Source organism: Liolophura sinensis, chromosome 4 (genome assembly GCF_032854445.1).
Source record: "Liolophura sinensis isolate JHLJ2023 chromosome 4, CUHK_Ljap_v2, whole genome shotgun sequence".
Lineage (NCBI taxonomy): Eukaryota > Metazoa > Mollusca > Polyplacophora > Chitonida > Chitonidae > Liolophura > Liolophura sinensis.
The window spans coordinates 10,621,106-10,693,194 of NC_088298.1; the positions used below are offsets into that span (position 1 = coordinate 10,621,106).

The 72,089-nt window shown below is 39.9% G+C and overlaps 1 protein-coding gene and 1 long non-coding RNA gene across 2 annotated transcripts; one reads left to right on the forward strand and one right to left on the reverse strand.

Annotated features, from left to right (window-relative positions):
- Positions 1-957: 957 nt before the first annotated feature.
- LOC135464634 (probable nuclear hormone receptor HR38) lies at positions 958-37,463 on the reverse strand. The gene is made up of 9 exons (XM_064742092.1): positions 37,184-37,463; positions 9,678-9,880; positions 6,842-7,665; positions 6,255-6,438; positions 5,906-6,035; positions 4,877-5,037; positions 4,053-4,255; positions 2,276-2,454; positions 958-1,599 (listed from the first exon to the last, which is right to left on the reverse strand). The coding sequence occupies exons 2-9, from the start codon at positions 9,696-9,698 to the stop codon at positions 1,340-1,342; spliced, it is 1,962 nt and encodes a 653-aa protein (XP_064598162.1). The 5' UTR covers positions 9,699-9,880; positions 37,184-37,463; the 3' UTR covers positions 958-1,339.
- Positions 37,464-64,785: 27,322 nt separating this feature from the next.
- On the forward strand, positions 64,786-69,133 carry LOC135464635 (uncharacterized). The gene is made up of 2 exons (XR_010443671.1): positions 64,786-65,327; positions 68,511-69,133. It is a non-coding gene; the product is annotated as an uncharacterized LOC135464635 (long non-coding RNA).
- Positions 69,134-72,089: the final 2,956 nt, after the last annotated feature.

A 72,089-nucleotide genomic window follows, 5' to 3' on the forward strand; every position in this document is an offset into this window, starting at 1 on the left:
GAATATTATGACGACAAAGGGCAAGATTAAAATAAAAAGGGAATAAATTGAATACCCTGCTTTGTGGTTGTGGGGGGTGAAAGTGTAGGTTCGGATTCAATCTGAGAGAATTCTGCTGAGTCATCTGTTCCATCGACATCAACAACAAACAAAAGTTTCAGATATGATTTCTTGCGGGAAAAATCAAGTCATTTGGCTACCCCGGGATGAGATGAAGAAAAATACTGGGCCGAGGAGTTTTGGAAATGTTAGGATGCTGTGAGATCTTAACAGTTCGGAATGTGATGAAGAATCAGAAGATGGTGTAATGGTTTGCCGGAACCAGAGGCTCGCGCGTGAACGCCATTTTGAATGCGGCATTATGGGAGTGGAAGAGAAATGCAATATACTTCTTGCAATATAGTTTAACGGTATTGATCTGCAAAAAATAAAAATAACTCATTACTCAAATGGTTTTCTACGATTTCCAGCGAAAAGAAAAACGCCATGCACTGTATTAGTAATCTAAATGGCGCGACTAGATTTGAAAAACTTGTGTCGCCAGTTCAATGCTAAGTTGATAAATTAAAGGGGCAATATTTTGCATGTAGAAAAAACAGACTAATAGCAACTAATGCGAAGCGACATTGCATAAAAAAGCCCCAAACATGGCCAATAAAACTTCTGGGCCCGCTAAAAAAATTCCGAGCCCAAATATACGATGCCAATAATTCCAAATTTACATACATGTATAATGAGAAGGTGGAAGCTGACGATGGATTTTCAAATTACCCATTAGAGATGACATCACAAAACAAGAACACCTAAACACTCTGACAAACAAAACATTATGCCTTATTTCACGAATAATGCTGTTACATACGCACACGCACACACACATATATATGTATATTTATATATATATAGAGAGAACTAAAGTAACAAAATCATAAACATCAAGCAATTGCTGTATGGGGAAACACAGAAATAAATTAAAAATGCGATAAAAAGGATTGAACAAGTAAAAACAAAACACAATAATCTCAATAAATGGTGTTTTCAATGCAGTACATGTTTATACTTACGCTTTAAAAACCAACATTTCGGTAAAAAGATGTAAAAGTGTCAGTGGGTGGTGGACGTGTGGGTGGTGGAAAGGGCGGGGGAAGTCCGGCGATGTGTTAGCTCAGTGATGACGGAAAACAATGTAGGCTAAATACAAAACTCCGACATAATAACGTAAATGAATGCTGCCAAATACAAAAACGATCGTCTTTGGCGTAGATTATGCAAAAAACAGTGCGAAATTCCACACGTGGTCCTAAACTACCTATTTAACGCAAGAGGGGGGTAACTCGGCTTAAAATGGGAGCTTACTGGTTAAAAACAGACTTTCTATTATTGGTGGCGCTTGAACCATGTCTTCCAGTTTGAGATAAAAGAGTCTCTGGAGCCCTTCACGACTCAGTGACCTGAGTTCTGCAATTTTTCCCAGAATGGTGGAGAAGAAATGAGGTTTTCTCTGGGCTTCACTGTTGTATGTGCAATGATCGCGCAAAGTGTCTAAGATCTTTAGCTGTAAGTCCTCCATCTTTTTCGGTTCCTTCAGACCATGGCGTACTGAAATGGAAAAGACCTTTATAGTATAAGGTATGCATGTATAATATGAAATAGTATTTAAATGGAGAAAGTCAGGCTCGATCACCAGTTCTCTGTAAGGTTAGGCAAATTTTGAAAATGACATAAGTGTGGTACTCTCAATATAAAAGACAGCAGCATTAAGACTGAGTTTCTACGAAGTTTGACAAAGGACTGATGTTGTTCATAATATAGCTATGCCACTATGCCATATATAGTAAGGAAATTATTCCTATTAAAAATGACATAAAAGACATGTAAAAAAATAAATATATACTGTATCGCTGTTATTCTCCCGTCATTTACAAGATTTGCCTCCCTTTACTTATACTCTCTACAGATGGTGAGCACTGAATCTGGTAATGACCTGGCTTTTGCACAGCAAACATTTTGGTTTACATATATTTGATTTAGTGGAGCCAACAAAAAAAAAATCAAAGCATATACCGCGACACCGTATTTGCCATTAGGCCTACATCGTAAAACAACCAGCTGTGCTCACTATTAAAAACAGCACTGACATTACATTACTGAAGTCAACCAGAAGAAATTTTTAAAACTTTTTCTCCTTATGAACAGCAGAAGGTTAGATACATATTTTGAATCAATTTTATTTCCAAATTATAAGCATATTAAGCATGTTGCTATGGATACTTACATGTTACCATGGCCAGAGCTGCCATACATGCCAAAGAGGAAATGTCCAATCCCATCCTCTGTAAGGATTTGCCAAACTCTAGTACAGACGCTATCCAATCGCCAAACATTTGTAGACACTGCAGCCTATGCATGACCATTCCATTACAAAACACTACCTTCTCATCATCTGACTGCATTCTGAAACAGATGAACAACAACAACGAAACGAAAAGTTAATATTTTGCGCGAGACACAAATAACAAAAGCTTTATTTTAGCAAAACAAGAAGCTTATCACTGTTTATGGCACTTTTTACGTGCTTGGAGATCACAGTTTGCAACTCATACGTTGCAGAGGGGCCTATAGGTCCTAAATTCTGCATAGATATTTCTCCTAAAATTTCAAAATGTAACCCTACCAAATGAGATGCATTATCTTGCTTTAGATGTTCAAGAAACATTTTAGCACAAACTCTACAGAAGGTAAGATTTATCTGCCAAACATGGCTACGCTGTCTTCCCGTTTTGTAGGTCCGTGTTTTGTTGGGTTTTCTTTCTTTCTTACTTTCTGCTGGGTAACTGAATCCCTTTCCCATAATTATTAACATATGACTTCAATATAATCCTATCGGCTAGAAAGGAAATATCATTTTCGTGCCAGTTAACCTTGGGGCCTGGTGAATTCTGTATTTATTGATACGACTGTAGTTTGAGGCTTGTATTTCAAGCAGCCTTCCCGGTTCTCAACCCCCTTTAGGGATCACTCGTCATTAAGCATCTGGCAACCAGCCGCCGCTTCGGATTTTTTAGAAGCACGCGAGAAAACACAAAAGCTGTAGCAAGAGAGGTGAAGGCACGGTTTCGGATTTTGGTTGATCTCAGTTGATGCTTACGCTGGAAGGTGGGAAGTTTTGGCCCAAGGGATGTAATTTTTTTTAACCGGATATCACACTAGCTGTGAGATCCTCAAGAATCATTGTCTGGGTCTTAGCAGTGAACACGAGTCAAGATTGAACATTGCGCCATCGTAAACCCTGGTAAAGTCAATGTAAAAAGCCCAAAACTGTCAAGTCTGTAACTTAATGCGTATGTACCTTTTTCCATGCATACATCTTTTGCAAACAGGTATGTTTAGTCATTGTATCACCATATATATCATTTAACTGGTCCGATACGTTGTAATATCGAAAATTGTAAATTGTACAATCATTTAAGAACAATGTTTCGCTCTTTTCGTACTAAGCAACTTCGAATTAAACGGTTACCGTTATGCTGATGGCATATAATCTTATAGTCGACTCACGAAATACGCCTACACATCAACGCCATACCACCATTAGCCGCAGGGTTTATAACATGTGCTATTTACAACTATGTCTACTGCCAAGTTTTGTATTGTTTCTGCACACTGTCAGATGATGTCATAATGGCATACTCCCAAATCGTTACCACGTCCGTTTGTATTTTATGTGTGGGGACATTGAGCCACTTTCCATCACCTTACAGCGTCAGTTAAGGTTTTTGTGAAGTTTGATTAATTTCCTTTCCAGAAAAGGAAATAAAAAAACATCAAAAGTATGCTTTAAGACTTTTACGTCCTTCAAAAAGTGCACTTTTACATACCAAACTTCAGATGAAATAGATTAGCCAATATACCGCACATCTATTTTGTATTTAACCTATCCATTTAAGTTTTACAAATTCTTTTTTCTTGGGCCCGCTAATTCACAAGTAATTTTAAAATTCAGATTCAGGCTTATTATAGTTTTTTTCCATCCCATTGTGGCTCTAACCCACCTGTATGCAGTCCTTAGTGCGAAGAGTTCTAATGAGGCCGACTGGAATAAAAGATCTTGATCTTCTTTACACAGATCTTGGAAACCCGGGATCTTTTCTGCCCACGTTTTGATGACGTCAATGGAGCTGACGAGAATGTCGTAAAATAACTTGATGTAGTCTTCGTCAGTTGTTGGGCTATCCTCACCGGTGGGAAGTTTGAACTGCAAATAACAATATGCCAAAGTCTGAATTAATAGTTCAATTTATTTATTTATTTATTTATTTCATTGGTATTTTACGCGGTACTCAAGAATATTTCACTTATACGACCGCAGCCAACATTATGGTGGGAGGAAGCTGGGCAGAGACCCGGGGAATCAACGACCATTTGCAGTTTGATAGTTCAATTAATAAGACAACCTCTAGCTAAACAAGATGATGTATCAAAATATTCACAGTGATCATCGCTGAAACTCAGTTCGCATGCACCAGCCCGTGCTTGGACTTGCTAACATAACTATATAACTGAACTAACTGGGCGAGATCTCACAGCATTTCTCGCCTAGAAAAGTCGGTTCCAGACAGTGTAAAAACATAGCATTCTCTGCTGTTATACGCTGCAGTACTTGTGAACTAACTCTTAGCTTTACGAGAACAGTGACGTATTACACAAAAAGAACAATTTGATTTACAGTTTCTCTTCTTTACTAGTAAAAATGGGTTTTCTTGAACTTTTTGTTCATTTTTGCTTATATCCTAAAAACATCCTTTTTTGCCGTAACCAAGTGTTGTTGTTGTTTTGTCATTATTGTTGTTGTTGTGAGAGCGCCTTCAATCCTCACCTTTTGGTAATCTAGGTTGGGAATGTCCGGTGAAGTGTCAACGTGTGCCCTGACCAGGGCGGTAATGAGGCTGACGGGTGGGGAAGGTGGAGACTCCTGGGGACTCTTGGGCTTTGAGGGTAACCGTCCCCGTCGTCCTTTTAGGCTGTCAGTCCGCACCACTGTGGGAAGAAAAATCAAAAAGGACTGTTTGAATGACTGATCAGGTGATTCACATCGGCTCCATCACACTGGATAAGTATGGACAGGAGACAGTTGGTCCTCTGTCATGGCACTGAAAATCGCTGCTTGGTGAAACGATTAGAGTAGATTTACCGGAAAACAATTTTACTGTCGTATTACATCTTTGAAGAATGTGGTGGACTCGTATATATTAAAGGCTTTAGATGATAAGTTTTGTTTCTTAAAGAAATGTTTCTGACAATCTCTGTAAATATGCTTCTTTATATATACAACATGGCTCCCGTCCATGCAAATACATCCTCGGTATTCCTGAGGTTCCCTTGACCCAAAACTCCTTTAGTTAGCCGTTTCTCCCACCCAACTTCAATAAACCCTTCTTTTTCAGTGACTCAAGATTCGAGTTTTAGGGACGGCCGGATACTATTTTTATTGCCAGTGGCGAGATCAGCGAGTTAGCTATCTAAATATCTCAGATGTCTACACAAATCCAAGTCTTCTTTCCAGCTGATACTAAAACATATTAGCACCCAGTAACAGCTGGATCAACACTGCCAGCGGCGGAAGAATCGGATCAACCGAGATTCCATGCTGTGTGACAGTCACTTCGTCAGGAGAAGCCACACTGAGGGTTCCATTCCCTGCATGGACTGCTTACTTCATTCTTTTCTTCGATATTTTAGTTTTTTACGAAATTTTTAAACCTAGAAATAGAATTCAGTGTGTATTCTTCTTCAATTCCCTTCATATCAGCAGTGCAGATAAACTATCCCCTTAGAAAGAAAATGTAAAGTTTAACGAAACAAAACAGAAAGGAAAATAATTGGGGTGGCAATAATATTTCCGTACCTTCTTTCACCATTCCGACTGCCAAGCATTTTTGAAAACGACAGAACTGACACCTATTTCTCCGTCTTTTATCCACGGGACAATTCTTGTCCGCGAGACAGACGTATTTGGCGCCCTTCTGAACAGTTCTCTGTAACGAGAAAGAAAATAGTTTACATCTCATGATTAAACAACTAATATATGTTTTCTTTGACAAAAGTTCCCATGTTATAAGCTGTGCTAAACTTTTCTTTTCTCCTCTGCTCTCAGTCACTTTTTTCTTATTCTTATTGTTTCATGCATTTTAATCAGTTTTCTTTCGCTTTCGTTTTCATTGTATCCAATTTCGCTTTTAATATTGGTCAGTTACCTTGAAAAAGCCTTTGCAGCCCTCGCAGGTTCTGACGCCGTAATGCTGACAGGCAGCGTTGTCACCGCACACGGCGCACATCTGGCACTCTTTCTGCGGCGTTTCCTGGCACGGCGATGAACGACTCGACGAAGGCGTGGAGGGAGTAGTCGGAGACTGCATCTGGAATTTTTGAACCTCCATCCTGTAGATGTAATAAAATCCATATGAAAAATCGACAGTCTTTTAGGGTTTTTCTTTTTTTGCCTCATGAAACATTTCCAAAATTTCGTTTTTCTTAGACACGTGGCTGTGTAATAAATGTGTAATAGTTTTGGAGACTCAAGTTTTCTCCTATTCTTTAACGGAGCAATCTAAACATGTATATTATTCACATGAGTACGAAATTCTGTATTCTACTCCCATTTTTCTAAGTTTTTTCGGATCCTTTGATTCAGTTGCTGTATCTAGGGATATGTATGAAATCCAATGTGCAAAATTGGATTTCTTATTCTGTGTTCGGTTGGTTAATATATCATTATTTAATATTTATTATATATGCAAGTTTCATTTCGGGTCATTAACATGGTTTTTATATTCCTACTCACCCGTCGGGAGTTCTCGGAGTGGAAATGGTCAGCGAAGGCCGCCGCTGAAAAGCTTGCCTGGACAGATGAATGTTCATTTCACCCCGATAAAGAGCGCCAGTGGCGGGAAAATTGAAATTAGCATCTGGGCTGGGAAGCCGCTGACTCTCATAGTAACCCGACTGGTGGTAACCAGGGTAACCACTTTCGTCTCTTGTCTGATAGAGTCCCGTGTTGTCATGGTAACCATGTGAAAACACGGCTTGTTTTTGATCCAGATCCGTGAAGCCCTGCACCTCTGAATGACTGAACAATGGCTGCGTTTGGTGATAACCGTGAGATTTGGAGAAATATTTTTGGTTGTCATGGAAACCTGTTTGATGGGGATGGTGATGATAGTACGATGAAGGATCCGTATCAGCCGGAAAGTTTTGAAAATGTCCCTGATAGTGGGTGGTTTCACCGAATTTCTCGGCTTGTTCTTGAGTCACTGTAGCGCAGTGATCGGTGAAGAGTCCAGAAAAGCCCTGTTTACTGGCGGAATCTTTTTCAAAGAGAATACCAGCTTCGTATCCGAAGGTAGCATCCGGATAAGTCTGGGGCGTAGTCTGTGATACAGGCTGCTGGTACCCATGAGCGGTGACCTGACTGTTGTCATATCCGGCGTAGGCGTCGACGGGGACGTCTGCTGCGGCTAAGCTGCTCTCCAGTGTGTACGAAGGAAGGGTGACCGCAGAGTAAGGGTAGACACTGATGTCCGCGGGAACGGGGTTAGCGGTGTTCATGCTGTAGGCTGCTGACGAAAACTGGTCCACCACCGGTGACGTCCCGGTGGAAAATGTCGTCTGTAAAACAAATCCGGACAGTACGTTAGCAAAATTGTTTCAGTTCTCTCCGTTTGACTTATCACACATCATGCTATATCGTTGCCTGGAACGCTGTATGTACAGGTACTGACCAATCAACCAATCAACTTCATCTGTGATATATTACCCATATTCGCTCAGTTCAAAGCACAGATGGATACTTACGATTTAATGTCTAAGCATTTAGCTGGAAACAACAGGGCTATATTCTGTATAAATACAGAATTAAAATGTCCGCTCTGGCCTTTTCTGAATGCATATTTCTATCTACTTATATACCGTTAGGCCTGGAATTGATGCCGATTGTATTCAGTTCCGAATGTCCAACTGCCTGGTAACTTCTTTCGTGATTTTTGACTCTCGCATTAATTCCCATCGCACTTTTTACATTTGCAAACCACATAATGTTCAATGATCAATGCATTTCTTTGTTATACACATTATATTGTTTTCTTCTTTATGAACCGACAACTCACAAGCGTGAAATTTAAAGCCCAATTAATTCGACACTTTTTAAATCGTGTTTTATTTCAGCGTTTTTTGTGTACATTGTATGGTTTCATCCGATGAAGTGCGTGGCACAATCTGTACCTGATTGTTGTAACACTGGGGCAATTGTGACGAACGTCTTGTGCAATCTGTTCAATTAAATCGGCACAAACACAGCAGAACATATCGCTTGCCAAACTGAGGTTGGTGCAGTGTTCCCCGCTAGGTGGCGCACGCTCAGTTCACGCAAGGTCATACTTGAACCACGATGAATGAAGCGCGTTGTCCGCCAAGTCACGCGACGCCACCAAAGCCTGAGGATCAACAACTGTCATGCACTGGTTACGTCTGCGGTCAAAGAAAAATTCTCCGATCTGTCGAGGGAGCTGGAATAGTGCTTCACTTATTTGATCGTCCCGACAGTTCACGTTCGCTAAGCACGTGACCGTGAACTCGACACGCGCATCGGCGAGGATTTGTGGAGTGACCTTTGACCCGCTGTGTGCGTTACGACTTTATCGTATTGGTCATTATTTAATACGCCGTAGTGTCTCTCGTCGGCGCTGGGGACACGGGTTTATCTTTGCAAATTCCAGCCACGTTCTCTCCATAAATCTAACATATGTCCACAGAGCATTGGCTTCAGCATTTGGTCCTTGTTAAAATTCATGGGACCATTGACCACTTAATTAATAAAATGTAGTTATCATTACAAAACGGAAATATAAAATGAAACATAAACCATATCATGGACAAGTTCGAAGTATTTTTCTTTCTTTCGAAAGACCAAGCTCTTGAATAAAATATTGTATGAAGTGTACATTTCTCGCGAAAAGAAAAAAAGACTTTCTTTAAACAGCTAGCAAAAATAACATATACTTCATTTTTTTTTATTATTATTAGACCTCAAACGTTTTCATTACACATAATGTACGTCTACATAACATTCATGCTATAGAGCAACTGTGCACGACATTTATTACATTTAAGTAACTTTTCCCCTAAATACGTTGTTTAACATTACAGCTTTCCTAGGTATAATATAAATGTTTTTGTTGCCTAGCAGCCACAGAGCTTCACCAGGTACTGTCAAATTTCTTGACTTAATACCGCGGCCGGACTATGTGAAGGTGTTTGAGAAAGTACAAGAACAAGCAAAATTGCTCTACAGACTTATATCAAAGATGAAAGATACGAACCACCAACACAAAGATGAAAAAAAGACGATGAGCAAGAAAAACGCACGAAAAAAGCATCAACTCTGTAGTAAATGATTATTACAAAAATGGTACATCCATAAAATGGCTGATGGAAATTGATCATTAAGAATTGTTAGGGGAGCGACCTATCAAATGTCCCAGTCTCTCTCTGCTCTGTAGCCTTGACTATGTAGAACATATGAAAGTTTGGATATCCAGGTTTTGCTCTATACCACAAATAAACCCCAAACAACACCAAACAAACCACAACGGTGAAAAATCCCAATAAGCTCCCTTACCCACCTGAGAATGTAACAGCAACATTGACGGTGTGTTGTTGTTGTCTGACGGTGACAGGGTTGGCTCGACCGGGGCACGGGCTCGGGACGGGCCCTCGGCAGGAGAGAAGGGCCGTGCTAAATCTGGGCGGCTGTTAACCCCTTGTCGGTAAACACCGAGTTCGCTCGTCGTTAAAGTCTCGGCAGACGAGGCTTCACCGGCTAAACCTGACACAGTTCGAAGAAAGAAAAAAAAACATGAAAAATCACTTCTAAACATAAATGAATGAATGTCTATGGCTTAACGCTTTCTAAAAATGAATTTAGATAACAATATATTGATACACCGATTTTTAAAATATTTATCTTCACATAAATATTTACTCCTTGTATGGAAGATCTAGAAGGGAACGTGGTTTTCTCTGGAACGTCAACCCCAAAAACACTAGACCGCCGTCATTATAAGCCTACTCGAAATATTCCGCCTTAAACATCAATCAAATAAATAAACCTTCTGTTTATTTATGTTAACGCAGGAAACTACATACTGCCCTGTACCTAAAGCATACAGGCCTACGTCTGTCTGCGTTTGAGATGTTGTTGTTGTTCGCGGGTATCAATGGCTGGAAAAAATCCACAGTATTGAAAATATGAGAGCATTTTCATAAACAAAGTAACATTTTCTGAATTGAAAAGCAAGTTAACACAGACTTATGAGAAAATGTAATGTTATATTATGAAAGAAGATGGGACAAATTCAATTATCAGTGGCTCTGCGTACATTAAAACGTGTGGTTGAATTGATCTTCTGAAAGAAAAACAGTTCAGGTATAGCAAATTTGTGTAAATTCGGTGTCACTGCAAAAATTCAAACCTCCGAATTCACAATGGGATAAAAAAAATGAGCGATTTAACATATTAAGAGAAGATTCTTGATCTGAAAATTAAAAACCAAGAATAATGTTTGAAGTATACGCTTAGACCTGTTTTAAGATGTCAAATGTCAATTAGCACATTGTATACGTAACAGCTTTAAGTCACAAACGATTTAAAATCTAATATTTCCTAACAGCGAATTCTTTATCGTGCTGCATAAAAAACAGAAGCACTACATTCGCATTCTATAAATTTTGTTAGGAAAACATTTTGCCAGGTTAGGAAATCTGTGAAATGTTCAATCCACGGTGTATCGTTAATCAATACACTATCAGTGACTGATAGTTAATTGAAGGGGAAATTAATCAAAAGTACGACAAAAAAAATGAAAATAAATTAACGAAATATGTAAAAGTTTCCACAGTTATAGTATTTTCGGATGAGTTTAAAATGTTGCGTGGCTGAAATACATTGCATAGAATACATACATACATACACGCTGTGGTCGTCTGCTGTCGACAGGCAAAATGCTAAGCTGATGGGTATAGCGCACAGAAATAGTGCTACGATCCGTGCAAATAAATTAAGGGACTTCTTTTTACTACGAATCAAGTAAATCCCCGGCGGAGCAGCGTCAGATAAACAGGGGTTCGTCGCGTTACATCAACGCTAAAGACACATTTTCATTTCGGCAAAAGGGTCGTGATGATAAATATTCATCCTCACGAGTAATCCAATAGGATTTGTAAGCAGAACATCTGCCTCTTGTCAATCAAAACGATCAATGAACAATCGACCACGTATCACGTGACAATTTTGAATCGGCCGGGGAGATACTGCGTCTGTGGTTGAATTTTTCAAGGGTATAGGTGCTAACAACAACATCTAAAACGCAGTCAAACGTAAATGGAGTAGGTACAGGGCAATATTATGTGTTAACATATACTGCAAAGGATTAAATTTTTAACAAATTCAGGTCTCTCAGGAATGATGTGAGGCTTTTAGTACGCATTCAGAGTAAGTTTACATAATAATACGAATGAATATTTGTCTGTTAATTCTGTCTGTCAAGTCTGTTCTAACTTTAAAAATGAACTTTCGTTCAGTTTTAATTTCTTCTAACAGTGACAAGGTCGACGGAAGACTTCTCTCAATTTCTACAGTTATATATACGTTTTACCAATAAATCAAAATTATATATAATAATATAATGGGCCACAGCAAGTGCTACTGAAGTAACCTTTATAATCTCATTTAGCTCAGTGAAAAATAATATTTTTTTGTTACAAGGCATTACCGCGTGCGAATACGTGAAGACAATCCATATAGTGTTACGGTAAAATCCCAGAAAGGCATTACCGCGTGCGAATACGTGAAGACAATCCATATAGTGTTACGGTAAAATCCCAGAAAGGCATTACCGCGTGTGAATACGTGAAGACAATCCATATAGTGTTACGGTAAAATCCCAGAAAGGTTTCTACTCCAAAGACTATATGTATACTTAACATGAGAAAAATTCCGTCAGACTATTTATATTCTACCTCCGTACAAGAAATAATTTTGTGCCATCCAGCTTATCACACAAGTATTTTTCCGTGAGTACGCATTAACGAATCCGGACAGAATATTCAACGTGGTTATTCGAAAAAATCCAACAGCTGAAAGATGCAGAATCCGAAATCCCTCTTGTGTAATCGACTTTCAGAGACGACTAAACAAAGAGAATGGCTTTGTTTGAATGTTTTTTCCTCAGGAACCGACCGTAAAAATGTAGTTTACAGTGAGTGTCATAAGCACCAAACAAACTCTGAAAATATTCGCACAGAATCATGTGAAAGCAGTCCACAAAACTGTTGTTCCGGGCCGATTTAAACGCTTAGCACAAACTTTTGTTAATATCGTAAGAGGTATCCGGCTGGGTCTACCGCTTAGACCTGTTTTATATCCTTATCGACGTTATCTTTATCCCATTAAATACGTCAGTTAATGGGGATACATAGTAAATACATATAATAAATACATAATAACATGCTTACTTAGAGGCGCTAGCAATCTATGATAAGAAAAAAATGCTAATTGCTGGTAATGAGAACTAACATCAATAAAGTGTTAGCAATGTATTATTATACAGATATAGTGTGCCAAACAATTCAGATTTAATGATTTATTAGGTCTATCATGTATGTGGGTAAACATGGTTACGATGTATCTGGTGAATTCAAAATAATTTTGCTAGTAAATGTGGTCCGTAACTTGAATCAAGCGCCACTGCAAATTCAAAATAGTTTTGCTAGTAAATGTGGTCCGTAACTTGAATCAAGCGCCACTGCAAATTCAAAATAGTTTTGCTAGTAAATGTGGTCCGTAACTTGAAATCAAGTACCACCGCAAATTCAAAATAGTTTTGCTAGTAAATGTTGTCCGTAACTTGAATCAAGCGCCACAGCAAATTCAAAATAGTTTTGCTAGTAAATGTTGTCCGTAACTTGAAATCAAGTACCACTGCAAATTCAAAATAGTTTTGCTAGTAAATGTTGTCCGTAGCTTGAATCTGTAGCACTGCAACTAAGCAATCACGCAGTGTACACATCTCACGAGAGAGACAAAAAGTGGTACCGAATTAGACCGAGCGGAACCCAGCGAGCCCGTGTGGTACCGAGCGGGACTGAGTCTATAGGATGCGGCTAGTAACACCAATATGGACTGTCAACAGAACCTCTAACCCAAAGGCACCCTCAATGACACAACTGTTTCCAACCAAGAGAGAGCACTGGGACAGATAATCATTACAAAATGCCATACGTCCATCACATATTGATATCGGAAATAAGCAGCCCTACAGCTTAACTGCAAAATTAGAAAAAAGGACACACAACAATATAAACACTACAGGTGATAGTTAATAATCTATACAATAGAGTACAATATCACTCCAAGGAATTCAATGCATGCTTCTATGGTATACGGTTACTCCGTGGCCTGCTATTCGATAAATTTGGTCATCTAGTAAATTGGGTTTTCCTGTTGCCCCCCTCCCACCCCGTCATAACCAACCCCCTGCCCTCCAAACCGTCTACCAGGCTGCATTGTTAACAGGTCTGTCAGGAGTCACTGAATCATTGCCCGGCATGCTAATACTCCCGCCTCTCAGTTCCCTTTAAGTGGGCTAAAAAGCCCCTTAATATCTCAATACTCGTAATTGTTTCCCCAAATCGGCCGTTTTCGCTGACACTGCCCACCTTTGGCATTTCCACACTTCGTTCCCTTCTGGTAATTAGTAAATTAATAACCGCTCCCCATGTTTCCATCCCTTGTGGGTCGTTGGTAAATTACAGAATGAATTCGGACTATTACCAAATATCAATGCGCGCGGAAGATAACTTTTCCATATTTGAGGCTCCAGTGACAAAAAAACAGTGAAATGTATAACTGATTCTAATGCCAATGTAGAAACAAAGAATACTTGACATTGCCCGATCCAAGTGCTGCAGTTAAAAAAAAAAGATATTTACTAACTACTATTCACAATAAAGTTAAATATAAATCTTTTACATCTTGTTAGCACTGTTACTAATGTTATATAACGAAGGGGACCAAACTGACATTCTCTATACAGCAAGCCATCATCAGCGGCTTGCAAATATGCATGAAGTTATGTTCGATATGCTGATACCAATAGCGAACTGACTTACTTGTATTCTAAAAGTATTGTCTGCCACTGGGACAACGGCATCACAAATTAACTTCTGTTCAATATTCAACTGTAAAATTTGTTAGGGTAGAATCAGCCTAGTGTTGAAAGCTAAAGCCGGCATGAGTTATTTATTTATTTGTTAGGTTGTTGTTTAACGCCATGCCCAAGATGAGTTATTTATTTATTTCGTTGTTGTTTTACCCCATATTCAAGATTTTTTAACTGATGAAATGGCGGTTTTATGGTTGTAGGAAAGCAGAGGGCATGGGATAAACCATAGCAAACCTTGGCAAGTTACTGATGAGCTTCACCACCTGTGACCTACACATATTTGCACACCATATTTTTGGAAGACACAGTGATCTTAATACAACTAACGTGTAAACGAAGGCGGAAATGCATGAAGGCGTTACATTCTTGGCGTTAATTTCAATTGTTGATGTTGTTTTGTAATTCTGTGTATAAAGTCAATATAAAATGGTTCTCTTTTATTAATTAACGTGTACAATTTCTAGAGGTTGATGCCTCATGGTAGTTCATCTTTGTTTACGATACGGCGGTGATAACTCTGACAATGTAAACCTAATAATACATGTATAGGGCTGGATGAAAAGGAGTTGAGTTGTTAAATGTTACGTTAACGGATAATAATCTCTCTCCTCTCACAGCACAAGACCAGATCCCCCGAGGGCTTGTCCAGTCATATGTCCCGTAATATCTCACACAGCGGCCAGATCAAAGGCGATTAGATAATCACATTGTTTACATGTACTACAAAGTACGCACCGCAAGCAATACCGGTACTAATTTATACCTGTGAATTGGTAAACAATTAAGGCAGGAATAGGGCACCAGAAATTCAGCAAAATTACAACATGAATATTTCAAAATATAGTAATTTCACGCAATTGTATAGGCGACACAGCTACTGCGCCTCATGCACGCGGGAGACATTTAGAATTTAATATTTTATATGTATTAAGCAGGTAAGGGCTGTAGATTGGCTATTGTGTTAAAGACGCTATACCGGCGAGGTGCAGACTGACGAGGCTGACATTTTGTGAAGGTAATTATTTGGGCTATTGTAAAATAACAGCAAAAATTTGATTGGATTTGAACTAATCCCCAGCATAACGTTAAGTTCGACTGCATGTGTGGACAAGTCATATGAATGAATGTCAGAACTGTAACGTGGTTTCACCCAAACTAGTAATTCAGGACAAAACTGGTTGTACAGTTTCTTACGAATAAAAACAATTATTATTATAGATATTAAGACAACATAAGTTGTATACAAAAATCAATTAATACTGCAGCAAAACAAGAACGCGATGTGTTGGGCGAAGTAGTAATTTATAAAATAGGAGGTGTGTAAATCCCGAAAATTTAAGACACTGTAAGCAAAGTTAAACTCACATTGTTCTAGAATTTCTGTGAACAACTTTAAAATGTGACTGACAATAAAACACTTTTGAGTTTTGAGTTGTAGGCTGTATCTCACGCTTAGTTCATTGCAATACAAGTGAAAGACATATGTTACCGTGGTAGTTTACAATCCACTTAGGCTCTGATAACTCTCAGGCGCCGAGAACACGAAGCGATCTTAGACTTATGTTAAGATTTCAAATCACTTAGTGATTGTTATTTCTTATGTAACAAGGTCAAAATAGTGTTTGACAAAATATGTTCTGGGTAAGTTGTTGTAAAACAAATTTCCCCTAAAAGACGGAAAGGGACATACCAAGTTTAATGGTTGAAATCTTTACTTAAGTCTAAGATCGCTTCGTGATTCTGAGGCCTGTAACTTAAACCCGAAACATGTAAAATATGTTGCCTTAATTTAAAGTGAATATTAAGGGAGGACAAAGTGAGGATAGAAGGATAAGGAATCGACATTGATTGGCCAACTATGGAGATAGGATTCTTAGGTTAAAGCCTCCAGCCGTGGTCACGCTTGAATAATGTAGTACCTAGAATCCATGTTAGCCCTGAACTTGTCTTTCTCTCACACCAACCAATCAGTGACGATTCTGTATCCCTCTGAAACTGCTGGAAAACTATAACGCGAATTCCCACAAAAGTTATATTTATATACAATGCACACTGAAATATTTTGTATTAACAGGTTTTTCTAATATGCGTCGCCCCACCGGTGCGTTTCCGTCGAAATTTGTCACAGGTCTTGTTCCACAATGTGAATTCACTTCATCTTTACAAAAATGTTTGTCTTAGATTTACGTCTGAAATTGCTATTCGATAATTAATTGCAGGTCTCAAATAAACAATCTATTTATATAATAAGCCTGAATAGATTTATGCCTACTATTTTCATCTTGTGTTCATGTCAGATATAGAAGATCTAGAAATAGGCAATGAGTGATCATCATCGAACAGATTTAGCTCGGGATGACCGTGACCTACAGGCGGCTCCTCTGACGACATCACAGATATTAGTGCAATGACGACGTTCACCCGCCGGTAGAGTTCATTGTTTTCAGGGCATGGCGTATGCAACATTTCTATCCGTGGATTCCATGGTTACCGAGGCCAATTGCGCGGACCGCCTTCCCGCGATGCGATCGATTGGAAAAACGGCTATATTTGGAGCGCGTGACGTCAGCCTTGCGCGGGGTGACGTCAATGAAGGGAACTTTCAAGCTCAATGAGCTATTTTTCGCTTTATCGATCTGTACGGTCATATATACGGCGCTGCGTTGGTTTCATCTAAACCTGACCAGCGGTGAGTTTCTCTTTCCCCATCTCCCCCTTCCCAACAGTCGTCTGTCTCTCAGCTCCCCTCCCCCGCCGCAGAAATCGAGATAAACAAGTCCATCATATCTATATATTTCCTTGTTTTGTTTTCCTTTCCACAGAAGCCACCAAAAGTCAGAAGCCAAGCTTCTACCACTAAGTCTGTTGCCTATTCGCTCTGTCAAAACACCGTGACTGGAAGAATTTGAAACGAGAAAGTATTTTTTCAGATTTTCTCAAAAATTGTACGGAAATTATAAGAGATGAACAGTATTTCAGTAGAGGTGGAGCGAGATCAACCACAGAGTTGAATCAGAAACCCTCAAATTCTGACAGATTTCCAGTGAAAGAAGACATCACAGTTTTCGGCATGTACGCTGATGTCCCCCTCAGAAGTGCAGTACATACAACCACCTTCAAAAATCAGAGGGAAATACGCGACGAAAGCTGTAATCAATAGACTCTTCACAACATGGATTCTTTCCGAAGATTCTAGATAACAACAGACCTCGTGGATGATATCCATTACCTTAAAGCCAAGGTGTTCCACGCCAAAACATGGAACTTCGGTCAGGCTGCAGGTTCAGATTGGTGCCTCGAGGTACAGACTACCAATGATTTGGTCCACGTCTCTCAGATGATAATTCCAGTGCCAAATCAGGGACAGAATCGACATGGTAAGCATAAATACGTCAGAAAATTAATTTCTTACAATTGTGTATAATTGTTGTTCCATAAATTCATTGATTTCAAAGAAATTGTATTTACTCTTTGCTCCCTCGAGTCTATGTATATCAGTAAGATGTCTTGGACTTCAGTCAGACTTATAATCTTAATTCGTGGTATAATACCTGGAGTTATATTTGAACATACATTCTAACTTCTTTTATATTCTGTCATGAAACTCTAAGACAACTCTAAAAACTTTTAATGCAAGTCACTGTTTTCAAACTAAGACTAAATCTGATTTAAGACTAAAACAGATTTGTGATCTGGCAGCCGAATATTTATAGATCACTACCAGGAACGTCACCTGCATGGACCGACTATATATAGTACGCCACAAATGGTCCGTTACAAATTTACAAACGCTCAGAATCTATCTTTATATTCTCATTTAAGACAAAACTTAAGTTCAAAGGTTTAACTATTCATAGTAACGTTAACATATCATAAAGCTCCAGATGTATTAATTAGCAATGTAAATTACACCTTTTATTTACTCTGAAATAAACTTCTGTACGACGGGTCTATGTTTCGGCATGGTTTGTAAATAATTAAATTGCTAGATATTCGATCGGGCATCGACGGAACCAGCAAGTAAATCTTAGAGATGATATTATTACGATCAATTTGTACAGAGGTGATAAGGTTTTCTTTAAGCGCACGTGCGCAATTAAGAGTAATTAGAGAGTATTGTCAGGTTGTGGCTACAGCGAGCGATTCCGGTATCGGAGGAGGGGATCGCAAACTTTCGGCAGTCACGGGATGACATTTAGCTTCACTTGAGCAGTGGACAAAACAAAAAGCGAAATTTTTAAGTTTATTTGCCTTTTGTCAGAGCCTCTGGAGGGAAATTGTTTGACTAGGTTAATCACTCCAGTAAAATATTTATCAGTCTATACGGTCATCGCCATTTTAACAGGCGCAGGTCAAAATGGGTTACGAACTTCCTTCGGCAAAACTCGGCCGACAAAGGTTCAAATTAAACAATGAAATTTTTCCAGAGAAAAATCGGTTCAAATCAATATCCAAAAGTTTGCACACATATGAATCTCTTTGTTATGCGTTCACAAACCTCACCTTCATATAATTTCAACCAACCTTAGCAGCTTATTAAAATTTAATGCCGCCATTGATTTGTTATAAAAAGAACAACAGTGCAATGTTAACGAAAACGGACTCGCACTGGGAAACTCGGTGTAAACAGTGTAACTCGATAAGCATGGGGATCATCCGGCATGGCGTCCCTATACCAAACGGTAATCGTTGGCGTCCTCTTCTGGAGAAATATTGTAAAATTTGCTGGTTTCCCCCGATTAAACGTGTCCGTCAAAGGACTGGTGTCTACCTGATATGCATTCTACATCTTTATACAAATACAACGATTGCACAACTTGTGTGTTTTGCTCCATGGCTCTTGTTCCGCACATTAACGAAGGTTCCTACTCTGGAAAATGGACAGATCCGGATTCACAGCAGGTCTGGGTTTTCATAGATCTATCGATGTTAAACACATCCCTTAATAAACAACATGGTCTGATTTTCCTCATCTGAACTGTTGGATCTGATAATGTTAGCATATTAATGTATATTTACATATAATATATATTACTGACCAAGAATAGTCTTTACAACAAACGAAATTACGCATAAAGATGATATTGCATGGGAGAATTGGTTTTTTGCAAATGATGCAAGACATTCATACGAGGCCCATTTTCACAAGTACGTATACATGTGATTTAAAACTGTATTTCTCACAGTATATACCGTGTAGCGTCACAGTAACGTCATCACGATATACTGTAAGTAAATGTACAGTGTCAGATGCTTGATTATAAGCTCTCGATAGGCATGTAGGCACCAACCGACTCAGTCCAAATCTGAACAAAACAACGGGTGTCGTAAATTAAGTGGCAATTGATAAATTACAATGGCTGCATTTATTGAATTGACATAATTGTGCGATTAAATTTATTATCGTCCGCGTGAACTACCCAGGATGGTGCTGATGACGCTAAATTGTTTTGTTTGTTCTGTTTAATAAATGAGAAAAAATAATTCTTTCCCTTTTTACAACTATACAAAGGATAAGTAAAACATTATATGTTTATATACACCCTACATGTTTAGTATATTTGGTTCTATATATGTATGTTATATATTTTAATCATTCAAATTTCCCACTTAGGATTTACTATCGTGCTTATGCATACTGTCGTAAATTTCCTTTTTTTATACCCAGTTCAAATATTATGTATTTCATGTTTTCCACAACAAACACATTCTACTGCGTGTTGAATTAGATTCAAAAGAATAAACACTGTGTAAAAAGTTAACGGGAAAAATGTACCATTGTCAGTTGTTGTACATATGTTGGAAAATTCCAGATTGGCTTAAAAAACTCGAGTTACAACTTGACAGACGCACAACTGTTTTGCGTAAAAAAGTGGTACTTTGGGAAAAAGGGAGAGGATTATATGGGGAATTTCTTAGAGTGAAGCTCAAACGATCCTTGTCAGACTGTCCACATTCCGATTCAACACACGGGCAGTCAGAGAATGGTACCAAAAGTGGCGGGTAATTGACCCCAAGCCTTCAAGGTACCACCCACCATTTACCCCCCAAAAGGGGAAAATTTTCCTTTCTCATATTGTCCTATATGGCCATATAGACTGGCAGACAACGAGACTGAAATGTAGAGAGCGTCGCGCCTTAATTGTTTAATATCATTGTTGACGCTGATCAAAAGTTGTCAAGAAAATTATTTAGCTTTTTCTCAAATATACAGACATGTTTCAGAATAAAAATTAGACTCATTCAGCAAACTGCCATAACAACGATACGAAACAGTGGATTCATTTGTCATTTTGTCTGAAGACTTATTCTCTCAGTAAATAAAAAATGAAAACTAAATTGTAAACATTTTTTCAGTGTTACATTTATATTACTGTCAAACGTTATGGTTTTCACTTTGTTAAAGCTTTGAAATTCAAATTAACATAACGCAGTGATAATGCCGAACGTGACAAGTTGCTTCACTGATTTCCGATCTGCAACTGACGACGGACTTGGGGCGAGTACACAGCTTGTTGGCTTGGGTGATCTTCGTCCACTGGAGTCTGACTCATAACGTACCATCCCACATTCCCGAGAAAGTTGTAGAAATTAGAAAGACCCCGAGTAAACGTTGGTCCAGGCTGCCAGTGCCACCGTGCCGGGCCCAGCCGTGGCGTGTTGGTATGTCAACCCTTGTAAGACCCTCGCCACTGTCAGAGCGGAACCTCTCTCATAAAGCAGCCTAAGTTTGCTGTATACCCTTTGTTCTTGTGCCAGAAAATTCTGTAGCGCTTAAACAGTTATCTGTCTTATTTTCTGTAATTCAAGTCCAGGAACACCTGAAAATTTGCAACTATGATCAATGGATTTTTTTTTACCTAATTCTGCTTAAGCCATGGTGCTACGGGGCGTGTATGTTACTTCTTCAGTATATGCATGAAAAGTTTGAGTGAAGCCCTGTGTGAGCTAGATTGATGATTGGCCGGATTTCACTGGTAACACGTGACAATGTGTAAAAAATTTTTATACTACAGTGTTGTTAATTATAAAAAAATAAATGTATACAGTTTCTGGCTTGAATGGATTTTTTATTTTTTAGTTTTTGGTTCAAGTTTATAAGAGAAACAAAAAAACCCCAGGTTATTTAATATAATTTAAGAATAGAGAAATAGAAAGTGAATCCGACGGAGACTGGGTGAAACAAAAAATAGAATGCGCCGAATGAATTGAATGGCTGGCTTTTGCATGCATTTTATATTAATTAAAAAGAATAACTATGGCAAGAGCTTTAATTTAGCACATCAATTATCTACAGCTACCAGCAAATAGCACATAATTCACTGATGGATATAATTGTTCGTTTCTTTAATAATTGTTTGATTCATCACTAAAAGCAACAACAACACCCCCTCCCCCCCCCCCACACACACACAAAGAAAAAAATTGTGAAGCATACATATCCGACTGACAGCAATATTTGTTTCTCCACGCATGTGCTTCTTGATGAAACAGGAAAGGTTCTCTTTTCAACCTTTTTGTCCATTAAGATGAGAGCAAACATGAACTTTCAAAATACAGTAATATTTTTTTTACGACAAATGCGGTGGAATTAATTTTCTTCCAAACAGCCAATTGTTTCTCTCTTTCAGCTTCATCTATTTACAGTAATTTTTAAAAGATAGTTTAATAAGTATTTTATGCTCATGACATATTATTGTTTTCATTTCATGCATTTACTTAAAAAACAATTATTTGATTAGTGTTTTTCGCCGTACTCAAGAATATTTCACTTATACGACGGCGATCAGCAGTAAACCCAGCGGAACCCAGGGAAAACAATGACCATCCGCAGGTTGCTGCAGACCTTCCCACGTATGGGCGGAGGCGAAGCCAACATGAGCTGGACTTGAACTCACAACGACCGCATTGTTGAATGCACCTCGGCCACGGAGGGCCTGCATATATAAGTATATACACATATACTGTATACAACTGCAAAAATACACTCTCTAAACTGTAGTGTTAAATTTAACATAATTTTACAGTTGACATCATATTATTATACTGTATAATGCCAGAGGGACACGATATTAGCAATAGCCAGATACACCAAAATAAAAAAGCATATGAATCCTGTCGGAATGACAAGTCTGTCTTTAATAACATTATAGTTTATAGGAATAACGTAACCTATTATGCCATCGTTTTCTGTCTATTGAGCAGAATACCTTTAGAGTATACGTGTACATAAGGCAGATAAATGCTAGTATTCGACCAAAGCGTGTATAGTGGGTACACTGTACATGCGTGGAAAACGCATTCATTCAAACAGGTGTCTGCGCATTACTCTAAATTCAGAAAAGGCAAGGACTTTTTATGCTCGAATCGTGAGCGATAAAATCAATACAGGTGTGGTAATTGTTAGATGACGTCTTCTGTGACAACAAAATGGTTACATATGTTTTCTTTGTTTGTTTTTTTTTAGAGAAAAACATCCGCACTGTTTAATTGATATTTAATTGGTCTATAAACGCCAAGTATAACATACGCTATAATATCGCAGCATGGTGATGCACCAAGCGCAAGCGACAATCCACAAATGTTCACAGATACATACACGCAATCATTCTCTAAAATATAACGCCATATACCTACAGTTAAGAGCCGATACTCATCAAAACATTCAAGCAGAAATTAACACCTGGTTACATTGGCTGATTTATTGCACGTCATCCTGTGGCGTCACAAAGTCACATGACCAGCCTGATAACAATCGAACTCTGGTGCGACGATCGTTTTTCCGGTTATTTTTATTTTTCATATAAGCAACAGTTCATCGATATTTCCGCTATTTTTAACCGGTGTATAATAAAACAATCGAGAATAGGTCCGCGTCTTCTATTCTTGGAAGGCTACGCCTATGACCACAATCGATTTACTTCCATCGTATATTTAAAAGTATATATATAAATATATATACATAAATGTTTGTGTGTATATATAGAGATAAATGTCTTTTTATGGAAGCGGAAAACAAATAACATTTATAGCTGACGTCGCAGGTGGGTTTGAGTCCAGGTGGAGGTGTATAAAGGCTCGTGGACAAAACTCTCGTCATGATATGCTGCATTCCTGTTATCATCTAGGATTCGTTGGTGGAAATATGAGCATAACGAGGGAAAGGACAAGGAGGGGGGGGGGGGGTAATTTGTCTTGGCTAATTCATGTCAGTACTCAAAAGAAATGGACATTTGTTTGGCACAAATAGAGAATATATATGTATACCTTGAATCATGCTGATTTCATTAAGTCACGCCTAGGCTATATGTACACAAGAAGAAGAAAGATATTTGCAATAGCAGAGTTAATGCCGTTTTCGTCCATGTCAGAAATAATGGCCAATCCATCCACCTCTCCACGTGTATTTATTTATACATTTATCTGTGTTTTACAGGGCACTGGACAATGGACACCAACTCCGTGGACTGAGCAGTCTGCAGATGCCGAAAAAACCTTGCCCTACCCCTGGGGAAACCAGCAAATTTCACCATACAAACATCGGGACCCTGGGTAAAACCGCAGGCGAAGCTGCGAGCGCCGGATTCGAACACCCTACCCCAGTTACCGAGGGATAGTAATCTTAATTTTAGCAATGTAACGCCACTCAGTCTCGTCGGTTTCAAAGACGTGCTGTAATGACGTTCATTTTGGACATAACGCAAATAATTTCGCGATCAAAGGGTTGCCATAACATCGTTGATGCACAAGGACAGCCAACGTGGCGTTAAACCTTAATCATTTACTCCCGATCAAAGGGTTTCGCAAAAACTATAACTTAACTCAGTCTGGACAAGAATTACACTCCGTCTAAAAACATGCACCATGATAAGATACGAAAACCTTGGGTGTAAGAAATATTCTTGGTGTAATTATTCTATACAATGGTAAATGGGAGGGTCAGCGTCATCCCATACTTAAATCCCAAAGCCCCCATATATGCCTCTTCAGTGGCAGACAGACGTTGTTTGTAAACGGGCTTGCCCCAGGGGGTGGAGGGTCGGGAAGAGTGGAGGACGGGGTATAACGGGCACGTGCCGCTCGTGAGTGGTCACTCACCCTCGGGGCTTGACCAGCAGAAGTGTCCAGTATAGGAAAACGGGTATCAGTTAGAGGCTCAGTGTGCACACGTATACGGTGGGGTTCATTGTATACGGTGGACTATTGTGAACATTGTTGGACACTCCAATAGTGGCGCATTGTAATGTGTTAAGCAGTTACATATCTTCCATCAAAAGCTACCGGAGTTAATCAAAACTGGTGCATAAAAACATCCCATCTGCATTATGTGGCCGATTAGAAGACATAATATTTAAAGAATAAAAAAATTTTGTATTAAGACCGTCACGAACGTATGCACGTTAACATGTTCTATTCCTGTAGAACATATATTTTAAAGAATGGAAAAATAATTTCTTTACAAATTTTTGTCTATTCTTTTGTTTATTCATTTCCTAAAAACTAAAGCCATAATGACTTACATTCAATTATTGCACACCTGTAGATTTATTTCGGGATCAAAGGAAGCTAGTATCAGGTTACAAATAGTCTATGATTTTGCTAACACAAAGTCAAATAAGAAGTGCGTTAAGAGGTGGACAACACGTGGCAAACTCGTTGAAACGACAAAAAAAAAAGAAAAAAAAAGAAAAATCGAGGAAACAAAAATCGAAAACCTGACCAACGAAAGAGTATCGATATATCCCGATAATTTTTTTCTTTTCATTCAACCCAGAAGCTGTCCTTTTGCAAACTGTAACGGCTGGTTGACAGGTACTCGTTAAACAAAAAACAACAAAGGCACCATCTCCGCGCGCGCGCGGCGTTACGGGCTATTGCCTGCATGTGTGGCCTCGACGAACAATTCTCTCAAGCCACTATGTTATGTCTGAAGCTGACGTGCATGAGCGAGAGAATGAACTCATGACGAAGAAGAAGAAGAAAAAAGACAGCGTTCGTGTGCTACAGTTTGAAACACCGTCTGTGAAAATTTAAACAAAACGGCTTTGAATTGCGATTAGCATACAAAATAAGGTGAGAACATGTCCAAACCAAATATTAAACACATGAGTTGGGTTGTGTTAGAGGCTTCATTCCTATGACTGATGTGCGCCACTGCAAGGCAAAACATACATTATTCTGCAATGTCTAAATCATTATTATAATCAGTCTTTAAGAGGGGGGGGGGGGGGTGGATAAATTTATTGTTTAATCGCAGTGGTAAATTTACTTTTCAAATGAGGTAGTATACGCAGAGTTAAAAGTTAAATTTCAATTGTTTATTGAGTTGACAGTGGATATTCAACTTCACACCAACCGCATACATGTATAAGTTAGTGCCTGTATCAACTATATGCTTTTGTGTGTCAATGCATATGTCTCTCTGAGCATGTATACTATATCTATAGATAATAAACACTGAACCACCATCACTTACTTATATGAGAAGGTATATCACCCAGTACCATGCATGCAGTGTTTTCTTTTCCTTAGAGTGAGTTATTGCTTGTGGTTTAACGGCGTACTTAACAATTTTTCAGTTTCAGACGACAAAGGAGTCCTTAGAGTCTTTTCCTTAGATGCCAAATATCATATATGTCTATTATACCAAGAATAAAAAAAAGAGATGGAATCTGCACTTAGCTCGCTGAGTCCGTTTTCAAGAAAATGAAATTGAGAATTTCCAGCAAAAAGTAAAAATATTGCGTAACTTTTCTTTAATTTTTTAAAACTGTTTCACGCAATATTATGCAAACTCTCGAATGCATTTAGATGCGGAGAGAGCGAATGGCTATGTACATTCAAAATACAGCACACACGCCACAGCCATGTTTTAAATACCACGGGTGTGATATCTGGTGAAACTTTGTTTACCTACACCTAATAATAGTTTTAAATAGCAAATATCACAGTGCATTTGAGCTCTATCACAGAATAGTAAAAAATTCTGATATTTTTAAAATTGGTTAATGTACAGTTACCTACCTTCCGTGTCTGACTCTTTAAGAACGTTCCGATCCAGTTGTGAAAAGGTAGTCACTGTTCACACAGCGATCCGATATTTCCTAATTGCAATTCGTCAAAAGCAAATTGACTTCAACAGAATTTCTTCTTTGATTTGTCTGTGATTAACTATTCAAATAATTTTTTGTAAGCCACATGTAGTACTGTAAACGTACTTCCAATATTAACGCCAAGGCTTTAGAGCCTAAAACAAATGATATAAAACTGCAAATTAAGTACGAGCTTCAAGGACAGTTGCATATACGCGAAACAGATAGCGAAGTGCACGAGCGATGTGGGTACGGTACGCACCCTAGCAGTGCCGTTTGTTCACTGGCTCAACAGGCTGTGAGCATCACAAGGACCTGTTTGGCAGAACAAGTTAATTCGCCTGCAGAATTTCACGGCAATTATCAATCGGATGTCCGGAGCAACTTCCTCTGCCAAGTAGCACACAAATTTTTGTTTTTCTCCAAACTTATAATACCTAAAATTCTTGAGTATCTGTCATTAGCATATAATACAGGGATCAATTTTGAGCCAATCAAATCTCGTGTTACGCTTAGCCGCAGCTCGATGACGTAACCGCTTTCCGGTTTTGACAATATACCGCGGGGCCGACAATGTGTGGTGATAATAGGGAAATACGGGAAATTGTACGATCTCAAGACAACACCACGTGCTCTGCTATAAGGGAAAATCTCGAGTCCGCGTGTGAAGTGCAACCTTTAATTGCTGTCACGACTTTTGAACACATCACTCTTCAAGCATGCTGTTTCAGTATCAGTATTAAACTAAAAAAAAAAATGACAGCTGAAAACTACGCGTGAAATTACTTTCTTTTAATTTTCAGACTTTTTGAAAGAGTTAAATGATATCATTGCCCATAAACCCTACTCCACTATTCGTAAGTTAGATAGTAGGTAAGTTTATTAGTGAAAGCAAAACAAAAACAAGCAAATAAAGAAACATACTTTAGGTGAAATACGATATTCTAGGACAGTTTTAATGTTTCCAGCGGCCTTTCTCCTGATGCTCTCTTCACTTTTGTGCGGTCTTTTCCTTTCTGAACCAATACAATTCTATCTGTACCATCAAACTTGGAAGTGGAGTACATAGTCAATTTTTTTTTCGTCTTCTGATTTTTTTTTTGCCGGTGTCTTTCTTCCAATTTCCTAATTTACTTTGGCTAGTTATCGAGCTAATCACACTATACCCCTGAGATTCCGTAGCGTGAAGGACAAGTGAGACGTCCTTCCAAACATAAGAGCGATCGCGATCGTCTGCGGTCGACCCTGGACGGATCAGGAAGACTGATATGGGGAAAAGAGCCTTCCAGAGCTCTGTTAGATGCCATATGTTTAGGGTTAGGCCTCTGACTAGATGAGGCTGGGAGGGGTGAATGGGATGTAGACGAAGCAGAAACAATAGCCTGAGGATGTTGTTCTTTAAAGCTTCGTAACAGTGGTTCGTTGACGTCGTCCACATAAATGGGCCAGTGCAAACAAAGGAAACCAACAGTACTATATCATTTTTTATTCTGAAATATCTTTATGGAGACAACCTGGGAATTAGACAGACAAAATGTACTTTATATCTTTATGTATATGCAAAACCTCACTCAAAATCAATTTCTCTTACAATGTATCTTAACAGATGAGTGTTCTGTTGTTCAACAACAGACCAAAGGACTTCCGATTTGTTATTACACTTCAAAGGCACTTTACTAACCACGCTACCATTATTTTCCGCGGGATTTTTTTTTCTTTAATAACACGGGTCCGTTATGTTAAATCGATGGAGTGTCCTGCCGGGGGAAATAGGAGAGCGAAAGGGCACCATGTTCACGTTTTACTTCCTAAGGATAAATTCACCATTAAAAAATCCTCAAAACTGAGATGATGGAGATTGACAAAGACCGCCCTACACTATACTGAGCGTCAAAACAACCACAGATATAAGTAACACTGGTTGGCAGTATACTCAATAAAAAGAATTTTCCCCCAATTTTCCGGCAACGGTTAATATTTTATTTTATATCCTGTTTAGATCATCGCTAATCTCTGCAAGCTTTATTAGTAGCGAAGTGGGAAGTTCTACGATGGCGTTAGTAATCAATAACGGAGTATATTATGTAGTTTCAATGACACGCCCACACGGCTGTAAATCTGTCGAAGGCACCGGGCCGATTTTAATAATTGCCGGATGGTGGAAGCCTCCTAAAAAAAGATCAACCCTACTGCTTGTGTGGAGGCTGCGACCTTAATCTTTGTTACGGACATATTGTTTCCCCATAAAAGTAGTTCCCATTAAGCTCTATAATCACAAATTTGATTCGCGCCATCCTACTTTTGATTGGTCAGATCTGAAGAAAAAGGCAACCAATCATTGAATGCTCTGTTTTCTATTGCTACATTTGATGTCTTTATTACAGCATGCTATAAGGAAGTGCTTATGGATTTGGAGAGATCAGAGGAAATCCACATGTGCAGGTTTGTAGACTTGAAAAAAAGACACACAAAAATCATGCGGAATGTTTCGCTAACATGGCCACTAAGAAAAAAACATGCCTAGCAGCGCCCCGTAGCTGCGCATAGACTCTATCTGATGCTGTTAAGGCAAAGCAAAAGTGATGCAATCAGTAAAAATGAAGGAAGAGTTTTCGGTTTTAACAAAGTGGGGTTTTAATAAACAGATCACAACTTTAGAACCTATTTTATGTGAAACTGACACCCTCTCTGATCTCGTTCCCTGGAGAATACGTGCCTCGTGCCGCCGTCACCACGAGAGCACGTGCATGTCATTCTCCTGCGCATGGGGCTTGTCCTTGCGGCATTTTTAAAGGAAGCAAATAGAATATCCAGAGTTAACAACAGACAAAATATGGGGATAAAAAAGACTCTTGTCTACCCAGACCAACTTCGAATCGCCCTGGGAGATCCCAGACACAGCCTGATTTTCCCCTGCTCTACGGAGATATCGAAATAAACGCTGGGCTTCACTTGTTTTCCTTTGGCAGGTTTTCCTCTCATGGCAACTTCTTGTGGAGCGATCTTATCTAGTACATGATAGGCTAATTCAGACCAGTATCTATCTCCTGTTATCTTTGCGTCCGTCTAAACTCGCCTAGCTCCGCATGCGAGAAGCTCACAGCCGGGTGCACGTATCAGGTGTATATCACTGGGCGAACGTAAACAGGATCCGGCCATTTACCGAGCAATATAGATAAAACCTTCCGCCAGGTTTCCGAAGTGATGCACCTCTTTGCTGCGGTATGTGACAGGATTGCACCCATCATTACATAAAATAGACGATACTAAGCTGAGCTCATTAGAGGCAAGCTGGCTGTGTTTCTTTTGAAACTTTCAAGTCTTAATATATACGTGTAGTGTTTTGTTATACCCGTATGTGTAAGAGTATTACATGAATAGTGTTGAACGTTGCATTGGAAATGGGCCTAACAATAAGCTATTCTGGACGTCATACTTTTATTTGGTTTAGGACAGGTATCAGAATGTCGGGTTTGGGGCTCAGATAACCGGATATGTAGAGAGAGCAAAATGATGAAAGTAAAATACGAAGTTGTTTTGACGAGAAAGACAAGAAAAAAATCTATGTACTATTTCACTTCAAATGAGATTTTAAAATATGAAGAAAGTCTACCTTTTTATACTTATTTCTTCATGGATGTGAAAGTAAGTCCTGGCCCCGGGAACACAAAGCGATCTTTGGCTTAAGTAAAAATTTCAATCATTAACTTTTGTATGTTACTTTCCGTTATTTTAGCTGAAATTTGTTTTAGAATATCTTACCCAGAATTTACGTTGTCAAGCAATAGTTTGACCTTGTCACGTGAGAAATAACAATTTTAAACATATAAGAGATGTTGAGCTAAGTCTAAAATCACTTCGTCACCTCTGGGCCTGGTTAATTCATCTACATGATACACGTTTTCAAATGAACGAACAACTTTCACATGACATCTTTCGGTGCGTTTTGTTCAGCCTACCACAAAAACATTTATTTGAGTTGGAAAACATCAGTATTTCCAGGAGCTTATTGAACTTTCATTAAGATATGTCGTGGAGTTGTAGACAGATAATCGTAGACAATAAGGCAAATTGATTGAATGAATGATGTAATGAATGACTGAGTGGAATTTATTCGTGATTTATGTCGCGGACCGAGTTATAAAAGCACTCATACCATCGGATGAGCTTTTCCGCTCAGCCTTCGATTCCGTCCTACCCATCAGAAACCTGTTGGCAATCACTGCTGAAATACAGCGCATATCTAGATATTTACTCTCAGCAATAACCTCATCAGACGCTCCGGAGTTGACTTAGGTGGTATCCTCCGTATAGAAACACATGTGTATATAGAGAGCCGAATTAACCAGGGAGCATATACGATATGGAGTCTTACGAGGCACGAGTTTGTATGTTTACATGGAAGTCCATTGAACACGGTTTAGGTTGGGAAGAAGCACGTGTGCGCGGTGCTATGGGGGACACCCTATCCCTCTTAACAATGGTTCTATCTGCCTGGGTTAGGGTGCGTGTTTATTTACCCATATGTAATCCTTTCGTCATTTCTTCGTATTTCTGCTAACAGACAGAATAGTACAACCCCAGCAATCCAGCGCCTCTAAGCATTTCCGTATGTCTTCTGTTCACCAAAACATCGTTTCCCATTTTTTTTCAATTTTCCATCAAAATCTCCTAAAACGTGTTAACAACTATAGATAAAAAGTTCTTGTCTCTATTTTTTAGAAGCTGTCGATAGAAATACAGATTGTCATATACGATAGTGCGGAGGCGGTATTGAAATAAACACGATGGAGTTGCGCAGCCACAGAGGAGAATGCTGCCAATAAAGGTGAGCGGTAGGGATGAAGGGGGAGGGGGGAGGGGACTGCGTCTAACTACGGCTGCTTCATTCACCACAACGTCCCGATTTCTCAAAGTTTGTGTCGATTAAACACTGCATAATGTCCCGTACAACCACACTTTGTTCAGCATATATTATAGGGTTAGAAGCATTCAAGCTGTCTACGAACTTACACAGCGGATACATTAGAACAACCTGGTGCACTTTAAACCACAAAGGTTTCCCTAAAATCTGATGTAACATATTGCGATCAGCACCCTGTCTAATAAATAATTCCATGAAATGGTATTCCATGGAACCCGAGGATACGAACTCAGATGAACAAGTCTACCAGTTAGCAAAATAACTACCCTGTGAAACAGTACTCATATGTCAAATTTAATTTATCACTCCACAAAAAATGTGAAATTACGGTATCAAAGCCCTGACATTTAACGATGGGTGATATAAATGTTTCTTAGCAAAATAATTACGGTTTTCAGTTGGATTCATTTACGCTTATCGGGTTTGATAGTATTTCATTCGGATGAATTGACATTCCTCATACACTACTTTTTTTTATATACTACGTGTATGCAATGCAGGGAAAACCCTTTTTCAATATGTATGGTCACGTGACTCAAGTCTCCATATTGTGTGTCCGCCATGTATTCGCCTCAGCAAAGATCCCTTTCGCCGTGTCGGCTCTCCCCGAATTCCCTGCACTTAATCGGTTTACATTGCCATATCAACTCTCAGGCCCGTGTTCTCCTAAATAGTTTACAGTCACCCCCGGGCGACGAAACAAACCATTAACGTGGAAAAAGAAAAAAAGAGAGCATGGCAAAAATTCCACCGTCTAACCATGTCGTTTCCAGCTGACTAAATTGTCTTGTGCTAAGAAACAACAACAACAGACTTCCGGTTCTCATAGTATGACGGAGTGTGCCCTAATTAAGACAGTTCTTAATATTATCAACTTATGGAAATCTAATAAGATATTTAAATATATTTTATCACCATTATGAAACCTAACCAATAAAATGTAAAAGAAAATTGGCTTTTATATACGAAAGTACAGACGAAGTACGATCCAGTTTGCACAAGTTTGCGACGGTTTGTTTTTGTTCCAAGCGACAGTTTGGGCACAGCCATCGGGCCCAACAAAGATAATACACAAAACGTCTTGAGAAAAAATGATGCATGAGTAAATATATAAACACAAAATGTGCGCCAAGTATACCAATCAGGCATGCATTCACTTCGTATAATAGCCTTTATTCTGGGCTAAAAAAAAAAAACACTACTCCACTGACAGCTTATGCATATAATCGGGAACACAGTTTTTGGGTTAAAACTGGGAACATGCGTCACTAGATTACTCATTTTCGCACGTTTGCAAAGTGTTTATTCAACCGTATTCTGAAGGCATTTTTTTGTGTTTGACTGATAAAATTATACGTTTTCAGAAGCCCTGAAACTGACCAACCAAGAGTGTAGTTTTGTGTCCAAAATAAAATTTAAAATGTGCATAAACTGCATTGAAAGTTGATCTTTCATGTGCGAAAAAGTTGACGAATTAGGACAAAGGTCTATTATGTGGTATAACTGTATCTCACTAGAACAAAGAGAGTTCCAAGACCAAATTTTTGCCTCTAAAAATGTGAGGTGCTAACAAAAGATATTTTCATGACATCAAACCCCGTTCCTTTCATATGCCCTAAAAGTGCGAAATCAAACGTTTTTTGTTCTACATAACAGTAAGATAGTTTAAGGGTTTTCTTAAAGATTTCTACAACAGGTGTCTATGGACCAAGCTATAATGATTTTAAATGTTTCCTCAGTACTAATTTTGCACAATATAATATTTGGGAAAAAAGAAATTTGATCACGGTATGGGGCCAGAATATTGATTATTATCCTTATTCTAGTGTAGGTGGTATGATATAGATATCAAGGAGGCATACTGTATGTATACATATATGGTATCACATCAAAAAGTAAATGATACACAGGTGTATATTATATAGGTAATTTGAGAAAATAATATGCACATGGCCAACCTTATAAAACTCATTTGGTGACTAGTTTAGTAATTATAAAACTTTTTTTCAGGTTGAACAACAAATGTTTTAGAGGTACACATCTGACGGATGTTTCAGATATGCTTTACTTTCTTTGTGAAACAGTACAAGAGACAGTATGTGAGACATTTTCCATCTTGTAATTTAAGTACGCTGGCTGATGAACTCATAACAATGTATATTATATATTTCAGTGGTTTATTATTATTATTTCTAAGATACCATTTCTAATCGTGAATGAAATATCGAAGTTTTCCCCATTCACAAACTGCTACATAAATTGCCTATTCAGGATGTTCTACGACAAATGAACCACGAAAGTGAATACTGGTCCAGTCAGAATATCCAACGATCTACATTGTTGTTCACATAAGTCTCTTCATGCCAACCATCTACGAGCCACTAAAAGTTTCCAGACTTTGTACATTTTCTCTCTCTCTCTCTCTCTCTCTCTCTCTCTCTCTCTCTCTCTCTCTCTCTCTCTGTGTGTGTGTGTGTGTGTGTGTGTGTGTGTGTGTGTGTGTGTGTGTGTGTGTGTGTGTGTGTGTGTGTGTGTGTGTCTTTCTGTAATTTGACATTGGCAAAGAATAAAATATACTTGCAAATATACATATATGATATCCAGTAGGCCTATTCAAGACTTGTGAGTACACAAACACAAATGTCCAAAGATAAGAAAAAAATCGCTCAAAATATATATTTACAGTTCGGTTTTGATATGTTTGCCTAGTTGGGCATAATGAAATTAAATTTCTTTCAGCAATTCAATAAAAGCTATACAGCTTCCAAAATCGGGATCGGTGGGTGGGAAACTTTCAAGTCATCAAAACTGACTTTGTTTCCACGAACTTTTCTTTTTTTTTAACTGAGTTCATTTGTCAGGGGATTTCGTCGAACGAGTGAAAAATGGCGTAGCTATCCATGGTAATTAGCGAAAGGGTGTTGAGCGAGTTCGGACGGCGGGGCTTCCCCTTGTAACCAGTCACCAAGCCCCGCGAGAGGTCCGCTTACGGCGGGACCCGTCCGCCGGCCGACAGACACCGCGCGCGACATAGTTTCATTTCCTAGCACTTGTGACACCAGTGCAGAAGCCAACGGAATCACAAAAGCACATATTTGCCGTAGACGTGACTGGTTAGAGTTGGCCGGATTGATGGCGGGAGGGTTGCGGCGGCAACTAGTACGCCATGGGACCGCTTAATTCTTTCTCCCATACCGAGTTGTTATAGTGTAACGACATTGTCCCATTCCGTAAATCTCCACTTTGACAAGTTTTTAACAAACCCGAGATTTTCCAGCCACAACTGTGTGCGCGACAAACACCACTGTTCACGAAAGTATATCCATAAACAAGGAGATGGGGCTGTAGGTATTCCTTAAGCACTTGTATTTTCGTGAAAAACGTACCCAGATCCATCCTCAAGGTGGAAGAGGAATAAAATGAATCATTTATAAAGTCATCCGATTGATAAAACAACAGATTGAATTGTTTTGTGAATCTTTCCAGCAACTGAAAAAATGAATCCATGTTGCGCAGCACGCGACAATCCCACAGGTCGCATCGTCCATCACAAAAGATCCTTGATAAGAGAGTCATACATTGTTCGAGATCCCATGGTATTCGTTTTTTCCTCACACATCCTTGAAATTGAACCCTTGAACAACGTAACAGAAGTATTTTTTTGTTCACACAATTGTTACTTTGGCAAATTTTCCAACATTGTTCACCATTCTTTCGTCGCATTGTTGTTCACATTAAATGATGTTCCGTTCGCCACATTCTACAGAATTTTTCTTTTCCACACTACATAAATTGTTTTTATAAGGCTCAGTGATAGTCCCTTCACAAATGTTCCATAATTAAACGTTATAATCCACGAAGTATTCCACACAACGTATCCATGTTGATTCAAATCGGCATTAATGAAATGATGCAAAACATAATGAAACAGTTCCCTAATGAAAGACTGAGAGAAATCGTGCATAGTGTAGGAAGCGTCTATGACAGTCAGACATATGCTTTGTCGCCGTTACATTATTTAAAGGCAACTTACTAGAATAAATATGTAACTACGGGTACAAGACACTGCTAATGGTATAGTAGAATAAGAGAAAATTCTGCATTAACGACAAATTCAGTTAGACAGAAACTAAAGCAGACTTAAAGTAAATAGTTCATACGTCAGCCTTATTGTATATGTGTATAAAATTAGTACATGTTACGAATGACGACTGGCGGATTACTTGAGGATGGTTGGTTTATCGGAGAAGTTGAAGAGAGAATATGTATCAAATATTCTGATTTTGTTCTCCCTTGTCGCTGAATATCGGTACCTAGACCCTATGGACTGAGCTTTAGCAGTGTACACGTTGTTGTTGTACGCCTGACGGCCGTTGAGGGCACGGTACCTTGTGCGCGGTATTGGTAACTCGCCCGGCCTCGAGGACATCTTCGGGCGGAACGTGGGCCGAATATCGGCGAAACCACGTCGCTTTGTCCAGGCAGCGCAGTCAGCCTGTCGGGTCAACCGCAAAGTACCGAGGTCAACCATATACATGACCACATCTGACCTGAGTATTAACTACATGGAGAATTCATCGGACACACCTAAACAGCTATACAGTTTCTGAATACACAGGAAATATTTAAAACATGAAGGCAAATTCTATGGCCGACACAGCATCTCCAGGCTGAATAACATATAGGCCTGTCCGTTCATATAGCCAAATTAGGCAATGTTCTTTAATGTCTTTTTCAAATTTGTAACTTTACAAAATGAAATATTTAATAAATGAGTATAAGATTAATGGACTTGTAGATTTGTCGTAGATGTATATAAATATATTAAAATAGTCCGAACGGTCAATGAACAAACTATATACTAGCTTCAATATACTATATACTAGCGTGAACTACATCACAAACATTATTTTCACAACACCTGCATTTGTAGTCAGTGTAACTTAATAATTCAAAAATCTCAACTTGAATTGCTTTGAGATTAGATACGGATGCATATAAGGGTTTATAATATACTAGGCAAATATCACCGCGGACTAAAATACCAACAGTAACTGTTGACCTGACAAAGTTGGATTAACAGCAAAATATAAATAGTTCAAATGCACCCCAAAAAATTATATCGCACCGTCAATGCATGAAACAGTGTACAACGTGCTGTAAAAACACGGCCTGCTAGTGTCACTTTATATATTTATCTATACAGATATACCCAAGTAAATATGGTGCGACTTACGTTAAAAGTTAAGCCGCGCAGGCCGGCATGTGTGTGGGACTACACACGTGCACATTCATCAAATGTAAAGCACCCGGTAACGAGTAAAGTGAACCAGGTAGCAAACGTGGATTAATGTAACGTAGGCTACATGCAACAGGATGAGAATGCAACAGGGCGAGGATCGAAGAATAGGGACAAGGGGAGGGGGATACGGCATCAGATAGGATAATCCGGGTACAAGGGCTAGGTAGGGCATCCACGTGAAGCCCCCCCCCCCCCCCCTCCCCCAGGGTATGAGGACAGATGTGGGGTAAAGGACAGTAGAGAGACAAGTGCCCGTGGGGTGATGTCGAGCACGTGTTGAAGGAAGAAACAGTAATAGGGTATATCGCAACAATGCCAATATACAAACGAGCAAAAGGAAGTGCCACTCTCAGAGATCCCCGATATACCGCAACTAATCAATACAGATCAATAACTGATGATGACTGTCACAGCAAAAAGTAAAGGAAGAGATATTCCGTGTATACATCTCACATATGCCTATACAATAATTCGCCTGCAATGCAAGTAAAATATTGTAGCAACATAAACTACAGCCCTAGCTAGACCAGTATATAATTGACTATCTTGCACTGTATACGTAGCTTGCAAATAAGTTGTAGATATTTACCTTCAACTGATACTCTAGAGTCCGGTTTTTTAAAAGATTCGTCTGGCAATTCCGGGTTTTTGGTAGGTCCCCTCTGTGGATCCAGCGTGGTTTGCCTGCCAACGGCCAGCTCACATGGAGTTGAGAAGCAAGCGGGCACTACCGGTACACAGCGAGCTACTCCGACGATGTAACTCGGTCGCCAGTACCATCGTAAAGTATATATTTCACTACCATCGTAACTCAGGTCTTCGGGAACAGCCAGTGACGTCACGGCAACATCAGTTCTGACGTCACTACATTTCAATGCACATTCCAGATAATTTCCTCCGATGTAACGGCGCCTCCGATTGGTCGCCGCTTAATTTGCGCGATGGTTGGTTAATGTTTCCTATCGTCAGCCAGAGCCGTCTCCAAGCGGGCACGTCACCGCTCTCACTGACGCACTCATGCAGATTTCTCCCTCTCAGAATAGACGACTCGGCCATCCTCGCTTTCTGTCGCCTATCCGTGGCCTGGCCACAGAGCCCGCAATTCGATCAGCATCAGTCTTTGTGATCGGCCCGCCATTGTTGTCAAGGGCGATATACTGCGTATCTGGAGCATTCTGCTGTCGCAATCCAGGCTGCTAAATTTAGCCCAGGTCTGTCATTACTGTCTCCATTTGGCATCGTCTTTTGAAGGCAAAGATGCGGGTGTAAGAAAGAATATGCAAATAAGACTAAATTTACCCAGGGAAACTATATAAGAGGTAAGATACCTAGCAATTAGCGACTTGTGCCATTTTTAGCCGTGTCAGTTCTGTCTTAACACCACCTACCATTTTGCTAGTGTATTATAGAGCTATTTGGACACTTGCTACTGGGAAACAATTGCAAAGGTTCACGCTGTGTTTTGTTGAAATAAAAGACGGATAAATAAAAACCAAGGCATGAACAGTCCCCACCTTTCTTCCCGTTAGTTTGTTCTCGTGTACCATATGCTTACAACTCAGAGCCGTATTTTATTGGAAAAACAAAATTTCATAGAAATATCTTCGTATAAATGCACTGAATAAGATGCATTCTCAATATAAAAGGTATTACAGCTTTGCACAATATGCATGTACTTCATCCTATAAGCCTATACCGATGCATTTTGACAGCGCATTGCTTCTTGGCGAAATACATACGTACATGCGCGAACACAAAGGTTTGTTCTTGATCACATATGAGAGCAAGAGCATTGATTATTACACAAATAGCATACATGGGAACACGCCGTCGTGTCCTCAGTGCTGCATCTCTGGCACAATCATCATAGGACTTGATGCTGTAGCAAATTAACCATGATGATGTGCAAAATTCAAAACGAAAAACCGTTGGTCAATTTTAAAATCTCTTAATTTTCACCGTTACAAACTCAGGTATTATGGATATACTGTGTATATACCCGATCGTTCGGCATGCACTACATCGTCTTACTCATGCCTTGTGTTTTCTGTATGATAAGGCAGATCGATTCGCCTCTTCGCGGAGGTGGACAAGGCTATCGCTGTACATCTCTACGGTCAACCACAGATCAACGCCCGCCCTGGCAGAGCCCTTTCCCAAGGCGGAGTGTCAACGTACAGAACGATCGTTCCTACCGTAAGCCCTCATCCTAACCGCCTAACACATAGGGCCTATATTCAACCTGAATTAACTCAGGTGTTTACTTTAGCATTAAACAAAGGTGCACTAAGTAAACAACGTTCAGGTAGGTCACAGTCGACTTCGCCAACAAGTATTTCAATTTAATTATAATCCTGAACATTTAGTCGCGGTGGCCTAGACAATTCGATTCAAGGACGAAAGTTACCTGTTGAGCACATTCCAAAAGCTTTCCTGAAATAGGTGAAAATGTCTTCTTTTTGTTTTAAATCCAGGAAAGTAACATTTTAGATATAGGCCTATAGAAGATATTAAAAGATAGAGATGTAGGAGGAACACCTTGGGTTGGAACTGCATTATGCAGAATGGCTCATTGAGGTAAAAATGAAAATTTACATGTATTGAAATAAATATTGAATATTTCGACGTACATATCTTAAATCAACTTTGAAGTAGTGACAACGTCAAAGGCAACACACACTTTCATTATTTGATGCTAGAGGCAAAGCTATTTTGGTCGAATGACCAACTTGTTTTTTTTTTTTCTCCCAAAAGTAGGACCGTTTCAGTATTAATAATTTAATACCATGAAAATACTCTTGTACGCGGTGAAATATAATTTAAAACAGGTTGCCAAACGGCAGAAGAAAGAGAAAAAATCCAAGCATTTCTTAACCGGTTAATAGGAGAGCATCTATAATAGTCTTATAATCCTACAATTGATTCTAGTATCTCTAGTTAGTATCTATGAGGTTTGTTTTCCTAGGTGTATTTACCTTAATGATTCATGTGAAAACATATCATATGACAAGCCATGATCTGTTAGTGACCCGATTTTAGATGCGCGTATACTGTATTTAAACACTGGAGAGTGATAGTATATAAGCATTATACATACACATGTAGATTCATAAAAGATCAACCAATCGATACCATATCACTTTCGAAGTCTTAAAACACACGCGCCATTTTCGAAACGTAAACCGAGCACCACTCAGAAAAACATTCTGAACGATATAAGATAACAAGAGTTCGTATAAAACTCTACAAGCACTTATAATATATTCACGATTTATTCCTGCGATATGTACAAGGAAATGAAAACGCACACCAATAATATGCAAAGTATGGAAGCTAATCTCAGCCATCTGTTCACAGAGTGTCATAAACGGGCAAAGCTGATTAACACTAGACATTGTCATTATAGATGCTGCGCTGCCGGAAAGACACAGCCCGTGTAAACCCTTTTATTACCAATTGGTATACAGATGTACGGGACATAATATGGGATATGGTAAACATTAATATGAGAGAGAAAAAAGCTACAATAAAAAAATGCCAGGATTATAGTAAGCCTAGATAAGTCTTTAGCAACAGGAGGGTGTGAGCATCAACAGGAAGCTATACGAATAAAGCAAGGTGTCAATGGTTTTCATAAAATATATGGAGAATGGTTAACAGCGCAGTGTGGGATACGAAAGCTTTCTCGCCAAAGTCAGGTATGAAGGGATTAAGAGAATTAATATCACAACCACTGACAGCAATGGAGTATAATATAAGGCTGGACACCATATAGGTACACGCATGCTCACATGACTGTTTCAGAAAGCTATCAACAACACTATATGCCTCCTTCCTGTGGACTTCACCTCTCAAAATGCTAAAGTTCACCTATAAAGTTGACATAATGTTTTGTATTACACTTGTACGGTATGTTCGGAACATGTGTGTTTAACACATCCATTATGAAGGTGCGGCAGGTAAAACAACGAAGGCATCCGACAGAGATATATGATGTGGCTTCGAGAAGTGGTTTAATTTTTTATATGCCACGTGTTATAAAGCATCGCAATCCAGCAGTAAACCTCAAAGTACATATTCGTATATCCATGTGGATGAGCCCCGGTCAAAAAGTCAACCACATCTGTATTATCATGAAAAGCACTTCTATCATGCTGTTGGTCATTGTACAAGTTCCTCATAAACCAAAAGCTTCTTTGTTAACCAGAAAAACCAAAGTGAGTTTCGCTAAGGAAACGACGTCTTTCGGCGATTTAAAGGGCTGAAACCTTTGAACCTTTTAATTCCTGTTGACTTATGGATTTTGTAATGGTCATTAAACATTCATAAATATGAATGCTACCTTGCGAGAAAGAGAAGTATGTTTTCAAGAAGATTTGACCTAAAACAGAATAGGTCTAATAAAACAACTCCAAGCAGAAATTCGGATATCGAGCTTTCTTTAAAGAAACCTTCATATAAAAGCTTTTTGGAATGTTTGCCAACGTACATTATAAAGGTACAAGAAAGGTGAAAATCAATTAAAAGAAAAATTAATAATACCTATTAATTAATAAATCCTTACCTCGTGATGGTGCCACACGTACATCCCAATGCGTAAAGTGAACAAATAAATCCAAGAATGCAGCGAGACTACATCTAAAACATCCAAACGATTTCAAGGCGAGGGTGATAGTCACCGGAGAGATACGTTGAAGAAGAAATAAATAGGCAGAGTTCGGTCATTTATAGCCGAGTATTACTTTATTTACAGCATCAAATGGATGTCAGCATATACGTATGCACTACCTCACTGAACCTAACACAAATCGCCGCGCGACACTATTTTTGGGTCGCCCTTATAAGGCCATCGACGTCACTCTACTGTACTATCGATTAATAATTAACCTGGGTGAAAATTCTGTGAACGAGCCAATGTCGTCAGTGGGTCACGTGATCCCCGGCTTCCCAGTTCCTTGCCGTGGGCGAATCCAGTCGCTAGTCTTCAATTAGAAGTTTGGGACGCCACAAAACCAATGACGTCACAGGCCTTCGCACGCGCCATCCCCTCGGTATCGATCGGTTCGAGAAGTAGGTCACGAGGAGCTAGCTGGTGTCGGGGCCAAGACTAGGGCGTCTGCAGAGCGGCATGCGACAGGCTGGCTGGAATGGTTATAGCAGCCGGCAAAACCCTTACCTCGGCTCAGTGTGCCAGGCCTAACCTAGAAAACTCGGTGCCTCGATCGATCGATGGCGAACGAAGAGCAATCTATCCATTATTTAAAATACACTGGCGACTGACGTAGTCCTCCAAGACAAGCGGGCCTTTGTGGCTCTGACGTCATGCTCGCGATATAAAACAGAGTTAGAGAGCGCGGCGGGGTTCTCACGTCACCGCCTGTACTGACCCAGAGTCCAACGCACAACCGAGCACCTAACTCCCATTAAGCTGCCCAGTTGACACATTACCCAAGCTCTCTGGTGTACAACTGCGCTATTTCCGATACGGTGCCAGTGGGTAAGTGGGTCAACGTGAGGGAGGTGTGGGCAGGACAAGGACATCTGGCCTCGGGGACACGCCGACGATCTTAGACAGTCTGATTGATGGAATGTGTGGGTGACATTTGATAACATTTACCAATGTAGGCGTTTGCTTCGAATATAAGCCCAAATCATTTCTCTTCGGATACGAAATCGGACTTCGCCATTTAAGAGACATCAATACTGACTGGTAACTTCGCTATGTACCTTTGCAGTGAATTGCTTTCCCATGTTAATTGTTTATCAGAGAATCAAAATATTTTGAGAGAAAAATAAAAACAGTTGCTGTTTGAAAAAGTTGGCTTGGCTACAGCTGACCAGTTCCGAAGTAATAAATGTTTGTCATTGTAGTTGACAAAAACCCCTTCATTTTCCCACACGAGTACTCAATGACCACTGGTGGCATTTTTTACTATTGTAGCCTGATCGTGTACCATCTGTCTACTTTTTTTCTTATCTTTCTCTGTTTTCCTTTTACAGTTTTCCGCAAGATCTGGACACATTTCTGCTTGATTGTATACAAAACCAGAGAATGGTAAGGTACCATCCAGTTCATTTACTTATTTCACCTGTGACTCTAATACTAGCCGGCATTCGTTGTTATTATCTACTTTTTTTGTCTTATCATTTTCTTCTGTCAACGTTGCAGCGACTGCAGTTTTCGGAGATATTTTCATACCCATCATAATGGGATCGCTGTCCACATTATTGATTAATAAGGCTTGTTTCTTCCATTTACAGAGTAATAACAGTGTGTCCATTGAACTGGCGTCTACTTCTGAAGGTTTTTGTTGCATGTGACCAGTCTGGTTAGTAGTGTTACTCTTGTGGAGCTCCTGCTTTAGCTCCTGCATTAAAGATTAACCCTTCTGGAGGATGTGTTAGCATCAATGTTTTCACGTTGTCATCATACGTATAGATATAAACCTGTTAGCATTTGCTATCAACATTGGACCTTTACACCAGGCATGCAGCCGATAATAATGTTGAAAAATCTCAACATGGATCTGGATGGTCTTATTGAAATATCAATAATGTCACCCTGAAAACTGATGGCTTATTTCATAAGTGACCAAAGTAGCTTTTCTTTTGTGTATCTCTTTCTTACCTTACTAAATTTCGTAGTCGTTGCTTTAGAAGTGTATTTTGCTATTATCTGTGTGTCGTGTCCTTCAAGAGTTCGCGTTTGATACCCAGATGTGTGAAATCATATATTTCCCTGCGTTTTTGATGAAACTGGTGGGTCACTTTTGTTTGGTTTTAAATCCAGACTATATATAATTCGTGTGTCTGTACTGAATTCCTTTCTCAGTCATTAGTTTTTTTTTTACAACAGCTAAGCATTTTCACATCACGTGTATATTCGTAATACAGTGTCTAAGACATATGATTGTGTGTCATTTATCTAAAAATTATAAACACAACGGCCAATTTCTTACATCTTTAATAAGGATATAGCGCGGAAATCTTTGATTTGACTGTTAGATTACTATGTACTCTTAGAATGAGGGAATGAATGTTTGGGGTTTAAGGTCGTACTTGACAATTTTTCAGTCATATGACGACGGTGCTATTCAGGTACTATCTGTGAGAACAAATCAACAGCTGGGCGAACCGTACATAAACAGCCATACCTATGTTCTCTGTAAAGTCCCCAAATCCTTAGCAATTTTCTTCCTTCGAGATTGAGATTCGCTTTCAACATTACCTCGGTCATTTCACGGTGATGATCCTTGTAGTAGATCGTTCCCAATGCCAACATTTATAAAGAACTGTTAACAACGCATACTGTGTTTAATGTATACAGTTGTCCGAACCATGGATCTCTTATAGACACAACACGTTTTATTACAGTCTCTTACTTTGGAATTAGGGTAAAGCGAAGCATAGCAAGTATTTGTCATAAAACCATTGGGAGGGTAGCATATATAGTAGGTCATTGCAAGCCACTGGTATTACGATGCATCACGCGCTGATGGTGTATAGCGAGGCTAGCCGGTGATATAATCTATAGAGTACCGGTTCTACCATTGATCACAGCACGCACTCGTGACGTAAACAGTGGCTTATATACACTGACGGATCGATGATTTGGAGGCCGAGCTACCTCCAGCAGCCGTGATCGCCTGCGTTGTATGCCCTCTGCACAGATACATCTAACCAACTTCGTGCCATCAACAATCTGGCGCTGTGATACTGGAAGCGTTCTATGTAGATCTCGTCACTGCATTGAATACTGTTCATACTTGCTTCTCTGTATGAATCCGCCCGAATTTCGTACTGTATATACTTTCCTAGTTCTTAGGTAGTTGATGTTGAACGCTGCGTTGGGAATTGGCCTTGCGATTATAGACATGGTCCGTCCATTTTGGTCTATTTTGAAGCCTGTATTCGTGCACCGTTTATCCACCATTAACTAGACACTCCAGGTTAGTATTTATACGGTTACCAGAAGGCATAGCAGTAAAACCCCCAAGTCCTTTGCCTGCACGAGTTCATGCCCAGAAGACAACCGCCGTTGCTGTTATCTCTATTATATCGTCCAGCTCATATTATCCCAGTGTTTCGGTGTTGCCTTTATACATACAGATGTAAACCAGGTCCAAAACGTAAGCCCCCCACGCCTTCTAACTGCGCGAATCTATGTCCAGAAGAAACAAACCATTGCTCCTGGAGAAATCCTACTCAAGTTCGCCACACCGTTTTTGTTTGGTTTCCTCCACATCCAGGTTTGGTGCAACCAGGTGAATAACTGTATTTAACCGATTTCCAAAACCACTCATCACACAAAAGTCCCCAGCTTGGCTCCACGAATCCAAGTTTAGAACAAAACATCTGTTAATTGCTACTGGAACAGACGTGTCCTAGTCCAACTGTGCGCTCCGGGGTGTCTTTATACCTTTAATTTCTTTCACGTACAATGGCCATCACTGGTTTATTCAAGTAAACTATACCCCTATCTCCACACCCGACCGGCCCTTGACAATGAAGTCGCACCTTCGATTCCAGCTGTCGCTGGGTCGGCCTCAGACTTAAGAGGTAACCGAGGAAATTGCTATGTTTTACTCTGGAGGCCTCAACTCATAAACCTAACCGCTGTGATACATGTAGAAAATTCTTGCTATATTTTGTTTATTTGATTTGTGTTTTACGCCGTACTCAAGAATATTTCACTTATACGACAGCGGCCAGCATTATTGTGGGAGGAAACCGTCCAGATCACCGGGAAACCCCCGGCCATCCGCAGGTTGCTGAAAGACCTTGCCACGTTCAGCCGGAGCGGAAGCCAGTATCAAGTGGAGTTGAACTCAGAGCGACCGCATTGGTGAGAGGCTTCTGGATCATTGCTCCGTGCTGGCATGCTAACCACCTCGGTCCCCGGACAATTCTTGAGCATGGGGGTCAAATACAAATGAAATGAATATAAACAACACGTTAATGTATTGTTAGAAAAACCTTGTGTTATGATACACGTGAATAATTATGATGTGTGCTGATTTATAAATTTGTGTGAAGTCGCCTTGTGTTGTAGTTTTACACTTTAAGAGGAGACTGTGAGTGATCTTTGTTGTCACTGACTTTCCAAAACTTTTCAAACTCTAGACGGTTGTCGCTCTTAAAGCCGCAGCCGCTTGAAGTTTTTTTTTGTCTTTAATTCAGTTTCAACAAACGTATCCTTATCTACCCAAACCGCGTGGAGATAGAATAGCCACTGCTGGTTGTAGTATACCAGTTTCACTGTTACAACAATATCACTTTCAAAATAGATGTATCGAATAACGAAGAGGAATAATCAAAGTCATGGGGGTGGGAAAAGACAAATCTTTATTTTTATCAGACCAGAGTCTATTATCATGGCTTGAAACCGTCTACCACAGAGAGAAACTTGAATGGGTGTTTAACCACCTCAAGCTGGATGAGGTTTAGCCCTCAGGGTTGACGCAATGCCGTTGCCCGTGCGAGCGGTCAGCCGCCCGCTCACGGGGTTTTGTACATATCAAGCCGATGCTGATTCTCCTATCAGAGCTGTCATGGACCGCCGTGTTTTGTTAACAGACCATCTGTTTGGGAGAGCGGTCTCGTGCGGAGATGTGTCGAATACTCAGAGCTATAAGATGTCAATCCGCAGGGAAATTAGCGACTGCTTCAACAACTGAGCCGATCTCTATCGTAGTTAGGACAAGGTTGTCGGCATCACTGCACATGCGCAGCGCGCGAGCCACATTCTGACGTAGGACACGCAGAAACATGGTCTACGCAATAATCAGTTCAGCAGCCAGAGCGCAGCTATTGATTATATGTTTTCATATATGTTTAACGCTCTGTTCACGAATTTTTCATTCATTCTTTTTTTTTTATTTTACCATTTATTTTAGCGCTCAACACTGAATCTACATCTTTTGAGTCCTAACCTTTGGGGGACAAACGTCTTAACCGCTTAGACAGATCCCATCATAACATACATATGAAAATATGCAATAAAACAAGGAATGCATGAATGAATGCTTGGGGTTTAACATCATATTTAACAATTTTTCAGTAGTATGACGACGGGGTCATTAGGGTGTCTTCCTGTGGCAGGACGAGTCCATGCCGCTGAAGTGCTGCCGCCACTGAAGTATCATAACGAATGTACAGATGCCAGACATGATTCCTCACCCAGCCACATTATACTGACACCCGGGGCTAACCACTCATGTTTCCTTGTTCTAACCTCTTTCAAGTCGTTGGTATGACCAGATCCTGATTCGATCCCGGATCTCCCGACTACGACAATTAAATAGGGAGTATACACGATATATTACTGGCCACCACAATAACTATAATTTATGATAAACGTACAGCATAGAGAGTAAAACGAGAACAGCGACGACAGAGTGGTAGCTGACACGTTGTCACACCTAACCAGTGAAATACGACCTCTTGTCAGTTTACCTCATTTAGGGTTTTATTCTAACTGTTCATGAAAATGCTTTAACAGTATAGCGATTACACACTCGCTAGCACCATGGTTATCGTTGCAGTGATGTTAATGGTCTACAATTAATCCAAATGCTGTGTTGTCATCACATTTAACATACAATAACATTAAACCAAGAATCGTCTCCAAAACATTTCAAGATCAATGAAATGGAATTTGAAATGTACGATACCGTGAGTTTTAAATGCACAGTGTAAGTCCATACTGTTTGGAGTGAATCATTGGTCAGATGAAAGAGGACTATCCAAGACTGCACCCGTTCGCAGCCGAGTAAAATCGCATACTCAGTTTGTTAAGCTAGACGAATATAGGGGAGCTTAAAGCACGACTCATCTTGGCTCAACTGGTCGTACGGAGTTGGTCTCAGATGCCGAAAGTAATGCGACTTTAACCATTCAACTACATCCGTCTAGTGACGGAAGACGATAGACAGCATTTTTGTTTCTTTTGGGTTCATCAGCAACTGAAATCTTTCTGCCGCTGTCATTTTGATGAAATGGCAAATTTGCACCTTTCCAAATGAAAACAGTGTAAGCACTTTTAGTATACGTTTCATCTACATTCGCAGCTCCCTCGTTGTCGAGTATTCACCATAAACATGGGTTTTGCTGCAGCTTGTCAGCCTGACATGCTGGAATCTAGTTACCGTGACTAACTCTGCCGATTTAAGCGAAACATGAAATGCTTGGGTTTTAATTCTTAACATGCATTTTGGGATGTTTTGAGCAAAATGGCCTTAAAATACGTTTTTCTGAGGCCTCAGAGGTCATTCAAAAAATTAAGTATCGTTCAACAGTGATACGTGTGAAATCAATTCGGATAGGAGGGGGGGAGGGGGAGCCAAATAATGAGGGTGCTAAGGTGGCCCCGCGTTCTCCCATGACGTTGGCCATTGATGTATAAAATAGAGGAGCTTATTAAAAGATAATAAATATACATCAAAAGAGTTGACTCCCACCACAAAAGATTTTCATAAAAAACTATGGAATTGAAAATCTGACAACATCTCTGCAGTGGAGAGAGGAAAGCTGCAAACGTTTCTTGGCGTGAAATGTGGCAATGTCTAAAACTGAGCAGCCGCACCCTATAATGTAGTAACCAGTCAGCAGCAAAATGTGTGTTTCTACTTTTTCTATGCGGAAAAGCTTAGTTCAGGGAGTGTGAGGAAACAGCGGTAGGAAAAGCTCGCTGGGCCCTGCATTCTCTTCCTCTCCCAATCGCGGAACATTCTGGATGAAGAAAGCAGACCAAGCAGGTAAATGCTGGTATTAGTCATGTTCCGCTCCAGATTAATTACAGGTGTTATATCAACAAAGAGACCAGGTATCTCAGGTGAGAAGGAATCAACTGGCACGTCCCCTGATTCTCAGGCTGCCGCGCTGTGTCAATGTTTACCCGGGCTTAGATATCACCTGATCAATGAGAGCCTCAAATGCACAGGTGCGCCTTTCCCCTCATTCAGAAAACTTACCTGTACGCTATGTTTACTAGTACAGGTGTTTGACCTAAGGGTGGTGAGTGAATTTGCGAGTGATCAGGTTATAACGAAACTTTTAGTGTACATTATAAAATAATAGCCTATTCATTCAGACAATTGGAAACCGAAAATATCTTTATTTTACAGATGTTTAGTAATTTTTATAAGGTATAAGTCTAAATTAGGGGTTAAATGTAAGATGGAATATTTGTACCTGATGAAAAATCGGATAATTGAAAAATAAATAAAACGAACGTTGACTTGTATTGCTTGTAATTCTACTAATCACAAATTGGTTCTTCAGCAGTACGCAATTGTAACACCCAGCTATATGCATACATACCAGATGATTATCTTACTTATTTGCCGTTTCTAGTAACGTATGCAAAAGCTGCATTGGTGAACCATGCATCAATGGTATATGAAGTTACAGTTTTTTTGTGAAATACATAATGTATGAAAGTACTGTTATTTGTGTACAAAAAGGCTACATCACAGAGAGTAAAAAGCAGAGCAGTGACGGTATTGCGATGACTGGCCAATGGTCACACATATTACCGATGAAACCCGGCCTTATATATCAATTTACCCCAGTTAGGTTTTTTCTTTCTAACTGATCACGAAAACTGTTACACGGTAGCAACTCTTACGCCGCTAAACACCATTGCGTAAGCTGAATTAGGTAAAAAAAATTGTAGTGATGTTAATTGCAATTTATTGAACTTCACTGGTCTAGAATTACAAGTTAAATATATTATCTAATTATATTGTACGTGCGTCACATATACAGTATGCGAATATGATGTGACTCCAGTAAGGTTTAGAAAAATACTATATCAGTACGGTAGATACAGTATAATGTGATTAATACATTTGTGTGACACATATACTGCTTGCAAATACTGTAATGTACAGAACCAGTAATGTATGCAAACACTGTTGTTCGTCAGGGGTTTTACTGTATGTATGTGAACTGTTTTGTGATCAACGCCATATGCAAATGAGGACTGCTGCTGTCATGTCATGGGAAGCATACTGATTGGGGGAACTAGGATGTACAAACAGGGGTGAGTAAACAAGCTCAAGCTAATTACTCAAATGTTCGGATGGCGATTAAGGTATCATCCTCAATGACACAGACGCAATAAGATGATTTAAATACAGAGGTTTATAAGTCAAGTTTAAAAGTCGATTTGGTGCTCCAGTTGTAAAGAATCCATATTTTCCCACTTGCATGATTTACTTATTTATTTATTTATTTCATTGGTGTTTTTACGCCGCACTCAAGAATATTTCACTTATACGACGGAGGCCAGCATTATGGTGGGTGGAAACCGGGCACAGCCCGGTGGAAAACCACGATCATCCGCAGGTTGCTGGAAAACCTTCCCACGTACGGCCGAAGAGAAAGCCAGCATGAGCTGGGCTTGAACTCACATCGACCGCATTGGTGAGAGACTCCTGGGTGATTACGCTGCGCTAGCGCGCTAACCAGCTGAGCTCAATTGCATGTGCAGAGAGACTAACAGAATGGGAACCCTTTCCCGCCTAAAGTAATACAGGTCAAAGGTGTCCATTCCCTGCCTTTACGATGATGATTTGCGAGTAAACAGGTTACACAGCACTCATAAACAATGGTCATTCCAGCTTGAACCCGAGTCGCCATTGCGTGGGATAATGTACCCCCGCTAAAATGCCTGTCTATTAGCCGAGAAATTGATGGCTAACTTATTCATTTATTTAACTGGTGTTTCACGCCGCACTCGTACATTTCACTTATACAACAGCGGCATGCATTATGGTAGAAGGAAAGTGAGCAGAGCCCAGCGGTAACGCACGACCATCCGCAGGTTGCCGTCAGACCTTCCCACGTATCACCGGAGAAGCACGCTAACCACCTAGGGCACGGAGGCCTATGATGGCTAACTGATTGATCAGTTAAATAACTCTCTAGACTGATTTAGTACTGTTCACTTCAGTACATGTACTTTGAACACAAAGAGTGGAAAACTTGGTAACTTATGACAGCCCTCTTGTACCTTCCTTGTGTAAATACCGCATTGTCTGCAAAACTAATACCCTGGCGGAAGAAACTGCGTCCGGAGACGTTGAGTTGATCTTGGCGCAGCTTTCACGTACTGAGAACAAGATACCGTCATTAACCAGGAGGTGGGAATTAGAAACATACGTGTGTGGGTTATCAGCACTGGTCATCAAATCAAACCACAATACGAGTGAATAACCCGGACATCGCTTTAAACACGGTCCCCCCCAAAAAACTCAACTTTTCAGGATCCAAAGCAAACAACGTCGACAAACTACTGACGCCATTTTCTTTGGTGAAACCCGGGCGCTAGATGATTTTAATATCTCCCGCATGTCTCAAGGGAAGCCACAGGCTCGTGAAAAGTCGAGAGTTAGTCTGTGATCATAGTAGGCAACTTCCAGCGAGAAGGTCTTAGGGAGAACGAGGACTCAGGAGTTTTTGAAGCACAGATTAATTGCGCACTGGATTCTTCCCGAGCTCAGACCGAGAAACTCGCTTTGCCCTCATAAGAGGAACAATCGTCGATGGCAGCGCGGTATGCGTTCTAGCTATCAAGAATACAATGGCTGGTGCGATATCCGTACCCTCAAAGAGCCGATAATTGAGAATCGACGGTGTTAAGCGCGTATAAATGCGCGAGAGAAATGTTGACGATAAAACGGCGTAGCTTGCAGCGAGAAATCGAGATTCTTTGCAGTCATCGGCATGTCGGACGATGTTCGTTGGACTGGGAGCAGTCGCAGGGTTGATATCCATCTCGGACTGATTGGGCAGGCGTCAGTGGCGGCTGTCAAAGAGGCTGATCGCTACCATTTGCTGAGATTCATCGACACTCTATCGCCAGAAAAACAATAGCTTATCACGAAGTTCAAACAGGGTTAGGACGAGAGCTGCTATCTGACGCAGCTTGGAACGCTTCCCAGCGCCCCAGTATGGCTCTCAATGGTCCTTCATTGACCAGTAATCTACACCAAGTTTCCAGCAAGATTCCAGCCACTTCAAAACTCCACACTAACCTCTTTAATATGTGCTGTATCAAGCCTGATGTCAAACAGAGTAAATGGGAAACAGGGCTGAAAAAATGATGGAGTGAATTGGAGATAGTTCAACGCTTGCAAACGAGGGAATGCAAATTAAAACGATCCAGGGCATAACAATAAAATGGAAACCTTCATTTTAGGGAATTTAAATATGGTGGTCGATTTCTTACTCCTAATCAGAGCTAATCAGGTTTAACATAGATAAAATAATTACATTGCTGGAGTGAAATTATAAAGGGATTGAACACGGCCATTCTTTCCATGATGTTCTAGTTGAAACCCAGGACTGTTTCGTGACCTTTTTCAGTGAATTAATACCTTACTAAATAATGTATAAGCATCCTAAATATAATTCCTTTCCATTATCAAGAATTCATTAAAGTTAAAATATTCGATACTGAAACCAAAAATTGGAGTTTTTTTTCTTCTCAGCTGGAATACAGTGTTTTTCTGCTCTTGCGTCCGATATGTGTTTTTTCAGTTGATACGTATTATTTATCCTGGCATTTAGGAGAAGATTTATGGCCCACATCGCAGACAATAAAATACTTAGTCCTGTATAATTAATGCGTCCAGTTCCATTGATAACACCAGTTGTTTGTACACCGAAGACTTCACACACAGTTATCACTAACATCTGGGCGTATATTTATTGCCCAAGACGGCGTCCATAAAAAAATCAACTGAGCTTTAATTACATGGCTACTTCAGAATCACGTAGTTACTTGTATTTCTTGATAAAAAAAAAAACGACAACAAGACACTGAAAACAATATGACCCATAATGTTTGTATTTACGTCATGAAGCATTATGGTTCCCATGCCAGTCACGCGCTTCCTTGGCAACACGACGGGAATCTGTTAAATCCCAGTGAATGAAGAATGTCTTAAATACAGCAGGTGTCTTGGTTTTGTGATGGAAAACACGAGTTCTCCAATTACAAAAGACGCTGTCGTCGCCGCTAGCTTCATCATATATACTAAAACATGCCCACTTGGTTTTGTCCAGCGGAAGAGTCCAGTGAATATATCCCGTTGAAGTACATCATAGTGATTCAGGTACAGATAGATGATACATTCCAAACGCGCTGGAGATGCACAATTTCGTCTACTGTACATGGCCAAGGCGTTTAATTCGATTTGTTAAAACAAACTGACGCCTAATATACGTATGTCCGTTTCGACGCCAAGATTTGAAGAACACCGATACCTTCCCCTGACGCCGTTTGTTGCATCAGGCTTTCTTGTTCATGACATCACCATGATGTTTTCTGAAGTTACAAGTAACGTTCGTCAAACTTATATGAGTAGTCCATGGCGAAACGTGCTGATTAAACTTATGGCTTTGTCGGGTTTCTCAATCGTACTCAAAAGTCATATTTAAGAAAAAATAAGAAAAATTGCGCGTGACACGTAGTCAGTTACATAAATAAATAAACAAACATACACGCCAGTATACTGTCCTATCTGAAAGTTGGATACGGATTATATGCTTACTCCAGTACGACATAATGATCGCCTTCATCCGTAGATCGTGGCTCAGTTGGTTAGTGCGCTAGCGCAGCGTAATGACCCAGAAGCCTCTCACCAGTGCGGTCGCTGTGAGTTCAAGTCCAGCGCATGCTGGCTTCCTCTCCGCCCTTCAAGTGGGAAGGTATGGCAGCAACCTGCAGATGGTCGTGGGTTCCCCCCCCCCCCCCCGGGCTCTGAACGGTTTCCTCCCACCATAATGCTGGCCGCCATCGTATAAGTGAAATATTCTTGAGTACGGCGTAAAACACCAATCAAATAAATAAATAAATTCATCGGGATATCGAAAATTTTGTATTGTTTTTGATGTGATACATTTTCGAAAAATTCATCACGCGCGAGATGGCGCCTGTTTTCCTTGTATTTTATCTATTGTTCTAGAATGAGAAAAGTCGTTGTGGGTATGGTTTTGTATAGTGTAGCCTATCTTACATGTCTAACATTTACACAATTCTTTGGGGTGCCCAGACCCTCAGTTCGTGTTACTCATCATACCCATCCCGTGGGCCCAAATCTCATTCATGTTAACCATTCCACCCACCCATTCCCAGTTCAGGACGGCTGTCAAAGAACAGCTGTGACTGTTTCACCGTCGGGCCTGTTGGCTCAGGTGATGGTTACCAGCCGTCGGTCCACTCCAGGGCCGGTCACCGTGTGGGACTGTCCTCGATTAGGAGGTAATTGGCGCGACCATGAGCCCTAGTGTCGCCAACATTCTAGCCTCATTGCCACTGTTTGTCTGCTAAGGACCTTGCTCTCGTAGGACACGGATACCCGATACTAACAAAACGTTGTTACAAAGCTGTGCCATGATTTCCGTATGATCTGCGGGTGCGTGTAGCCAGATGCGGGCTGGCTGCCCCCAGATCAGAGGTCAATCCAGGCCGCTCCTAAAGAACCCACGACCCCCATTCCTATTACACACGATTCTACTCCACCAGTTGGGAAAAACTCCTGGAAATCGGAGTAACTGTCTCTTTGTCACCGCTATAACGATCTTTTCTGGAGAATATGACTTGTATACTTGTGTTGAAATAGCGGAAAGCTCATTACCAATCGCAGAACTTGGCAAAGCAGCAAGCTGATATTTTTTAAGCTTTTGGAATTGAGAACCTTCCAGTCAGCAACAACAGGGAAAACTGAATATAACAAGAAATAGTTAGGAAGAGCAGCCACGGTTACATTTTTTATTCTAATTTAAATACATGCAGTCAAGAACTTGGGAAAGGCACTCTTTAATTTGTCCACGTACACGTTGGGACCAGCAGTCAGTTAGATATTTTTGGGAAATTGGGAAATACACCTTTTAATTTGACGACGTACATAGTGATAAGAACTAGATACATGACAAATTGTCACTGAACAGGTTCACTTATCAATTTACCGCTTTGCCAAGTTCTGCGATTGGTAATGAACTTTCCGCTACTTCAACACAGTATAATAGTGATATATCCCCAGAACAGATTGATATGGCGGTGATGACGTGACAGTTACTCCAATTCCCATGACTTTTTCCCAACGAAGTTTCCCAACTGATGGAGTAGAAACGTGTAGGAATGGGAGTAGAGGGTTATTTAGCAGCAGCCTGGACTGACCTCTGATCTGGGGCCAGTTTTAGAGTTTTAGAAAACAAAATTAAATACTGAATACAAGTTATGAACGAGTAAAGTAATCTCACGTGCTAACGAGTAATACCTCAAATTAGGTTAACATTGTCGAAAGGTTCATTTGCTTTTCCCAACTAAACATTTGGACAACTCGTCTCAGTATTTGAACATGGCGCCCACGAGGTAGATTTAAAATATCGACTCTCTTTTCTGCATCACTGGAGACTGGTTACTGCTTCTCTGTTACATGGTATACCGGCCTTATTTGTTATTTATACATCACTTCTTACATATTCCTTGGAATCTGGTATTGTAAGTTATTTTGGAAATGGATCCAGCAATTATCAACTTGAAACGCTATTTCATGGTTTACCAGCAGTATACAGGGGAGACCACAGTTGTCGGAAACATTTCTTTCCATTCCACGGTTTGCGTACATTATTCTGGCTAACATGCTTAACTCCAGACCATTGCTGTAAACTTGTCTAAAACGGTTAATGACACACCAAGGACTGAAGTTCTCCACGAAAAAATGTGGATTAAATTTAGACATGAGACAGAAACCATGGCGGTAGATCAGACTGAGGACAGGTGGTCTTGGCATATGGATTAGTTTTGTCTGGCAAAATCTCTGTTCACACCAGGCTACCACGGAAAAACAAGCTGTCAGACACAGACCCGTGTCCGTTAATACTGAAAAACTATTGTGTAGCCACAATAGCGGTAGACTAGGTAACCATAACTGAAACGGTTCACGGAAAAGTGTGCCCTCAAAAGTTTCGGGCCGTCCATCAACCGTATTAAAGAAGGCACTGAATTTATGTTACCATGGTTTAAACTTTCGAAACAAAGGCGCAAAACCTACATAGCAAAGATCCAAATCTGGAACCAAATCCGCCAGCTTCATTTGTCCTAAGAATTCTTTAGCACTTTTCTCTCACATTTACTCTCTGGCTATTTGCAAAGACTATTTTCAAACAACAATTGCGGTAAACTCTGCAACCATGACTAAAACAAAGGCCGCAAACGCTTCACACAAAAGAACGCTCCAAAAATGTTTACTGTGGATCTGTAGAATATTAGACGATACCATCAGGCGACGCAATGAATCCGGCTACTATGGAATAAACTTTTGTAATAAGGATGCAAAATGTACACTGGAAAAGTTTAAATATGGAACTAAATCTGCCAAAAGAAAACTAGCTTCCACCGTTGCCTATAAAATTCTTTAACTCTTTTCTCATATACATATGTATATATACATATACTCTCAGAATGGTATATTTTACTTGTTAAATGTTGTATAGGCTTCCTGGTTTCCTGATCCCGCACGACTTAAGTACAAAACTCTGCAGTCCATCATGTTTTTGGGGGATACAGAGTATGTTTTTTTGGTTTCTTCAATTTTTTACCCGCAGGCGGGCTTGGTAGCCCGAATTGCCAGAGATAAACCAAAGATATGCTAACACCTTGGGGTACTGCGATTAGACAACGACTGATGTCTGATCTTGGGGTTAATTCTCATTGATGCTTCTTTTTGATTTTTTGAAAACATCTGCGATATAAATTAGCCGCAGTATATTGTTTTCCATGGGAAAACAGTTTATTCGCCGACGCGATGCGCACCCCCAGGGTTTTCCGCAGACGTTAAGAAGGCTATCTGTGAGCATCGCGTCTTTCTCCTTCCGACCCGGTTCCTCTTCCCGGCATGTCCGAGTCGTGGAGAGTTGCTGTTTCTCCTGGGCAGAAGGCAGCTCAGATTGTTTTCTTTGGCCGCCGCTAGGGGGACAGCCATAACATGTCTGACGCGGGGAGGCTGCGAAAATTCCCTTCACATGCTGTATGCGTTATCCGGACCATTCTAAAAATGTTTTCACGGCATTCGGAATATCTTGTGAGAGATAGCGAAAAAATCTTTGGCATAGTGAAGAAAAAACCTAGAAATGGAATTAGCTAAGCGGACTTTAGAAACGGTGAAAACTCTAACAAGATGTGAGAATATATAGTAGCACCAGACTGTAAATGTGAGTAAGGCTGAACGAATCAGGACCTGGACTGCGAGGCTGGTATACTGTATCGCTGAGTAAACAAAGCCATGCCTAAACCGCCAAAATATACCCCAACACTGGGCTGTCTTGTTTAGACAATACTGAAATCATGTGTGACTTAAACACGGGGTATTTTTTTCTCATTTTCCACAATCTCGAACCACCGCAGAGTCTCAGCCGCCGTGCGTTTGAACCTAGCCAGTAATTGGCTCTGGAATTCGCTTAGCCTACTTCTTGCATGGCGTTATAAATTCGCGCATGCTCTGTCCGCGACACTCCGCGATTTCTCACGCCATGTTGTAATGGAGGGCAGGTTAAATTGATTTCCGGTCCTCAGGGACCGTACAATTATATCCAGAAATCGGACCGATTAGCGAGCGCTGGTGACAACCATCGCAATTTGTTCACTCTTGAAACGTCCTCCGGGTGTTTCAGTGTCCGAAATTACTCTGAGAGAGAGGTTTGGTTTTTTTTTTTTTTACGGAACGTTGGCAAACTTTTCTTAGTGTGTCTAAACCTGTGTAGCAGATAGACCTGGTTAGTGTTAAGATCAACGGACGGCACGATATGTTTCTTAGTCGGATTAGAACCTTCGCCACATGTCACAACATTCTTAATTTACCTAGTTTTCGACGGTCCGATTTCGGTCTTGCTATGTCCACGTTTTTCACACACCTGTGAATCGCGCTCACACACACGCTAATGACGTCTCGCCGCGAATGAGGACGATTTTCTAATGAAGCTAGCCGCGTTCTCGGTCAGCGCTAGCGTCCCACCAAACTGCCCGCAATGTTTGGCCAAGCCGTGCATAGGGGACCACCTAACTCGACATAAATATACAGACTTGTAAGGTTTATTTTTCTACTTGGAGAGCTGCGGCGAGAAGCACATGCCAAACTCTAGTATAGGCTCAGGGTTTCATTAAATCCAGCTTCCGCGCACAGGTGTGCATTCTGCGCTGCTCGCCGCCATGTTTTTCTGATAATCCCTTTTTGCCACTGTTTATTTCCCCGTGTTTTTTCCCTCTCGCGGCTAGCCTGCCTACAGAAGCATGGGGGACTACACCGCAGCCACCAACACTGATGTTTCCACTGCGTATTTCTACATGTCTGTACAGGTGAAACAAACGTGTTTTCCAAATGGACTAACATGACTTCGGGACCATCAGTCCGTGTGTGTTATACCCCAACGGTACCTTATCCTCGCCAGATGGTCCCCGAGAGCATTCCCGGCTAGCACCCCGCTCAACAGTGGTAATCCTATAGCTCTGGTAAATACCTCCCTTGTCTATATCGCTCTACTTATGAGGAATATGCTCCAGTGTAGTGGGAGCATTGTAATAGAACGCAGGCACAGCATCCGGTACACATTAACAGTACTTCTTTACTTATGTATAATTCAGATGAGCGTATACAGATTATAGGATTCGCACACAAAGGTAGTATATATGCCGCAATTCACCGGCTTTTAAGTTGTGGTAAAACTTTAAAATTTAATATTGCGTTCAAGTTCAACATTCCTATATCACTCATAAACCACGAAGAGGCGTTCCATGACATTAATCGCATGGCGCCTTTTCCAAAACAACCTAAACCATGAAGAGATGTTCCAAGTCAATAACTGCAAGACACCTTTTCCAAAACAACCTAAAACCATGAAAGGGCTCTCTATCATACACGCATCAGATAACAACATTTAAGCTTCGTGTCTGATTTCATAAGGTTTGTTAAGATGTGTTCAAACTGGACTATTTGTAGTTGATGAATGCGAGACACAATTGTCTTAGCACAATCTCTGATTCAAGGTGAATTCCACGGGGTCGTGACGAAAAACCGCACCCTGTATATACGCAGATTAAGTTTGTTGCAAAGCTGTTCTTATTGCTTGTGACATAACATAGCTAACCTAACTGAGGTAAATTGACAAGAGGTCGTATTTCACTGGTTGCGTGTCAACATTTGCCAATCATCACACTGCCGTCGCTGCTCTGCTTTTACGCTCTATGATGTAAGTCTTTTAATATATGACCATTTTCACCTGCCGTTAAGGTTTGTTTTAAACTTAACAAATATAGTTAACTATCAGAATATAAAATTAATATTTTACTGCCTCTAACTCTCGAACAATTACGTTCTATTTATTCAAATACAGAAACATTCGAAGACAGTATTAAAGAAGTATTAAATAACTCCGGCTTAATATATTTACCTATGAGATACAAAATTAGTATGTTTTCTCAAAAACCTTATCCCATTATCTCTAATATTGTGGGTCTAATTGATTTAGGTGATGTTATATTCATTGCTGACATACACAGTCACTGTTATCAGGTTTTCGCATTTTTTCTACGGTTTGTTTTCAATTCAACTGTCACGCATGCCCAGTCGTCTGTAAATTGACAGCCTCATCGGGTACCTGGCACTTTCCCTACCACATTAAGCCACGTACCTGGGCGAGGTTAAAGGTCAAATCTGACAGTCAGTCTTCAGGCAGGTTAACTATTTTGAGCAGGTGGTGAGTCCATTCATGCCCAAGTGTTTCGTGAATCTTCCGTTAGTTTAGGGTTTCTTTTTATTTAATGCAAGACGAAAGCTTCGAGAAGCTTATGTTGTCACCTTGTACAGCTGCTAGATTTTAAATAATGTTTTTTCCCTCCTGTAGAAACTTTCATCTTTTCAGTTATATTATGTATTGATATTATATATCGTCATATAACTGAAAACGTGCTAACTACGACGTTAAAACCAAAGCACCCATAGATACATACAAATATTTTGAACTGGCTTCTAGAACTGAAAGTGTAGGGTGGAACAGATGAACAAAGCAAGACTACACAACCTCAGAAAACCATGATCACGTGCCACAACTCATTACAAGAGCAACTCATCACATAGTGGTTAAAACACAGAAAGTTATGTTCAACAGTTGTGGAAATCTACAAAGAAATTTAAACGTTCACTTCGTACACTACAGTAGGTCAACCATAAAGTAATCAATTTAATAAAACTGCGTTATGTTAAATAGTCACACGAATCGACAAAGACATTTTAGACGGACTTTTAAAATCACAAATTGTTTTAGCATCTTTGTTCGATCCAAGAACAAATTTTAGTCTACTCAACGCCAAGAGTTGGATTTGAACTGTGTGCCTCTTCGGTCACAATGTGCATGCTACCAGTAAACTCTACAGCGTTTTTATTTTATCCTTAAAGACAAAGGTAATGTGCATTGGACGGTATTCCTTTAGGGGGCCACAGATTTAAGCTAAACCAATGATACACGTGTTTACATTGTAACAATTGACAGTTTTTTGTACCGCTTGTCTCTTTCACACTTCATCAGCCAATTGTTATTCTCTTTATACCTCCAAACGCGAGAGAATGTCTTTTTTTCTTCTTTATTCCCTAATTTGGTCGCATTGGGGCATGAATGGACTCACTCATTAAATATTGCCTGGAGTGACAGGATGTCTTACGTCGCTAACGTGATTGTCCCCACTTCAAGGGCAGAATATAGAACAAGAGCATTAAAAAGCGAGGAATGCCTTCGGGCGGAAGAATTCTTAGATTCTATTTAGGAAGGAAGTGGCGTCACTATGTAGGCGATGGAGGTAGTATGACGAACATTGGCGAACAACTCTCTCATTCCACCTATCTTAAATCTGTCAGACTGAAGAACAATTATGTTAAAATTTAGTAAAAAAAGAAATTATGCTCTTATGATGTTCACATATAGTTGTCAGATATTTTTTTTTCAGGACGAGAACCGAAAGCTATTTTTACATGTTTGTCAATCATTCTTGTTGAAAAATAACTAAAGGTTGTGTTATTTTGGAGGGTAAAAAGTAGCTGGATCGAATTTTAACAAAACTTCGTATTTATATCAAAGTTTATTTAGTATCTTTCTATCTCTTAAAATAACCGTTGTTAGCCGAGACGATATCATATACGAAAAGTAATTTAAGTAATTTAGTAATTAATAAAAGTAAGTTTTGTTAACGTGGATCCCTCCAACTATAACATGTCTAAACAAAACAGGGTGGTCTTGTACATATTGTCCTACCTGCAAGACATCCAATAAATAACTACTCTGCCACATATAAAGCATTTTCATCTCAACAGAACAGAATAAAGCATACTATACATTGTATCTAAACAGAACAGAATACTCTGGTACATGTTGTGCTGCCTACAACACACCCGAAAAATAATATAATATAGTCTTCTAATACTCTGCTACATTTAAAGTATTTCATCTCAACAGAATAGAAATTTTCATCTCAACAGAACAGATTCACCATTTTCATCTCAGAAGAATAGTTCAAATGGTCTTCTGTCTTAATTAACAAACCACAATACAGTCTGTTAAATATATTCTTTTAACTATACAGTACATACAGGTATAGGCCACTCTGATTTCCTTACACATAAAACTGACATCAAATTCCAGAGAATGGCATTCACTGCATATTATTTTTACCTAGTTCTGACTAAGCCATGTTGCTATGGGGCGTGTAAATTTTTATGCATTTACATGAACAGTTAGAATAAAACCGTGACAGAGGTAAACCGACAAGAGGCCGTATTTCACCGTTAAGTATTACCATTTGCCAGCTATCACACTGGTCGTCGCTGCACTGGTCTTTCATTCTCCATGCTGTACGTCTTTAATTATATTTAACAACAATTACATAAATAAATAAATAAACAGGGTTGGAGTTTGGGTGTTGAAATGGTTGACGCCATGGTTTGGGCAATTCCGTAGGGTTATGTCCCTGGCTATTAGTCTTAAGTGGTACACAGGCACTTATACCGTTATCTCAATGACGTTTCTGTCAAGTGGAAGAGAGAAGGGAACACTGGTGAATTGTGCCAGCAAACTGATCTTCCCCTTGGGTCATAAAAGTAAGATGGACTTCCTGCTGATCTGATACCCACCCTAGTTCGCCTAAGTTTCCCCGTACCCCTCTGCTGTATATTAGCCTATTATTACTCCAATGTTCGACCTTTTCGGGTGGTGTCATGCTGTGTATGTTAGCCATTATCTTACTTCCAAACATATAGGAAATCTATTGCTTATACTTTCGCCAAAACTATTGATAAGAGCATTTTTATATTTCAAAAAAGAATTATTCGGCTGCAACAGGAACAGGAGCCTATTCCATAAAGCCAGTTTTCACTTGAATCTTTGAACTTTGTTTTAACTCTGTTTTTATTTGTGTTTTCTTATTTGTGGACTTTATCGGAGTAGAAATTGGATGTAAGGCATAGCAAGATGTTTAAGTTACAATTTCAACTTTTTTGGTCATAAACTCAGCATTACACTGAATTTAAAATTTTAATTTTTTGTCCAAAATCGCTTTGTGGAATTTGCCCTAGACAAACAAGTTGCCTTCTAAGAACAAAAATATATGCGTTTTCAAAGTATTTTAAATGCTGGACAACTCCATTCATCGTGATAGTTTTATTTCCTAAATAGTACTTGTCTGTCATTATTAGAAACTTACGCATTATAGTCTAATAAACCATACAAACAAATTAATGTTCTTCTTGTCCAGATGTTTTGAAGACTTAGATCGGAATGAGATGTGGACAAGTTGGAATCATGCGACTGAGTATGGTACAAGCGCGAACAAGCTATACAAGCTAACTAATTTTAGAAAGGGAACCGGCCTATGTAATTGCACGATAACGTGTGCACCAATTTCCCTCAGTGATAGCAATATCAGTGTGTCAGTCGGTTTTTGACAGACTGCGCTACCATCCCAAGGGCCCCAAGGTGACACTGTGGAGCAGGCTGGCTTCGTCAGTAACTGCCGAATGAAGATAGCCAAGGCTGCAATTCTCTTACCATGGAGACGTGTCTTATATCCACGCCTAGTGGATCCGGAAACAACGCTTTACTAAGGGCCACTCGAACACTCGTATAAATAGCCCCGGATCGAGGAGAGCTCTTATGAAGTTAAAGAACGCAGACGGAACCGTTAGAGAGGGAAAGAGAATAAAACTGACAAAAAGCTTGGCTGCTGCTGATACAGACCTAGGCTGAGGGGAATCGGCTGGTGTACAGATTCTGATAGGAGAACATAAATTCGATAACTAACTGCCAGAAATATTTTCCTGTCCCTGACGGACATGACACTAGAATCTTACATATAAACACACTCCGGCTTAATTGATGGCTAATCTTGTCTTAAAGGCAATAATTTTCCAAGGGGTTGGCATTTTTTTCTGTTTATTTTTTTTTATTCACATAACCGGAAATTCTTGAATGCGTTGTCTGTAAATTCTTAAGTGGTGTACTGACCAGGTCGTTACTTCTCTTATGTAATGAGACGATAACTGACATATATTTTGACATGAGGTACATAACTTTCTTGGAAAATTGTGTCACCTTAGTGTTATATGCGATAATAATATCAGCTAACTGATGAGTGTTATGAGAATATGCCTTTGACACTGAAAATGACTCAATAGAATTTATTCTTATCAATAAGTCTTCATAAGTCTAATAAATTGCAATCAACAGCATTGCATTTTTTTTTACCTAAGTCATGGTGCTGAGGGGCGTGCAATTTGCTACTATTTAAAAGCTTACATGAATAAAAGAATAAAAACATTAACTAAGGTAAATTTCACGGGATACGTGTGACCATTATACCAGCTAGCACACTGTCGTCTCTGCTATGGTTTTACTCTCTGTGCTGTACGTCTTTAATTATATTCCTAATTATTAAATCACGTCAGTCTCGGCCTCGTCACTACCAGACACCTTGTGTCCTCCCGCCAACAATATGCGCTTCGTGTTTTGACTTCGGTTTTGAGCTTGAAGTACTAAATGAAATGTCGGTATAAGTGCTCATAATGCTCTGACGGACAGGAAATTGTTGTTATTATTACAGCGTATAGTTGTGAATCCGTTTGAAATTATCTTCAGGAAACAGAGCAACTATACAGAATATGAAAAACTTCTGTGTTTATCACCCAAATCAGTGTTTTCCGCGGGTCCAATTTCAACAGGCAAACATAAGCTTGAGTCAGAGACGAAAATCAGGCTTGGCTATATATAGTAATAATAGAACTTCAGAACAGAGTTTCATGACCATATTTGGAAGAAATGAATTTTTTTCTCATAAAAAGGCCGTTTCGGAGAAATCCAGATTGGATACCTATAATAATTATGATTTGTTGAAAAAAAGGTGTAATACCTAGAAATAAATCTGTAATAATTTACACATTCTGACTTAAAAGATTAGTGTTAAGGCAAACGCACATGCCAGAGTTCATAATCGAACTACTTACATCCTATTGTGTCTTGTTTTTTCGACAATGGAGTTAATACTAATTTGTATACAAAATGAATTTGTTCAAAATAAAAACTCGGGACAACCTGAAACTCATTTAAATAATACCACACCTGCAATTCTAATGAATGTTTCCAAGCCACTTAACAAAAACAAGATAAAATAATAAAAACACAAAACTGTTTCATTAAATTGCCACTTTTGTGTTTAATTTCAATCACGCAATAAATGCTTTGTGGGCAGCTAGGCGATGTTGTCTTTTTTTCCTAGCTTCAAGAATTTTACATCTTTAAATGTTTTGCGGCGTGAAAAACTTAATTAAAAATGCTTCGGCGGTTGCTAAAATTCCGACTGCTGGTCCCCACCCCTCCTGCTATATATATTGACAGAGGTCAACCTTGAGGTAATGGCCGACCTGCGTCGTAAGCCCTTTGTAAGCCTCTCTCAGCCAAAGCGGCTTTTGTCAATTAACAAGTGATGATGGGTGGAAAATAAACAGTTGGCCGTAAACAGTGTGTTTAACAAGTCCCTCTCTTAGCAGGGCTGCAGGTTTGTACCACATGTGGAGGGTATTTCTACATGCAAGCCTACAGAGGCCTCCTTACGGGCCCCAAATCGCAACCAGGGGGGTGGGTAGAAGGGGGGCTTAGATACCCCTTCCACCACCTCGGCCGAGAAGGAGGGCAGTTTTACCGCGAGTCCTTGTTCAACCGTACCCCAGTGGCGGCTTTTGGAGACTCCCAGGTGCCTGCCCGTCTTCCCGAAGAGGCCCAGCGTCCAGGGCCGTATCACATCAAAGACATTTCACAGGGAAAACAAAACTAGCGGTGTTTGCACTGGGATATAGCCCTTGCCGATCTAGGCGTACCCTCGCACGCACCTCTAGACACAGTCACTAATTGTAAAATGTGAGGAACAGCGAAAGCTTAATCACCTACCTTGTCTTTTCTAGATGCCTCCGTGTCACAATGTCTGCAACGGGGACCGGGCGGTTCTGATTCCCTCTCAAGCGACGTTCCACCGACGACGTCCACAGCAAAACGTCCAATTTGGACGTGACTGGTTTTCGCCAAGGTACATAAATGACGAGAAGAAGACACGCTTCGCAGATAAGCGACGGTTCTTTGTCGTCGTAGCCATTAATGCCCACGTCAGATGTTCTTCGTAGTAACAATGATAGGTAAGTTCGTCACTGCAAAGTCATGCAGGATTCTATCGTCTCAGTTCCCAATGGCTAAATAATACAAATCCATTCTTCACAAGAAGACAAGAAACTCCTGATATGTCTTAACGAAGGAGGGTAGTAATGCACCGCTTTGTTCTTCAGGTGGTGACACTGACGCTCCGTAAAGTTCTTCATCGACTAACAATTGCATGCTAGAATGTATTGCTTGACATGTGTACGAAATGAAACATCCCATCCTATGCTGCCACTGGTAAACGGATACGTTCATGAATGGCAGGATAGTTATAGTCTTCAAACGATAGAAGTATACTGGTATATGAATATAGGTGAGTGACGTTATATCGTGACAATCGCTTTGTTGAAACAGGTCTTCAGGTCTTAACCTATAGGTTGAGTTCTTCAGATTTTAACCTGTAGGCTGAGTTCTTCAGGTTTTAACCTGTGGGCTGAGTTCTGCGGATTTTAACCTGTAGGCTGAGTTCTTCGGGTTTTTAACCTGTTGGCTTAGTTCTTCAGGTTTGAACCTGTAGGCTTAGTTCTTCTGGTTTTAACCTGTAGGCTAGTTCTTCACGCAATGGAATGAGCACGCGTCAGATAATGGTAATGGTATTCTTTGCAACACTAACAGTATATTATAGCAATCGTCATATAAGGATGTTGTCTTCAGGTAATTACACTTTCACTTTTCACGTTAGAATATGAACAGTTGTCACATGCTGAATTTAATCATTCTTCATCTTGTGACATTATTAGTCGTCTTCATACATACACACACAAGTAAGGTTTTTTTTTTACCTTCAACCGTCGCCATGAGAATCGCACTTTCTCTTTCGTCATCCGCATAAAACTCTACTTTGATCCGCCGCAGCTTACACACCTGTTGGTGGAATCAAAACACCACTTGCTTACACAACACCTGTTGGTTCAAAAATGGCGGAGAGGGATTCTTCGTATCTCTCCTGTACTTAGTAGCACATTTCCTTGGTACTCCCGCACTCTGTATCAATTAAGGATGGTATAATCCCGACAAAAGCGCACACCCGCATCCCACTCATGTCAGAGCGTGTTGTATCCCCTGAGATGCTGTGCTCGACATTAATCCCCGACATGGGGATTATCCCATGTTTTGGCATTCGGAGAATGTGTCTAATAGTCCAAGGAGCACGGTGAAACCCTTAAGAACGAGACAACCAATCTATCTTCCACCAGCTGTTCTGTGGACTCGGAGGTAAAGTACCCTTTATGATTAAATAAGAAATAAGACTAAGCCAGTGAACGCACCCTGATACCTTCACCTGTCCAGACCGCGGCAAAACAAGTCACGCAAGGTGCGGTATCCGATAAGGATATAGCTAATACTTAGTGGGGTAGAACCTCAAAGTATTTCACGCAGACACCTGCTTCAGTATTGTTTTCTCCTGTCCCATTTCTTTGTTTCGTTCTCGAATCTAACATGAATTGCACTGTATCCAAGTCCTGGTATCTTGTATCCATTGAAGTGGTCGGTCCATCGCAGTTGTCGGTCCATCGCAGTGGTCGGTCTATCGCAGTAGTTAACATGAAAATATGATCTCTTTTGTAATTCTTGTTACACCTTTGAAAGACAACATGTGCTCTGTTAGTTCATGATGAAACTTAAGCTCATACGGCCAGAATTTCACCCGACTGAATACCTGTTATTTTGCTTCAACCATGTTGAGATATCAGACATGGTGTCCAATAAACTTGTAGCAAGATTCTATCGCCCTTCACCGCAAATCGCTGAACGGGAGTTACCTGTGTCCTTTCTTTGAACCTTCGCAGGTAAACACAAATGGTTATCCTGAGAATGAAGGCGCCACTTGACAGCAGAAAATCTCAAAGTATCACATGGTCACATTATTTACCTGTTCGCATGAACGTGTCTCAGGTGACAGGGGTAAAATAATACCATGGAAACACCAGCCAATACATATGTATTATCGAAGAACTGCCCGGACCACTCGTCCAATCCATGGATAGCAAACAGTCTGTTAATGTCGATGTATTTGCACGTATCCCCATGAAAGATCTACCATGTATTCCTGAAGATTCCGTTTAACCCAAAGTCAGTCAGTCAGTCAGTCAAAACTCCCTGTCAAGAACACAGTTAATGTATAGTTCGCAACAACAACTACACTGCAAGGTGGATGTTCGATAGTTACTGAGCAATAATTATCTTCACACGATATTTCAGTCATGTGGCATGTGACAGGACCGATGACCACTGCAGGTACGCCCACTGGGCATTACGTCCATGTACAATCCAATAATAGTATCACAGGATATCATACCCAGCATATCGTATCAATGTCATCGCCATTGGTAACGATATCACTATATCAATGGTAATGCCAAGTAACATTATTCTGGAGTCATTATCATGGTGTCAGATTTATACCTTTACTAATGTCGCTTTGTTTATGAAATCCTGGCAATCCTTTACAACACTCTAACATGTTAGTTAGATTGTCCAGGTGACTGGACAATCATTAAATATTTGAGATAACCATCTATATGCCTAGCAAAGAGTAAATCCTTGTAAGCTTGAGACTCTAAGCTTGAGACTGGTGGAAAGAATTCCAGGCAATCTGGATAGACGTTCAACCATCCATTCAGTTATTTTTCACTGCATGATGCCTGACGGTCACGAAATCCGCAATCAAGAAACGGTAATCCAAACTTTAAATTGTTTTGGTAACGTTGAATCAAGTCTGGAATGAACCAAAGCTCACAAGAGCTATTTCAGAAAAACACCTAAATGTCCGTATCATGCGCACAATGCACTACGTACGTTGTAAATACTGTAGCTATTACAGTATTTTCTGGTATCCCTCAACACTACTCACTCAAAAGTTCACAAATGATCAATTATTGATCAACCAAAAATCAATTTTGTTGACAATTTATGAATAGTATTCAATAAACTAGCACTCCAGCGACGAAGAATGCAAGCTGTTAAAGTCTGTACAATCCGGGTTCACTCCGATGCTTTTAAAACACACGTGCGAGAAACTAAAGTCCAGCATCTTTCTATGCAGAAATATGTCAGGGTATCTGACAAATTCCAGGCACAGTTTGTTAACAGCGTTTCACATAAATATCTCTTGAAGAATTAGCAGTTTTGGTATTTCTTAGAAATCTCATTCTTTCTTCCAGACTGCTTGTGCTAGTCCAGTGGTAAAACCTCCCCATGAAGTTGTACACAGACGTACATGCCATGACGAGGACTGCATGATGATGTCTTGTCGTCCTGAATAAGACCCATCTCGTGTGAAGTCCTGTAGAAGCAACAGAGAGAGAGAGCGTTAAGAGAGACCGTTCTATCCAGAGTGAAAAACCAAAAATGTGTGATAAGGCCAGCGAGAGGAAATGGCTTATGTATAAATAAAAGGTTTGTAGTTCAATGGATAGGAGTGACCTTAAGAAGGTTCCTTGCTTCAGTATAAACGGGTGGGATTCGGGTAAAAACATGACATTTAGCCCTCGCTGGTCTGATATTTCCGAATATGAGAACATCGATTTTACAAATGCTCCCTGACAGAACTTTGCGAGTAGCTCGCCGCGACCCGCCGCCGTTGGAGAGGGAGATCAGAATGTCAGGGGTCGCTCTGAAATAATCTAATCAAATTGCGGATGCGACGACCACTTTCTGATCTTCCTACGAGAAAAAAAAATAGCTTCTGTAGTTCTCCAAAATTCAGCAATGGTTTTGACAGTTTTTTGTATATGCTACAAAGAAAACTGCAAGTCTTGTGCAATAACACTGCCAGAGAACGCCTTTCCTTTTTGTATGTTTGTCTTTTTGTCTTTGTTATAATATGCCATATCCGTTATTTCAGATTTCATCTTTCCACGATCTGACATTTTGTTTGACCCTTCCCTCAGTATCAGATGTACCCTAAGACATTTTCAGCCGGCGCTCTAACATTTCCCCGTCACGTATAAAGCTCTTTTCACCTTTACAAATGACCTTCACCTCCGTGACCTTGGCCCTTGGAATGATCTTTATAAATGTGAATCATTAGCTGCCCTTTCGGTAAAGAACAACAGTCATTCTAGTCTTGTGGGGAAGCTTAGCTGGATGCATGCATGAGTGGGTTGACTGTCGGTCGGTACGATCCATACATACATATACACACATATCTGCACAAAAACCCTTGCAAGCTGTCAAGCGCCCTAAATAAATGATTGATTGATTGATTGATTATCACACTAACAGATTGTTTAAATGACAGGATGGGTGTGCCATGACATCACCCTTGTGCGCAATTTTACCCTTGTAGGCTGCGACCAGCCACATACTTATTAATAGGAAACTTAGTGGACCGGACTATCTTCAGTTATCATTCCAAACGCTTGAAAAAAAATTAGCGCTGTGACTGAAGCTAAGGTGGCTTAATGGCGATAAAGGCGTTTAGCTTGATCGTTACACGTTTCCTACAGCAATTTATTCTGACTTTTCAGAAAATCTGACTTAAAAAACAGAATATGTGTTAGAGGCAAAAAAGTGAGTTATTAACAATCAGTTACAGTCACTTTACAAAATCTTATCTTATATCGTATCCAGAGCAGTGAGGAGTGTGGTAGTAGGCAAATGGTCACACGGAACCGGTGAAATACGGTCTCTTGTCAATTTACCTCAGTTAGGGTTTTATTCTAACTGTTCATGTGAATGCATAAATAGTAGCAAATTACAGGCCGCCTAGCACCGTGATTTAATTAGAATTAGGTACAAAAAAGCAGTGATTTTACTTGCAGTTTATTAGACGATCACCAAAGGACACGGTCACCGATCAGCAAAGATACATGAAGGCGGATTACAGTGACAAGGTTCCAAGCCGGATTGGGAACTGTTCTTTTGTGATTCTTGAATGCTATATGTAACCAGTTTGCACAGAAGAATAAACAATAGGCTACTCTGCTTGGACCCGAATTATTTAAGACATTTATTATTTATTTGATTGTTATGTTGCGACACACTCAAAAGTATTGCACTCATACTCCGTTTGTCAGCATTATGGTGGAAAGAAACCGGTCGGAGCCACGATAATTCACAGCTTGCTGGCAGACCTTTCCACGTGTGGTTGTCGATTAATCTAGGTAATAGTGCTGTGCCTCGGTGAAACCTCGGAATGGTAGACTCAGGGGAACTCCAACCGACATGACAAGCTAATGGTCTTCAAATAACGTTATCTGAACGTTAACTTCGCCAATGTTGATGGGAAATAATATGTTTATGACAGGGTAGATAATTGAGAAGTTTAATAAAGTTATAATGAGAGTAATATGTTTTAGATTGGTGTCAATAATTTTGTGAGCGTGCCTGCTTGCAGGGTTAGATGATTGCTTACAACATGTCTGATTGGTCGATTATAGTGATGGGGCGGATTTTGGGCATTTATTAAATTAGTGTTAAACACAAATCTTGATTTACCGACTGACCGGGTTTTTTGTTCTTTTATTCGTTGTCTGGTGTAGAGAAAAACTCTTTTCTTGTATCAAAACAAATTTTATCATGCCAGAGAGCATTGACCAAGGCTCTTAATTCCACCAAATGTATTTGAAGTGTTATTCCTAATCAAGCCAAGACATTTTTCGACGTTGGTTGTTTTGTTTAGTTTCTGTTTTTATCCGAAGAGAAATTCTATGAATGCGCATTACCTTCTCACTTCAATATCTTCTATCATTACCAGTATACAAATATAGTGGACCATGCAGTGTACGTCGTTGATTATATTCCCATTACATCACAGAGGACACAACTAGGTTTCGAACCCTGACACTGGAAGCTATCAGTTCTGTTCAAAATGGCCATACACACGAGAAATAGCTTGAGAATGAGTTGATTTTAGATTTGTGTAATTGCATTAAATATTTACACTATGCACCGTTTATTTTAATGTGCCCATCACGCAGTTTAATGCTATTATATAAGCTTGTTTTCTGTTTGTATTATATGCACTTTGTCCTCGTAACATGCTAACAGAAGCAGTCTCGGAAATTTTAACAGCCGACGTACAAAACTATTAAGCATAACAGTTGGTGTGTTAATTTAGTTTAGTTGGAAAGTTTAATTACGAAAATTCACAGACGGTCTTAAACTATCTCGTTAGAAGTTACAAAACAGACCCTATAAAGGAAACTTACCTGAGGCGTTGAAGAAGTTGGTTCGGGCTTATTTTGGCAAACTGTGGTCTTTTTTTATGCAAATTCGGTTCTTAACATCTTCAAAGATTTTGAAGTGGCAGTGTCCGAGTAGGAGCCTCTTGCTAATGAGCACAGGTAAGAATCCAAATCCGCAAGATACATTTACACGTTTGTTTATAACTGCACAGATGCAAGCAAAACCAGTCGTGAAATGTCAGGAATTATTCCAGCGTTGTCTACCCTTGTCGCTGTAGTTTGAAACTGTTCATGACTAGTGAAGGATCTTTCTTTGCACTATAGCCAGCGGTTCCAATTCAGTGACTTTACAACTCGTCAGTTTGTTCAGGAAGGCCTTGGGTTGCCTGTCTATGAAAGTTCCATGTTGTCAGTAACGACAGCCGTCTATCCCACCCCCTAACACCATCAGACAACCACACTGAACATCCTGACACAACCCTGATTTTTCCACTCGAACACATTTTGAATATCGAGCATATCTCTCAAAAATTCCGGACTTTTCCATGTCCAGTCTAAAACTGGACCCCAATTTCGACTTTATGTCACACTATACGTGTAAAATATGTCAAG

Bases quoted from the DNA above. Each gene is read 5' to 3' on its own strand.
- LOC135464634 (XM_064742092.1), bottom strand. From the start codon at position 9,698: ATGTTGCTGTTACATTCTCAG. The intron at 6,036-6,254 runs GTAACTGACCAA...TTCTCGTTACAG, and splicing joins GCTGCAAAGGCTTTTTCAAG to AGAACTGTTCAGAAGGGCGC. The intron at 2,455-4,052 runs GTGGGTTAGAGC...CATCTGTTTCAG, and splicing joins GCACTAAGGACTGCATACAG to AATGCAGTCAGATGATGAGA.